The 72,089-nt window shown below is 36.4% G+C and overlaps 5 pseudogenes; 1 reads left to right on the top strand and 4 right to left on the bottom strand.

Annotated features, from left to right (window-relative positions):
* Positions 18,260-19,150, top strand: OR4C240P (olfactory receptor family 4 subfamily C member 240, pseudogene; annotated as a pseudogene).
* On the bottom strand, positions 27,400-28,203 carry OR4C337P (olfactory receptor family 4 subfamily C member 337, pseudogene; annotated as a pseudogene).
* Positions 47,781-48,660, bottom strand: OR4C286P (olfactory receptor family 4 subfamily C member 286, pseudogene; annotated as a pseudogene).
* Positions 56,690-57,625, bottom strand: OR4C339P (olfactory receptor family 4 subfamily C member 339, pseudogene; annotated as a pseudogene).
* Positions 69,987-70,868, bottom strand: OR4C288P (olfactory receptor family 4 subfamily C member 288, pseudogene; annotated as a pseudogene).

Raw genomic sequence — 72,089 nt, forward strand, 5'->3', positions numbered from 1 at the left:
CTCTTAAATCCCCTGAAAGTTGTGCATGCTGCCTCTATAAAACAGCCAGAAACAGGCTAAAAGCTGAATGTAGTGTAATTTTTAAAAGCTTGTGGACTATAAGAAATATCAAAAGGTATCAAAACATGTCCTCCTGTTAGGGAAAGACCCAGTAGATTTTAAGGACTAGATCTATAATGTAGTAACTCTGCTTTGTCACAGGTCTGTCAACTTAGGTAATTGTCCTGCCCTCTAGACTGGAAATGGTCATCCAAAGAGCAGAGGAAAAGTGAGCCAGCCCTGGGGTCCTAGGATAATAACATGCTCTGTGCAGAAAATGAAACTCTGTAAGAAACTGACTTTAACAATCCATCCCATGAAAACTGATTTGAACCTCATTCACATTTATAGGCACAATAAAGTAGAAGAATCCTGTTAATTATAGGAAATGTTGGCAGCAAATCTTTGGGATAAAATCAGGAATAAATGGTACTCTGGTGATGGCTCCTGGGTCACCATTAGCAGCTTTCACACCTGGCTGGCTGGCTGCCACATTTAAGATGTTTTGAGATTTGTTTGCAGAAGGTGCCAAATGCACATTTTACAGAACTTTTAGATGAAGCACAACACTGTTCAGACCATTCAGAGAGAATTAAAAGTACAAAGACTCAATCGGGAGGGAAAAGGAAAAGCTTATTACGGCAGAGAGCTAACAATATATGTTTTTCAAAGTGGAAAATTTGTCATGGCTGTGGACAAATAAGCTAAGCCAATGCTATGATAAATGCTCAGATAAAGACAAATTCCCCGGGTGATTTCCTAAGCAAGTAGAGGAACAAGCCACACAAACTTTACTCAGATTAGGCAGCCTGCTTAATGGTCATTTCTGTAGCTCTACAACACTTTGATTAATTTGGCCCTTATGCGATCTTCCGAGGTGGCACTCACGTCGTCACTCCTTCAATTTAATCTGGTATTAGAGGATTTTGTAGATTCTCCTGTCTTCAGAAAATGCTAATGGATTGTGTGAATTTTTAACTAGGATGTACCTCATCGTCTGCATTATATTTTGCGACCACACTAGCTGGCTTCATGTTAAATACATGACCTGGATCTCAAGTGAGCCCTTGGTGCTGCTAGACCAGCACTCTTGGTGTGCGCAGTCCATGTATTCTCTCAGTGTCCTAAAGTGACTAAAGGGCTATTAGAATTTTAATGATAAAGGACTATACAGCCTAAAGTGCTATCTCTTCTGCTCTCTCTCTTTAAAATCCCCATACCGTTGTCTCTTTCCTCAGTCTCCACAATGACTTTACTTTCTACTTTACAGAGAAATCTTGAAACAATCAGAAAAGAATTTCACTATCATAAAAATGAATATTAACATAATCTATAAAGCTGTATGTCATCTTGCCCCACCACCCTGTCTCTGACCTCGTCTCTTCCTACTCTCTAAGTGTCCACTTCACTGGCCAGCTTACTGTCCCTCAAACCCACCAGACATACTTCTTCGAGCAGATATTCACATGGCTGACTCCCTCACCTTCTTCAAATATTTATACAAATGTGATGCCCTTCATGAAGACTACCCTGACCATCTATTTAAAAGTACAGACTACCCCTGGCCCTGATGATCCTTATTGCTGTCCTCTGTGTTTTATTTTTCCACAGTACATGTAAACTTCTAATGAAATATGCAATCTACTCTGTGTTACTTTATTATTTTCTCTCTCCCTCACTAGAGTCTAAGCTCAGGAGGTCAAGGATCTTTATTCTGTTCACTGATTTATCTCCAACACCTAAAATATGCCTGGCATATAATAGTTATTCAATAATTATTTGTAGAAAGAATAAATAAACTTATAAAATGTGTAGAACCAAAGTATGAAAAACCTTGGTAGACCCAGATTTTTGTTAATATATTGTGAAAATAAATTAAACTAAAATTAAACAATCTGGACGAGACTTTGAGTCACCAAAGCACTTGAAGAACTTTTTGAAATTTTTCCAAAATAACATATTGTGTATAAATTACTATAAGCCATATGAATATTTTTATGTATTTTTAAATATTGGTTTCTTAGTATATTTGGAAAATTGACCATTAGATAAAATGCTCACTTTATTACCACATCTTTAGCAAAATGGCTTATAATTCACTGCTAGGAACTAAGGAGAGAAACTATTCCAGTTTCCAAGGAATTTATATTCTGTTCCTTTTTTACCTGTACCCCCTTAATAAAGCCTTTAAAATCTCCTTCTATGAAATATTTGATTCTTTCTTGTGCGCAGCTATAGTTCATATTTTAAATTTAATACAAGTTGACTCCTTTCACCTCCATTCCACCTATCTTCACTTTGGATGGTGCTGGAATGCTAAAAGCCATGTTTCCCACACTCTCTACATCTTGCACTGTGGATGTACATTAGGATCCTCCATTATTTGCATTCCTGAGGTACTTGGAAGGTGATACTGCAGAGGCAATCTTCTTCCAGCTCTTGGCAACAGATGAGCAAATAAGACTAAGAGAAGATTAGTAATTTCCTTATACTCAAGAGTTCCGCAGCTGTAAGTAGCAGATAAAGTATTCCTATTTGAATCTCTAAACTCCAATTCAGTGTTCTGTGCACTAGAATATGGTGTTATTTGGTGTATAAGTTCCTGTAGAAAATTTTTGTTAATCGGACTTCAATTACACTTTGTCATTGAAAAACAATTTGACTAACAAGTTGGATAATGACATTTCCTAAACTGTAACATTTAGCAATAAAGTTCCCCCATGAAAATGCAAAATGATACAGTTGACAGAGAAACATGGGTCTCTGAATGTGATATTTTATGTCAAGTTCTAACAATAACTTCCTTTTCCCAAAATCTCTGTGTGTCTCTCAACTACCCTTGAGTCTGTTGAAGGTGTTAATGCTGGAGCATGACATTCCCACTGCTGGGTGACTGCAGCACTAGCGATTACACTTTCTTCAAGAAGTTCTAATTCCTGAAGAATATTGCAACTTCTACTTCAACTATTAAAAGTGATAAAAGTTGCAATTGTTGCTGAAAATTTGAAGTAGCAGAAATTAGAATAAGAATAAACCATTCGTGGCTTCTTTCTTCACCATCTGATACTCATGTCCTGAGTGGGAGGCTGGAATACAACGAAGGACAAGTCAAGGGTCAGTACTGGAGAAGTATTGAAAAGATGCCATTTAGTCCAGGGCACAAGCAAGTATTTAAATAATATAAAGCTAGTTGAATGAGAATCTGATTGAAAGACACCAGGACCTCATTGGGAGAGGTGCTACAATAATTATTTATGAGACACAAAAGTTAAAAATTGACAACAGGAAATAACAGGACTCCAGGATGTAGTATAGTCAGCTTGACTGTCTCAGGATAGGTTAGGAATTCTTCTAGGAAACAAGTCTTGCTTTCCACAATATTGCAGAACTGCTCAAGGATACCAATTGTCATCAATTAACTTCTTGATCTTTAAAAAGAAATTATTCCAAAGGGAGAAAAAGCAAATTAGTGCATGCCAAGAAGCATATGGCTCTGCTGAATGATAACAGGGGTGGCCATTCTGTAAGTGAGGTACAGCTCAGAGTGCAGGAACAAATGACTAAATGGCTAGTACTGTGATCTAGATTTCTGCTTGTACGGCTGCTTGTTTGTTTGGCTTGATGACGTTCTTGCCAATGGAAAAAAACATTATTCAGGCAAGTGGGTGGAAATTCACTGCATTAGGGGTTAATACCTCCATCAGTGGAGATTCAGCCTCAGGGAATGCAACTAGAATGGTGCGAGTCTGTCCCATCACAATTGCTTAAACAGACACTCTGACTTCTTAAGGTCTATCTTATAGGTCCAGCACACAAAGGAGAGCATTATATTCATAATGCATGTTCTATGAAGCTGAACAAAAATTTTTTTCTGCTTTCACCCAAGAATATAGTCAATTCGAATTCAAAAATGGACATAAGGCATTTGGTAAACACTGCACTTGGACACCTTTTAACAATCATCCTTAACTGGAGAGAATATAAATCCCTTTGTAAACTGGAAAGGGTATTTCTTCACTAGGATCATCTTAAATACTTAAGACATCTCTTAAATCTCTCTTTGAAAGCAATAAAAGTCCTAGTTCTACAAATTTGAACAAGACATAATAATTGATGACTTTTCTCTCATTTGTATTCCAGGTGTCTGGCCTCCACAGTTAGAAAAAACAAGCTGGAATAATTTCACCTGGTTCTTGGACTCTCTGAAGTTACTTCATGTGAATGATTCTTGAGTTTGGTAAGATCTTAAGTCTGTCTTGAGATTATCTTAGAAATTTTATCTATACAATATTCAATTTTTGACCAATTGTAAAAGTTAAGCTCTAAGAACGATCTTTATTCTTTGGTTAAATACTTGATATGTAGATTTTAGTTATTGCATAGAATTACAGCATAGAAATTCTTTCCAAAATATGAAAATTATTAATTTAATTAATTATATTGAATAAGTGCATAGATATCTATTGCTCTTAAAAACGTCAATAATTCATACTCCATACCTATTTTCTTTATCTATGAGCAATATATATTCTCTGGATAAGGAAACTTGAGTTATTAATTTGAGGGTATAGTTGAGTTTTAACCTGAGTTAGGACAAGTTATTTTGCTTTATCTATTTGTGTGCCCCTTTGAGCAAATATTTAACATTAAATGAATGCATCTCTATCTTAGAAAATTGGTAAATAAAATAAAATGCGTAGCTTTCCAAAATGTGCTCATAGCCAGCAAGAAGAGAATGGATAACATATCTGGAAATAGTTACTAAGAGATTCTCTGATGCTTTTTTCCCCCAATTTCACTTCTCTCTCCCTCTCTCTGCCTGTGAGTATGTTTCTGTGTACCCAGATTTATTTCCATTTCATTCCTCTCTTTCTCTCTGCTCTTTCCTAGACTCCAAAGCTCTTTCTCTCTTTCCTTTCCTATTACTGACATCTGATCTCTGCTTAAGGAAAAAAAAGAACCTGAAGTATTATTTTTTTAAAAATTTTAATAGTCAATAATAGTTTAGATTGATGGTTTAGTTTAACAATGAGTTGAATTTTTATATTTTTGTATATGTCAAAACATAAGTATTAAATGTACTTGCAAGTAGATCTAGCCATAGGAAACCATACTAACACTGAAAATGATGGTGACAGTGGCAATGGTTTAGTGTGTTGACTATAAAATAAATGTGGGAACATCCTGAGAAAACACAAATAAGTTATTGTAGAACTTAATTTTTTAAATTGCTACATTATTGTCACTTCCTGCAAAATTCCACTGGATTTTGTAGCACTCCCACTAATTAGTCCTTAGTTTTATGATAAGAGAAAGGAACTGGGAACATATTTGTATGAAGGTGTTCTTCAGTGATAAATCGAGTTGTCTAGTTGAATACTCACAGAGTAATAAGCATCTTGAAAGAATTTACCAATACCTATTCCAATTTAAAATGATCATACTCTTTGATTATGCAATTCTTTTGTAAAAATTTCTTACAGAAATATATATGCATCTTTATACACACAAACACAAAGATTTTCACTGCAGCATTGCTGAAATATCAGAAAATTGAACTAAGATAGATCTCCTTAGCTGAAGTCTACAGCTAGTAAATGGCATCATTGTGCCTGGTTGACAGAGAAATAGCAACTAGACTCTGATAACGGATCTGCTATCAACCCTGGAGGATGAGTTGGCACCAGCATTTCCCGTGCCCTACAACACATTACAGTTTCCTTCCAGTTGATGAAATGTCTTGGAATGTATTGATGCCCACTGTGTCCTTACTAATTTTGTTAGGAACTTTGAGAAATGTGAAAGAAGGAGCAATCCTTGAGCATTTCCCTATGGAAATAGGAGAACCATGAAATAATGATATACAGAAAAGGTGTTTTATGGTTAAATAGAGTGAATATTCAGCCTGGTGAAAGTGGAGGTGAGCCTTGGGTGTAGGAGGAAGGACAGCATGAAGGAGGCTGGCGGTGGACTCACTGATAGAGGAGGTGGGCAAAGGTAGTAGGCAAACCTAGAATGTATAGAAATCACGACATGATCAATAAAAAAGAAGTGTGTATATTACTTTCGCAGCTTTCTCATGTGCATTACCTCCTTTGGCCATCACAGCAGGTCTGTGAGGCAGGAGGTAAAAGAAGTGTGGCTGTAAAGCACAGTAGTTAATAGCCTGAACTTTGGAGTTATCCATGGACCTGCCAAGAAACTGTGAGGAAGTAACACAACTTCTCTAAGTGTTAGGTGCTGCTTCAGAAAATCCGCACAATCATACTACTTACATCATATGACTGTTCAACATGATTAAATGAGGAAAAAGCCCTCTGCACACTCCACTCAGACAGTCAGCAATATCACATACATAGAGGTGCATGTATCTTTATACCTTCATGTTTTCATGTTCTTTGGATAAATACTCAGTAGTGGAATACCTGGATCATATGGTAGTTCTATTCTTAATTTTTTGAGGATTCTCCATATTGTTTTCCATAGTTGCTGCACCAGTTTCCACTCTAACCAGTAGTATAAGAGAGTTCCCTTCTCTGCACATCCTCTCCAACACTTGTTTCCTGTCTTGATAATTATAGCCATTCTGACAGGTCTGAGGTGATATCTCATTGTAATTTTGATTTGCATTTCCCTGATATTTAATGCTGTTGAACATCTTTTCATGAGCCTATTGGTCATCTGTATATCTTCTTTGGAGAACTGACTATTCAGATCTTTTCCCATTTTTAATTGGGTTGTTAGTTTCTTTCTTGTTGAGATGTATGAGTTGGTTGTATATTTTGGATATTAACCCCTTATCAGATACATGGTTTTGCAAATATCTTCTCCCAATAGTGAGGTTGTCATTTCATTTTTTTGATGGTTTCCTTTGCAGTGCAGAAGATTTTTAGTTTGATGTAATCCCATTTGTTTATTTTTTCTATTGTTTCCATTGCCTAGTCAGACATGGTTCTTGAAAACATTCTGTTAAGACTTATTTTGAAGAGCGTACTGCCTATATTTTCTGCTACGACTTTAATGGTTTTGATACTGGCCCTGGTATCAGTTCCCCTACAATAAACCCAGCACATATGGGGTTAAAACCAAAATCACTCATCCCCTTTCCCTGCTTACTCCTCAGTTTCCTGGCACCAGAATCCACCATACACCATGGAGGCAGACAACCAAGGACATCCATCTGTGGATTCCCTTATATCACCAACCTCCTTCCTGTAAGCAGCCTCACAAGGCTAAATGCAGGCTTGTAGGAATTCTGACCAGTAAGACCACAGGCTCCATCTCCCTACAAGCAGCTGCATTCTTTGTAACCTATAAAACTCCTTGCCTCCCAACTTCCAGGGAGATGAGATGAATTTGAGGGCTCCCTCTCATCTCTTGGCTGATGTCACTCAAAATAACCACCCTTTCCTTGCCATAAGCCCTGTGTTCCAGTTTTTATTTGTCCCCACTTGTGTGGCAGGTAAAAAATCAATGTTTTGGCCAGTAACAATCTGGTGAGTCAGCCAGGAGGCTCTTGCCCATGGCCCTGTGGACCCGGGATGACTGGGATTTCCTGGGAAGCAGTCCAGCAGCTGCCTAGGTCAAATGCCTTAGGGACTGTCTGCAGTACGTTCTGTCTGTCCTGGCAGCATTGTCCCTAGGCACACTTTCTTATGGCAGGGAAACAGGTTCTAGATTTGTTTATTTGTTTTTGCTTATGGTCATTTGATGGAGTCAATATGCAATAGGGTAAGTCACCTTAGGCATGCCCTTGAACTTCTTTCCCCTCCATGTGGGATACTTTCTGTTCACAGAGGGACCTTCTGGGTGAGCATATTGAGTTGGAACAGTTGTAAGATTTTCTACCCTATATCTGTGAACTGGTTCATTGGTGTCTGGTATTTCTGTATCTGCATCTGTGTGTCTGTCCATTTTCTGAATGGAGAACACTTCCCATGTCTGACATAGTAAGAGCCTATAAGTCCACCCTTCTAGCAATGCTAATTAAACATGCCAAAGCAGATCTCACTTTAAAATGACCAAAATGGGGCAATTTCAATTTGCTCAAACTGGTGTAATTACATATGCAATTGGAAAAAGCCAGCTACAAAGTTAAATAACCAACAGGAAGATTATTTTAGTCTTTTGAGGCTTCTAAATAAAATCAGGAATACTCTAGTGCCTCTTTAAAAGAAAATAATTAAGGAATTAAACATGCCAGCAGCTGAAGCCAAATCTGCTGCTCCTCTCTTCTCTCTTGCTTAGCTTCCCCACTTTAACTCCCCTGAAATTTCTGATGTAAAATTAAGCAAGTGAAAATAAGTAAACTTTTGAGATAATTTGGAATTGTAATGGTCATTCTGGGTAATCTCTGCTTTAGATGAGTCCACTTTAAGGGTCAACCGTAAAAAAGAAGATTCAAAACCTCTCATATGGAATCCAGTCTTTGATTAATATGCAACAACATCTAAAAGACAAAGTTATTTAACACAATATAAAATGATCTTTGGTAAAAGGAAGCCTGTTTAAGTTTGCTTCTTTGATTAAAATAAATATGTTTTCAGAGTTATCAACATTGGATGTCATGCAGACATGTTATCTCTGTTACAAAATTTGTCATCAAAAGTAATAACTTAGAATAATAGCTGATTTTGTTTGATGTTTCTTGAGGTATTTTCAGAGAATCTAAAGATAATTATTAAAGACAGGTAAACTAAGTAGATTTTTAAAAAGTTTTTGGAGAAGTTTTTCAAAAGTAATTATGTACCGATGTACTTAAAACATTATGATGTATGTACTTAAAAGAAAATAAGATGATGGCTAGGTGCTCTAATGTCACACATGTTTTTTGAGAGAAATCTAAAGATAATTGGTGGAAGCAAATAATTTAGATAAAGAAACAAGTGTAAGAGTTTTTGGGTGCAATAATTATGTTTTATGGAATATTTTGTTGAAAAAATAGCTCCCAAAATATTTTTGGCTACTTAAAACTTTAGAGTTTTGCTAAATTAAATTAAAATGATGAAATTTATTGAGTATCTGGGTAATTTTCCAAACAAGATAAAATATTAAGTATTAATTACTAAACATGGATTTATCTGCCTTTGGTTTCTTATCTCAGAGAAACCAAAGTTGCTTAAGTTTATTGATAAATGTGTTTTGAACATGCTGAGAAATCTTCTATGAGAAAGCACATATTTCTAGATAACCTGTATACAAGGAAAGTGAAATGTATGTTTTCAGTAAAGAAGGTATAAAAAGTAGAGATATTTTTGTTTGTTTTGTCCAAAAACATAAATTTATCCTAAAGTACTAGGAAAAATAAGAATAAGACATGGGACAAATTCTGAATGAAAAAAGTAAGTGACAAAAGGTTTATGTAAGTAAAACCCTGAGAAAAGAGTTTTATACATGGTCAAGTTGGCTAAAATTAAAGTAAATCTAGTTAAGTAAATTATTTAAATGTCAAGAGCAAATAGGTACAAAATTAAAATTTAGTCTTCTCTGTCTTAAAAGAAATTTTGTAACTTTTTGTCTCCTCTTGATAAAAAGGCTGTGAAAGGGTTTTTTGGCTGTTTTAGATCTGCCTTTGACTGTTCCTATTGCTACTTTGATTGGATGTATAACTGAAGTTTATTTCATAGGAACCTATGATATTATGTGGGTAAATGTTATTAATAATTGTTTTAAAAATTATATAACATTCCTTAACATCTAATCTGTCCTGATTGTCTGCTATAATTCTGGTTGTTATCTCAAACTGTTGCGTGTCACAGAAATAACCAAGTTTCTTTCTCAGTTGTCATTTTTAGCTCTTTTGTTGTTTATAGACAGTTGTTTAACTCAGATGTTTTTGCAAATATATTTCATCTCTAGAGATATTCATGGAAAGGACTCTGACACTGCTTTAGAATACAGGTTTCTGATAAAATTTCAGATTGTGTAACTGAGCTGGGTAGGAAATTACAGAACTGTAACTGAAAAACTGACAGACTCATGAAACTGCTGATAGAAGATCAAGAGTTGGTTACATAAAACTAAATGAACTGATAGAGATGATTATAATTTTCATGACTCTTTGTTTAAAATATTGCTGATTTTTGTGGTTTTTTTCAGATTAAAAACTACTTTTTTCTCTTAAGGAACTATGATTGATGGCAATTTGTAAACAAAATTGAAACCTTTATTTTCCTCCTTACTTGATACCTCCAGAATTGGGAAACTCTTAATAAGTATTGTTTTTATGACAATATAGTTGTATGCATAAGATCAATAAGAATCTGTTTTCCTTATAACAGGACATAATGGTAAACATTGGTTACAGTACCAAGGCTTTGACTGGAACGTCATATTTGAGAAAAATATACAGACTCAGACATGACCAGATAGCTTTTGAGGAATGAAGATTGAATTTATAAAATAAAACCATTTGGAAATATTGGCCTGGTACCTTGCTTACAGGGTTCCAAGCACACACACTGGTCAAGTAAAGAAGGTCACTTATCGGGCAGGTGCAAAGAAGTTCAATATTTTGGGGACCTCAGAAAAGAGGAATTCCCCCAAATCTGTTGGTATTGCAGGCGGAGTCTGATGACAAGTCCTTGGTCTGCCTTTCCTGGCCTCAAGAGGCTTTTAAAGTTCAATCTGAGATTTCTTATATAAGTTGTAGCAAAGCAGATTTAAAGAGCTTATGTGATAGATTGCTATCTTGCTGTACTTATGTAAGTAAATGGGCCACGTTTATTGAAACTTAAATTATTTTGTAAATAAGTCAATCTTAGTTTGGCTATCTGTGGTGAAAAAAAAGGGGTGATTCTAGAGAGAAAAATTATGTTTTAATAAAAACTATAATACAGATTTTTGGATATTGGATTTTGGTTCTTTCGATTGTCTTTGAGGGTTTTTTTCCTGCTAGTAAACTTAACTAAATCTTGAATTGTTCTAGTATCCTGAAATATCGGAAATCACAAATTTGCAAACTAATATTTTCCATCATTTTCATTTGGAATCATTGAGAACTGAAACTTCCTTTTTTCCTGAACCCTTGCAAACTGAAGCTAGACATCTTTATATAAAATTAAGGAAGGTTTATGTCTGCTACTGTGTAACCCTCTCATAAAGATACCTTAGTGCCCAATGACACCATCAGAGACATTTCAAACTGCAAAAGATGTTTTGATCCTGAATTCCAGAAAGCTTCTTGATTACCTGTCCCCTTGGCTCAGGAACTGGTTTATAATTTGCTCCAACCATTAACCTTGTTTTTTCTTTTTCTTTCTCTAAAAATTCTTCTTATTAACTACCTGGTCACTTACTTAAATGATATAGGCCCAACATTGGGAGCCCAAAAAATCCATCAATGAGATGGAACAATCTATGTCCCTTAGGAGCAGATATCCCCAGAGGTACCAGGTCCAGACTAATTTTCAGGACTATTTTCTTGGATTCCCGAAGGGATTAAGTCTATTTTTCAGGGACTGTTAAAATTTGAGCTATCTATACTTCTTATCCTTCTGATTGGATGTTTATGTACTTTTAGATGTTTTTCCAAACTGTTGAACAAGGTACAAAAATTTAATAATACGAAATGTCAACCTGAACCTGGGAACAACAACAGCAAATTTCAAAATGAGTGTTAAACAGTTTCACTCCTCTAACCCAGATCTATGCCCGGATTCAGCAGGAAGTAGATATAGATCAGACGTTGCCCCAAATCACTCAAGATTGAGGAATGAACATAAAATAGGGGAGAATTGATACCAGCCTCGATGTCAGTTCTCCTCCCTTAAGCCCAGCATTTATGGAGTTAAAAGCAAAAGCATTCATTGCGTTTCCCTGCTTACTCCTTGGCTTCCTGGTACCAGAATCTACCATAAACCACAGAGGCAGACAACCAAGGGCATCCAGCTGTAGACTCCCTTGTGTCATCATCCTCCTCCCTGCAGGCAGCCTCATAAGGCCAAATGCAGGCTGGGGGGAAAGTAACAACTAGCAAGGCCACAGGCTCCACCTACCGAAAAGCAGCCACATACCTTGAAACATTTAAAATCTGTTGCCTTCCATCATTTGGGGAGATGACACAAATTTGAGACCTCACTCTCATCTCCTAGCTGATGTCATCTGAAATAAAACCCTTTCCTTTCCATAAGCCCAGAATTCCAGTTTTTATTTCGTCACTCTTGAGTGGGGCAAAAAGAACCTGTATTTGTGGCTGATGACAGTTTCAGGTCTTACATTCAAGTCTTTAATCCATTTTGAGTTAATCTTTGCGTATGATGTAAGGCAAGGTTCTACTTTTGTTCTTTTGCATGCAGCTGTCCAGTTTTCCAAACCTCATTTATTGAAGAGACTCTCCTTTCTCCAGTGTATGCTCTTGGCCCTCTTCTCAAAAACTAGTTTTCCATAGATGTGTAGGCTTATATCTGGGCTTTCAATTATGTTCCATTGATCTGTGTCTGTTTTTATGCTAGTACCATGCTGTTTTGGTTACAATAGATTTGGAACATATTTAGAAGTCAGGGAGAGTGATACCTACAGCTTTGTTTTTCTTCCTCAGGATTCCTTTGGTTATTTGGGGTCTTTCGTTGTTCCATATAAGTTTTAGGATTCTTTGTTCTATTTCTGTGAAAAATATCTTTGGTATTTTGAGAGGGATTTCACTGAATTTTTAGATTGCTTTAGGAAGTATGGAGATTTTAACTATGTTACTTGTTCCAATCCAAGAGCACAGAGTTTCTTTCACTTTTTTTGTGTCTTATTAATTTCTTTCAACAACGTTTTGTAGTTTTTAGTGTACACATGCTTCACCTTTTTGATTAAGTTTATTCCTAGGTATTTTATCCTTTTTGTTGCAATTGTAAATAGAATTATATTCTTAAATTCTCTTTCTATTACTTTGTTGTAAGTGTATAGAAATGAAATGCAACTGCTTTTTCTGTATTGATTTTTATCCTGTAAGTTGACAATATTCATTTATTATTTCTAAAAGTCTTTTAGTGGATTCTTTAGGGTTTTCTAGACGTAAAGTATTATCTACAAATAGTGACATTGTCAATTCTTCCTTTCCAATTTGTATCCCTGTTATTTCTTTTTCTTGCCTGACTGCTCTGGCTAAGACTTCCAATACTATGTTAAATGGTGGAAGTTGTCATCCTTGTGTGGTTCCTCTTCTTAGAGGGATAGCTTTAAGTTTTCCTCCATTGAGGATGATACTACCTGTGGATTTGTCATATACGGCCTTTCTTATGTTGAGATTCTTTACTTCTATACCCATTTCATTCAGAGTTTTCATCATAAATAGATGCTGTTTCTTGTCAAATGCTTTCTCTGCAACTGTTGATGTGATCGAATGATTTTCATTCTTCATTTGGTTGGTGTGGTTTATCACATGGTTTGATTTGCTGATGTTGAAGCATCCCTGCATCCCTGGAATAAATCTCACTTGATATGGGTGTATGATCTTTTTAATGTTTTGTTGCATTAGATTTGCTAGTATTTTCTTGAGGACTTTTGCATCAATGTTGATCAATGATATTGGCTGGTAATTTTCTTGGTTTGTGCCTTCCTTGTCTGGTTTTGGTATCAGGATAATGTTAGCTTTGTAGAATGACTCAGGAAACTTCCCCTCTTCTTCAGTTTTTTGGAAGAGCTTGAGAAAAATAGGTATTAAGTTTTCTTTGAATCTTTGGTAGAATTCACCAGGGAAGCCATCTGGTCCTGGATTTTTATATTTTTGGAGTTACTTGATTACTGTTGGATTTTCTTACTGGTGATTGGTCTATTCAAATTCTCTATTTCTTCTTGAGTCAGTTTTTGGAAGGTTATATGATTGTAAGAATTTATCCATTCTTTCTAAATTATGCAAATTGTTAACATATACTTTTTCATATTATTCTCTTATAATCTTTTGTATTTCTGAGATGTCCATTGTAATTTCTCATATTTAATTTCTGATTTTATTTGAGTCTTCTCTCTTTTTTTCTTGGTGAGGCTAGCTGAAGGTTTGTCAATTTTTTTTTATCATTTCAAAGAACCAGCTGTTGGTTTCATTGATTTTTCCTATTCTTTCTATTGTAGTCTCTATTTCATTTACTTCTGCTCTGATTTTTATTATTTCCTTCCTTCTACTGATTTTGGTCTTCCTTTGTTCTTCATTTTCCACTTGTTTTAGGTGCACTGTGAGATTGTTTTTGAGATTTATCTTATTTGTTGGAGTAGGACTGTTTTGCTGTAAACTCCCCCCTAAGAACTGCGGTTACTGTATCCCCAAAATTTTGGCATGATTTATTATCATTTTCATTTGTCTCCAGGTATTTTTGATTCCCCCTTTAATTTCTTAATTGACCCAGTCATTGTTAGGCAGCATTTTGTTTAATCTCAACATATTTGTGGTTTTTCCTATTTTCTTCCTGTTGATTTCTAGTTTTGTATCTTTGTTGTCAGAAAAGATGGTTGGTATTATTTCAGTCTTCTCAAATTTATTGAGACTTGTTCTGTGGTCTAATATGTGATCAGTCCTGGAGATTGAAAGGGATGTATATTCTGTGGTTTTGGTTGGAATGTTCTGTATATATCCACTAAGTACATTTGATCTAATGTATCATTTAAGGCCAATGTTACCTTCTTGATCCTCTGTTTGGATGATTTATCCATTGGTGTAAGTGGACTGTTAAAGTCCCCTAATCTTATTGTGATAATATTTCTCCTTTTATATCTGTTACTAATTTCTTTACATATTTAGGTGCTTCTATGTTGAGTACATAGATATTTACAAGTATTATATCTTCTTGTTGGGTTGCTCTCTTTATTACTATGTAGTGCCCTTCTTTGTCTCTTGTTAGAGTTTTTGTTTTAAAGTCTATTTTGTCTGATATAACTATTGCTTACCCCAGCTTTCTTTTCATCTCCATTTGCATGGAGCTTCTTTTCCCATTGCTTCACTTTCGGTTTATGAGTGTCTTTAGGTATGAAGTGTGTCTCTTGTATGCAGCATATACATGGGTCTTGTTTTTTTATACAATGGGCCACTCTATGCCTTCTGATTGAAGCATTTAGTCCATTGACATTTAAAGTAGCTATTCATGAAGGTACATATTGCTATTTTGTTACCTTTTTTCTCTATTTTTAAGTAGTTCCTTTCTGTTCCTTTCTCCTTCTCTTGCTCTCTTCACTTGTGGTTTGATGGCTACCTTTTCTATTATGTTTGCATTCCTTCTCTTAATTTTTGTGTATTAATTTTAGGTTTCTGGTTTGTGATTACCATGAGGTTCATATATAACTACCTCCCTATATAGCGTTCTATATTAAGTTGATGATTTCTTTAGTTTGACCTCTTCATGAAAGCTCTACTCTTTTGCTCCTCTCCTCCCACATTTTATGTTTTTGTTATCATATCTAACCTCTTTTGTGTGTGTGTGTATCCATTACCCTCTTGTCCTGGAAATAGGTAATTTTAGTATTTTTGTCTTTTGACCTTTATATATCCTCATAGGTGCTATATCTGCTACCTTTACTGTATTTTTGCCTTTACCATGATCTTATTGCCTTTTTTGGATAATTTTCTTATTCCTATTTGTGATCTTCTCTTTCCCACTTAAAGAAGTCCCTTTACCATTTCTTGTAAGACTAGTTTCTTGGATAAAAACTTCTTTAATTTTTGTTTGTCTGGGAAACTCTTTATCTCTCCTTCCATTCTGAATGACAGCATTGCTAGGTATATTCTTTTCTGTAGGCTCTTTTCCTTTTATCACTTTAAATATCTTGTCCCACTCCCTTCTAACCTGTAAGGTTTCTGATGAGAAGTCATCCGATAGCCTTATGAGATTTCCTTTGAATATAAATTGTTGCCTTTCTCTTGTCACTTTTGGGATTCTGTCTCTCTTTACTTCTTGACATTTTAATTATAACTTGTCTTGGTGTGAGCATCTTTTTGTTTATCTTGTTTGGTGCTCTCTGTGCTTCCTGTACTTGGATGTCTGTTTCCTTCCTTGGGTTTGGAAAATTTCCAGGTATTATTTCTTCAAATAGATTCTCTGCCCATTTGTCTCTCTTTTCTCCTTCTGAGACACCTACAATACAAATGTTAGTGTGCTTGATATTGTCCCAGAGTTCCCTTAGACTACCCTCATTCTTTTTAAATCTTTTTTCCATTGTCTGCTCAGCTTGGGTGATTTCCTCTAGTCTTTCATCCAGCTCTCTGATCTGTTCTTCTGTATCATCTACTCTACTATTGTGTCCCTCTAGTGAACTTTTCACTTCCAATATTGTATTCCTCATTTCTGATTGTTCTTTTTTACATTTTCCAATTCTTTCTTGAAGTTCTAACTAAGGTCATCCATTCTTCTCCCAACATCAGTGACATCCTTATGACATTTTGTTTAAACTCTTTGTCAGGTAGTTTGTTTATTGCTGTTTCCTTTAGGTCTTTATCTGGAGTTTTGTTCTGTTCCCTTAGTTGGAATGTATTCCTTTCCCTCCTTATTTTGTCTGCTTCTTTCTCCTTATATCTATGTATTAGGTAGTTCAGCCATGTCTCCTGGTCTTGGAGAGGTAGCCTTATATAAGCAATGCCTTATGAGACCCAGTAATGTGCTTCTCTATCATCACCAGTTCCAAATGTTCCAGGAGTGACTTCTGTGTTTGATATGTGTGTCCTTATGTTGCGGCAGAGTTCCTCTTTCTGTAGTTGCCCAAGGAGGCTAGGCTGTCCCCCTGGCCTACTACTAGAAATGCTCATCTGCATCTGGATGTTATGGACACTTCAGTCCCTTTAATAGGGATGGGGAGCCCCAGCACATTTGGCTGTAAAGTATAATAGCACAGTCCTGTCACAGTTTTTCTGTTGAGTAGGCCCACAGTGTGGCTGCTTGCTAGGTCAGGGGCCTCCAATTGCTGTAGGCCTCCAGCCTGTAAGGCTGTTGTTAGTTCTCCCAGGATTGCAGTTGAGTAGGGCTGGACCCAGGCATGAGAGCATCCAATATTTTCCAGCTTTGGAATGTAGGACCAATTGCCTATGTGGATGTGGCTGTTTGAGAAACATAAGTCTGCTGCAGCTGACAAGCCCCACTGCCCACAGTGCCACACACACTCAACACAGTCCTGGTCCATGCACAAACCCTGACACCCTGAAACAGACCCAGCCACCCCACAGTGGAGGCCCCACACACTCATTCAATGCCCCATATTCTCCACTTGTTCCTTTTCACATGCCTTGTCCCACAGAGATGGGCCAAATTGTCTGACTGAAGAGGATGAAGGCACCCCATCTATGCAGTCATACAAGTTGCCTGAGGGCTTGCTGTTGGTTGGGACCAGTCCTTAGGGAGGCTCGTGGCCCTGAGCTGTTTAAATTGTCACTGTAGGGGGTGGGGCAGACCCCGGGCTAACAGGCAAGGGAAAGAACTCCAATGGTTTCTGCCATTGTCTGTGTCCACACACCTGTATTAGCTCATAATAATGGGTGCTGCCAATATCTCAGTCCCTGGAGAGCTTGCATCTCTCACCAAAATGCACCCAGAACCTATCACACAAGTCTCTTTTCACCAAAGGAGTGTGCACCTTTATTTCGGGTGATTTTAAGTTGCTTTCTGAAACGTGTGAATTTGTGCATGTGGCCTTTTAAGAGCCCACTTTTCTCCACTATGTCTGATAGCTTTTCTGATGGTATTCCACATTGTTGTTAGTAGTCAGAAAAGTCAGATATTATGAGATTCTTCTCAGTTGTGCTGAGTCCAAAGGAGACTTATAGTGGTAACACCCACCTGCTCAGATTCCCCAACCCTGCAGAGAAGGCTGCATAACTTAGAATGTCTCCTGGCTGGCTGTGAAGCTCTGAAGCATGTGAAGTGGCTTTTTTTCTCTCCAGAAAGGAATTTCATGCTCTTCCATCACTTCCATTAAGGGCAAGTCAGAACTGCCCCTTGTTGCAGGAGTTCGTTGTATCTAATTTTCAGTTCTTCCTCAAGGGTAGTTGTTCCAAGAGTAGTTGTAGATTTGTTGTGTCTGTGGAAGGAGGTGAGTGCAGAGTCGCTTATACTGCCATCTTGACACCACTTAACCACTTTATTTAGCATGTTCTTAAAAGCCAAATGTTTGAATGGTGAATAAATGAATAAAAACAAACAATAATCTTCCAGAACTCCAAGAACTACATGAAACCAAATAATCAGTAATTATAAATCTTACGTTGCTTTTTTAGATTTTCCAACTTTCAGCTGGAGCTGATGTCAGCACCTGTTAAATGGGAAATAAAAACAACATGATAAAATTCATTCTTTTGGGTCTTTCAGAGAACCCAGAACTGCATAAAATACTCTCTGGTGTGTTTCTAATATATATGTGTCCACAGTTTTCAGAAACCTACTCGTTATGATCACTATGATCACAAGTCAGAGTTTGAGATCACCTATGTATTTTTTCCCTTATTTCTTTGTCAATTTTGGATGCCACCTATCTTCTGTCATCACTCCCAAGATTATTGTGGATTCCTTCTCTGAGAGCACTACCACATCTCCCTCAAGGATCATTGCTTTGGTGGTGTGGGGCTCATTTTACTTATTGTGATGGCCTGTGACCACTGTGTAGCCATCTGTAGGCCCCTGCACTACTTCACCATCATTAGCCCTCAGATGTGTTGCCTGCTAGTGGTGAGGGTCCTGGCTGGGAGGATTTATCTATGCAGTAATATAGCTTCTGTTCATAAATCAAACAACTTTCTGTGGCCCCAATGTCACTGATCACTTTAAATGTGATTTGTTTCCACTGATGAAACTGGCCTGCATGGACACTGACTTCCTAGGTCTCTTAGTCATCCTCAACAGTAGGGTGATATGTGTGACCATCTTCCATGCCCTCATCACCTCCTATGTGATCATCCCCTGCTCGCTGAAGTCTTGTGGCTCAAAAGGGTAGGATAAAGCTCTCTCCACCTGTGGCTCCCATTGCACGGTGGTCATCTTGTTCTTTGTGCCACACATTTTCTTGTACATGAGGCCTGTGGCCACTTACCTCATAGAAAAGGCAATGACTATGATTCCATCATCAACCCCATGTTAAATCCATGACCTACAGCCTGAGGAAGGCAGAGGTAAAAAATGCCATGAGGAAACTGTGGGTGAAACAAAAGACTTTGGTCGGCAAGTGACTGTCATGTTGAGAATATCATGTTTTCCTTAAGGGTAAGCCATTCTTTCATAAATGTGTGAGATATAATCATCATATTAAATTGTATTAGTTTCAGGTATAAAACATAATGATTTGATATTTGTATATATTGTGAAGTGATCACCACAATAATCTGGTTAACATCCGTCACCATATATAGTTATAGAAAAATAATTTTAAAAATACCTCAATTTAAAAATAACACAAAATAAATAAAATTTTTAAAAAATTAAAAAAGAAATATGTGAGAAATAAAACTGTCCATTCTCTACTAGTCGCCAGAGGCACCTCTTAAAAATGTAAATCTGATTTATGACTTAGGGTATTTAAAATTAAGGGATTGTGATACTCTAATGTTTTATATCCCTCCTTGGCTTCCCATTGTCTTTACAAACACATTGTCTTGCCCTAAAATTCCCTAATTGATCTTTCTAACACCTCTAACTCTCCAACCACATCTTGAGGGTCATACCTCTTCCCTCACTATGCATTAGCCATGCTGGGCTTTTTCACTTGCCTCTATAGCTATGCAAGACTTTTCTCACCTAAGTGCTTTGGCATCTCTCTCTCTGAAAACAAGCCCTCATCTTGTTCAGGTGGCTGTTTCTCTCTAACTTCTGGCCTTATATTGAGAGATTGTCATTTCCTCAGAGAGTTACCATCATGACGCTATTCAATGATTCTTCCACTCCTGCCATTATTCTCCGTGTCAGGGTATTAATTTTATTAGCAACAATGATAAAAAGTATAATTATTTTGTATAATTATCATATGATTTTTGTTACTTTCCATTTCTCTCTAGACTTTACATTTGTGTGAGAAGGATTTTTGTTTTGTTTATGCTTGGCACCTATTAAGTTTTCAAAAAGTATTTCTTGAGTGGCTATAGAACTTAAGAGTCTTGTTTTCCAAATACCCAAATTCAGATGGTTAGGGAAGAAAAAGAGACCATAAATACTAACTAAAAATAAACAAAACAAAAGTCAGAGGGTGATCCTTACAAAAGAGTTTACGGAAAGAGAAGACTATGATTATTTCATGGAGCTTCCATCATATTGGGTGGTCAGAGAAGGATTCTATTAGCAGGTAAAATTTCAGCTGATTTTGAATTCTGTTGAGATGTCCTTAGGAAAAGTGATGAAATATATTAATCAATATGCTTAATAATGATAAGCACCCAATTATTGACAAGAATGATCAGAAGGAAACAGCCATATGAGGATTAGAGGGATGAAGATTCTAGAGAAAGAAAACGAATGCAGGAAGTACCATGGTATTTTTAAGGAACCATAAAAGATCAGAGTGAATGGAACACAGTGGTCCAGGTAGAAAGTGGTAAGAAGCAGATTCAGAAATGTTCATAGTAGTTAGATCCCATAGTGCTGATGTAGCTAGTGCTCCTAAATCCCCAAAGAGACTGAAGTTTGTTTTTATATCTTAAAAATGAGCCAAAGTCACAATTGTTTCAGAATACTGATGGACTCTCACTTCTGTGCTATAGAGGACTTGGGCAACATGGTGTGGAATGCTTTTCTAACTAGCTTCTATTAGTCCTTTAATTTTAAATTGTAGAAGAATCTTCACAATACCCTTTTTAAATATTCTACAGTAAAATACTCCTTTTAACTCTATATTTCTTTATTTTTTGCACATATCATCATATAAGAAAAAATCCATAAAACTGTGATTACTCGTGTCTTTGGAAAAACTTTTGGATGATTTTTTAAAAATTCTTTATTTAAAGTTTGGCCCTGAGCTAACATCTGTTACCAATCTTTTCTTTTTTCCTCCTTCTCCCCAAAGTCCCCCTGTAAATAGCCGTGTATATTGTAGTTGTAGGTACTTCTGGTCCTGCTATGTGGGGAGCTGCTTCAGCATGGCTTGCAGTGCCACCAGGTCTGTGCCAAGGATCTGAACTGGCAAAATCCTGGGCCACATAAGTGGAGAACCCAAAGTGAACCACTCAGACATGGACCCGGCCCAGGATGATCTTTATATCATGTAGAGCAAATACTGGGAAGGACCTTGAAGTGAGGTTCTTTATTTTGTGTTTGTGTGATATATGAGGTTTAATAATTTCATGAATGTCAAACAAAGAAAGAGTGTAATTCTAGCTTTAGTTTTATGTTTTGTATCATATTGATGAGATTATTTTGTGAGTATATCATCCTGTAATTTAGGGTCACTTGTCAGTCTCTTTGCATCTTTTTTTTTATAGATGACTAAAATTAGTTCTCATAAAATAGGGTGCCTTTATTTCTCATTAAATGGATTTTGTCAAGAAAGGCCTGGGAATTTTTTATATACTGTTTTCTGAAACAACCTTTGGTTCACTGATTTATGTTACTAGGACTTTCTGTTAATAAAATTATATTGTTTTTAAAAAAGGATATTTCCTAAGACACTAAAATGGGATTTGATAAAATTTAGTTTTAACTATGATTAAAATGCATCAAACTAAAAGCAAAATGAAATTATTTAATTTTTTAACTTGGTCAAAGGATATGTTCCAGAAACCTACTTGTAAATTAACTGAATTAAATTAACTGACTTGGAAATTTATGGATTAATTTCCATTAAATTCAGCAATAAGACAAGGCCACTTTTTACACTGCTGTTATTATATATTTCACTGATGGTCATAATGCAGAGTTCTCAATCTCATGTAACTACTGTGGCAAGAAAGACAAAACAAATGATAAAAGCCAAATTGTGCAAAACATTTAAGAGATTTTCAACCTCTGGAAAAGAAGCAAACCCTGCCCCCAAAAGGCTGTGCCATGATGTAGCTCTAGTCTCTTCTTGCCTTGTTGGGAGTGTGTCCAAATTTAACTCAGATTTCAAGAGAAATCAGCATCCATATTTTATATGAAATTTAATGATTTTAATGTGTTGATATCTAATTATGTTTTTAAAACACTATGTTAAGTACAAGTTTTGGATCAAACAAACTTACAAGTTTCCAGCGCAGTTTGGTCCAGGTGTTGTCTCTTTGGAAATTCTTTGTCAACCAATGAAATAATGGTAAAACGAAATAATAATCAAAACTGAAAATGAGATAACAATGCAGTATTGGCTGACATGTTCATATACTTAGGAAAACAAAGACAATCAATTGATAAATTTTAATGTTTATTTAAAAAAATTTAGTCAAAAATTAGCATAATAACACTTTCAAATACAATTACAATAAATAATTATGAAATAAAATATCTGCTCCATAGTAAAAATATTGCTATAAAGAACATAAGAAAAATGTGTACAGTCTTTATGAGGAATACTAAACATCTTCTCAAAAGGCACACAGCTTAATAAAGACTTATAGAATTCATCATGGAAAGACACCATATTTTAAAGTCGTTAACTTTCCTAATTAATAAACAAATTGAGTGAAATCACAATAAAAATTTCAACAAGATTTTTTTTCATGGAAACTAAGAAAATGATTCTAAACTCCACATAGTTGAATATGTATATGTGAATAATCAAAGCCTCTTTTTTCATTTGTGGAGGAGGAGGAAGACGAAGCAAAACAAATACATCATAAAGCCACGGTAATTTTGAAACAGGATATACCCACAGAATAGGCAAATATGTTAATACGACAGAGTATTGAGCCTAGAAATTCAGCCACGTCTATTTGGCAATATAATATATGATGAAGCTGAAGTTTTATTGGTATGCAAGTAAAATTTATTACGATAAATGACTATCAATTTGAAAAAAAATCTTGGAACCTATCTCACAAAGTTGATAGAAAAACATTTTGTGACAGAATTTTATGCGTATGGGATACATGAAAAACAAAGAGAGAAAGGATGCAGAATAAGCTAAAAATATCTCTAAAGTCCAATTACAATGAGTGTGGGGACACAGGAGATGATGATGCAAATAGAAGTGACGTTTAAAGTTGATTATGTACTCACTTGTAATGTTTTCACTTTTAAGTAAGGAAAGTGCATTAATTTTCATTTCTGTAATTAATTAACATCTATAAATAATATAAAATAGACTATATGCATGCATTTGAAGAAAACATAGTGCTTAACATTTCCAGACATAATGGAGTAACTGGATTTTCCTATTGCTGTAAGTAACTAAAATCTTGACAAAATATGTGAAACAATGCTTTTCAATATTGGCCAACAGGCAATATAGTACTGGGATCCCTTAGGGAAAGGAAACAAATCCAGTGGGCTCTGGGGTAAACCCAGGCTTCTGCTAGATATCATTCTGGACCAAGGAGCAGGAAAGGAGACTCCCAGGAAGGCATCCACAGTTCTCACTGAGATGAAGATGAAGATCAGAGTTCAGGGTGACTTAAAAGGCTGTTATCTGTGAAGGAGAGCACTGGAGCAGAAGGAGCTATGCAGAGAAAAAAAAATCCAGCAGTCTTCAAAGAGCCCTGTGCAATCTTAGCCAGTAGCTCAATACTAAGAATACTAAGACGTGGTGGGGGGAGTGCAACTCTACAAGAAAGAGTACGGAAATCAAAGAGTTGGTTTTTTGACAAGAGCAATGGTTTCAGGGACGGGAACTTTATCCAAATAGAATGCAATCTCAGCGTGTACTTTTGTTGGAATTACTGGGTAAAACGTCCTTTCTATCCTGAGGGAGTTATTAAGTAGGCATTTTTATTTTTTACCTTTTTAAAGAATTAAAGAGTTATTTATAATGTGACAGTAATAATATATAAAGAGTTTTTACAAATCAATAAAAAGAACACTCCAATAGGAAAATGGGCAAAGGACACAAAATCAATTGAGAAATATATAAATGGTCAATAAACATTTTAAAAATCATTTTTAAACATTTAAAAATCAACCTCAATAATAATTAATTAATGCAAATTAAGACAAGGAAATGCCGTTTTAATACTGCATGTCAGGCTAGAGGACCAGGGTGCACTTAGGACACAGGACACTAGTATTATTCCTTAGCTAGGCTGTACTTATATGAACACCATCATTCTAGTTTCTGCGATTGGGGTGGGATGCAGAAAGGAGGAGGGAGAGAGATCTCTGAGGTATCCCACAGAATCTATTATTGGCTTCATCTGCTAGGGTCCTACACAGCCTCTTAGTCAGCCAGCTATTTGAAGTGACTGGTGCCAAAATTACTTCAACACTAAACCCATTGTCTGTTGACAGCCTAGTGATGATTTTCTTTAGGATCCTAGAGGTTCTCCTGTATAAGAAGCCTCACACCTCAGTACAAAGATAGAAGAACTGAAAATGTCTCCCTTCACTGCAGAAATCACAAAATTATTTTAGAAGGCTTTTTTAGATGTTTTATGAGGTTACTTCGTAATTTTTATTTCCTGAACCAAAGATTAATTTTCACACTTCCTTTCCTTCCTCTTCCTTTCCCTTTCTGTCACCACTCCTTCCTAAAGTCAGTCTCTGCCCAATTCCCTTTGAAATTTTCTCTGTTTACAGATAGAGTTTAATGGTACAAACTTATCTCCATAAAATTTCTCTCTTATGTGAGTGCAGGAAAATGTTTCTCAAATTGGAATAATGTACCATCCCCTCCCAAATGAAAATAAATTCTGTTGAAGTCCAGTGTTAATACAAATTATTTATGAATTAACATTTCATATGTAACAAGTTGTTAAAACTGAAACATTGACCAGGCACAATGGATTTGAGATGACAAAGTGTGTCTGAATCACCTATGCCTAACTCTAAACCCAAGGAAATGATAAAGGTAAGTCTCCCACAATTAGATAAAGGATATAAACCTGGCCAGAGTATAAAGTGGGAGAGTGTTTTGTGAGAAAAGTTTTGTGGAAATTACTGTAGAGATATGCCTGCCCCTCACCCCAAACTTAATGTGTCTGTGTCTGTGTGTGTCTGTGTGTGTGTGGTTGTGTGTCCATAATGGAGGGGGACTTCACAGCATTATTCTGAGAACTTGGAATGAGACCTTCTATATTGGTGGGCTCAAGGGACTGAGATCAGAAGGTCTAGGCAAGAAGAGAGACTCGCTGACTTACTGGTGGAATCAGGCGAGGGTGCCTGGTCAAGATCAGCCCACATTAACAGTGTTTCTACATTAATAACATTTCTGAGGGGCAGAGATTCATAGATGTTTCTCCATGGACAGCCACAGAGGAGTCATAAGATGATTTTCTAGGGGCCATTCCAATAAGGTCAGTCGGAAGGGTACACAATTTTTAAGGTAACCACTGGCTTTCTGAGGTCTAAGTAAGCAGTTACCACTGAGCACAAGGCATAGACATTTCCTCCTACATCAAAGATGCCAGAATTAGAGGGCCTACAAAGACCCTCTAAAGGAAGCGAAATAAAAACCCTGCCAAGCTGAGAGACAGTAAGGCAGCTTGTTAAGACTTCTGGTCAACTGAAACCTTTCTGTTCCCTGACAGTTTCTCTGATCTTCTCTAATTGAGTTCTTATCTAAAATCTAAGGGATTGTGGGCTCTGTACTATCTAAAAATGAAAAGAAAATTCATGAAACTTTCTGAGTTTTCATTCAGTACAAAACAGATTTTTCTCCCATCGTATTTAATTTGAAGGAGCAACAAGAGATAAGAATTAAAGTTTTATTTTGTTTATGTTTTGGGAACTTAAGAGCCAATTATACTTCATTTTATAATCTTCATGGGACTAGATTCAAATGCTATAAAAATAGAACTGTAAGGTATAAAGTTAGGAGTGTTTATTTGGAGGGAATGTGAAACAAAACTACCACTTGTGAATAGGGTACTGAGAGCTCTGGAAAATGTCTTCTTTGGGTTTTAAACATTTATTCTGCCACCACTTGATTATATTGGAACTATTGGGAATCTAGGATGTGACATAATACCATTTTGTCTTCAGTTAATGGAAATGCTTCACATATTTATGAAGTTTGTTGTGTTCTTTTCTAAGTAGCCTACAAGACTTAAAGTAATGCTTCTTGCTGCCAGTTTGATGGGAATTATAAGCTTGGATACTGAAACAGCATTACAGTACTTGACTGTGATATTTTGAAGTGGTGGTGGTAGCAGTGGGTGTGCATTACACATACAGATGAAATTATCTTCAAAATGGAAATCTACATTTTAAAATATTACCATATAAAACTAAAAGACCAAACTTGAGAAGCACTAGAGCTGACTTTTCTCCCAAGATAACTGAATTTTGAGCTTTGAGATGCTATTGGGAACAACAAAATATATATATGCTTCTTTCCTAATACCAAAATAAACCTAACAGCCAAGGAAGCTAAGCCGTACTATTTCAATGATATAGGAATATCATTGAAACTTCATGTTTTTCTGCAAATGCTCATATACCCAAAAGTGAATCTCAAAATATAACTAAGATAAAGCTCCTTCCATCCCAACTGAGTAAAATTACCACTTTTCTTTCATCTTTTCTCTCTCTTCATCATGCAGTTATCTACTCTCCTTTCTTCCCTTTATCCCCTCTGTTGTGTACATCTGCTGCCAAAATCTCTTACAGCCTCTTCCCTCTCCTTTGTGAAGAGTGCTGTGAAAGATCCCAACTGTTTGGTGATATTGCCAATCACAACCAAACATGAGACTCTTTCCTCCCTCACTATTCAGAGAATTTTGGACAGGTTTTCCAGTGAAAGTCTGGGTTTTCACTAATATTTCCAGCTTTTATTGGAGTTTGAGTGTCCATCAATCTAGATCCCCCCAGTGAGGCAGACTCAGGCACACATTTACAGAGCAGCATTTTCTCAGAGCACCTTCTCTCATGCTCAGGTTGTGAAGACAGCAACCTTGATTCTGTAAGTGTCCAGAGCCATATGGGTTAGCTATTATGACCACATTCATAAGGACTAGAATAAAATCTAAGAAAATAATTGGTGTGGGTGCACACACACTCACATTCTGTCATTTGTTATTGCATTTCTTTCTGAAGAAAAATATGTACAGCAAGATATATTACCATGTGAATATGGCCAAATGTTGATAGAATTCAAGTAAGGGTCATCATAGGTTGTTCAAAATGATTATGGACTTTAAGTAATCATATTCTAATGCAATCACCTCAGAATAAGGATAATATATACTATATATTACACATATATATTTATAATATATATTTATATACACCCAGATTTATTAATTATTTGACACCCAACAAGAATATTTTATCTTTTCTGCATATGAAACAAAATTAAGGTGTTAGGAAAGTGTACATTAGAATCCCTATTTATCAAATGAAGTTGTACTGTGCTACATCATAACTTTTTCATGGCATTTTTCACTTCTGCAGTCCTCAGTGAATGGATCTGAGGGTTGAGCAAGGGTGCCCCAATTGTATAAAACACAGCCACCATTTTGTCTATTGGAAATGTGGTTGGTGGTCATATGTATCTGAACATACATGGACCAAAAATATGACAACAACAACAAGAAAATGGGAGGTGCATGTGGAAAGGACTTTTACTTTCCCTCTGCACTATGATTTCTCAGAAAGTATAAGATGACAACATAAGAGATAAGCAGAATTGTGAAAATTGTCATGCATGGCCTGGCTATTAGAAACTAGTAAACTTATCACATAAGTGTCCGTGCAAACAAGTTTCAAAAAGGGCTGCAAGCCACAGAAATAGTGGTCCATCACATTAGGGTCACAGAAGGCCAATCTCAAAGCCAGTAAAATCTGTGCTGAGCAATGGATACAAGATCCTGCCCAGGCTAGATCACCAACACACCATAGACTCGCCAGCTGGTGATGGTTGCATCTGACAAGGGCTTACAAATTGCCATGAGATCTAAGGCCATGAGGCTGAGCACAGAGATTCCCATGTAACCAAAGAAATGGGCTCCAAAGAACTGAGTCGTGCACTCCTTGTAGGGAATGGTCTTCTGAGAAAGGGCATCCACAATCAATCTGGGAGCTGTGGTTTTAGAGAAGGAGGCATCACCAAAGGACAGAGAGATAGGAAGAAGTACATGAGACTCCCAAGGGCCCTGCTTGTTCCAATAGTCACTACAATGAGAAAGTTCCCCAACAGAGTCACACACACAAACACACACATATTTTATGTATTATGCATCTTATCTGTGTGCTTTGAAATCTGAACAACACTATTGCAATATAATTAAACACTAATATTGTTGGAGAATCTCACCTGGAGAAAATATTCTCAGTTCAGTTGATTGATTTTTGTGTCCATTATCCCTTGGATGAAATATGCTTTGATTTGACAATGCTTTACCTATGCCTCTTGTGTTTAAGGTCCAGCTTCACTGATGGTCATGATATAACAAATATCTGGATAATATTTGGAGTTTGTCATAATTTGAGAAACTAGTTTTTATGTCTTTACTGTACTCTTGAGCTTATCCCATTAGAAGATTGAGCCTCTCACCTATGAATTGGACCTGGTATAAAATTGCCATGTCTATAATGTAAGTAGTGTCTTTTCTCATATATATCCTTCTTTACCCTAAATTCTCCAAGATACTTCTTCTAAAACATCCCATAATTCCAATGTATACTTTTATCCATTTTCTATTTCACATCCTTGTTCGTAGCATATATAGTTTATGTGACTGAAATCATCATGTGATATCATTTTGTGTTCTGATTTTGACTTAGAATTCTTGTAATAGTTCTCCTGTTATACTTTCAATACTTTAATTATCAATTTAATGGTCTAATAATGTATACATTTTTATAAAAGGTATTTGATTAGCCATTTGACCATTGAGATATACTTTTCCAATTTTCATTCTCATAAATAATAATTCTACATATAACTTTGGAATAATTTCTAAAGTGCTATATTGCTGCACAAAATGCTAGAGATTACCATTGTAAGTGATAGGTATTAAAATGTTTTTCAATATTTGTACCCTTTTATTAACTATATTTTTATTATAGAATGCATCATGATCATCATACAATATTCAAAATAAACAGAAGGTTGTGACAAGTAAAATTAAAATATCTGTCCCAATTCTTTGAACCTATAAATCTACTCTCTAGAAATAACTAGTTTTAGTTTCTTTTTTTAAGATTTTATTTATCCTTTTTCTCCCCAAAGCTCCCCAGTACATAGTTGTATATTTTTACTTGTGGGTCCTTCTAGTTGTGGTATGTGGGATGCCACCTCAGTGTGCCTTGATGAGTGGTCCCATGTCTGCACCCAAGATCCGAACAGCTGAACTGGGGAAAACTTGGGCTGCCAAAGTGGAGCACATGAACATAAGCACTTGGTCATGGGGCTGGCCCCCTACTTTTAGTTTCTTGTATGTCCTTCCAGAAATGTTCTATAAGTATGTTTGCATATGTGTGTATCTCTATATCTATTTTTTGGCCAGTATATCAGGGTTGATGATTTTGTAGAAAAGCCTGATGAACATTCAAATAAACAAACAAAGATTATCTTAAGACATTATCTTATTATCTCATTTAGTTAATAGGGAAAATTGTATTTTTATTATATGCATATAAGTTTTTATTACCAAGTTTCACATTTTTACTACATTTTTAATTAAAATATTTCCCTTCTGAGAATATTTTACCTTTTATCAGCTTATATTTTGGAATGTTGGTATTTTATCCAAGATGGATTTTAATCTAGCAAGATAATTACATCTCTTGGCTAAGAATAATGTTGTTGGGGCCAGCCTGGTGTCATACTGGTTAAATTTGTGTGCCCTGCTTCAGAGGCCTGGATTTCACAGCTTTGGATCCCAGGCATGGTCCTACACCCTGCTCATTAAACCATGCTGTGGTGGCGTCCCATATACAAAATAGATTGGCACAGATGTTAGCTCAGGACCAATATTCCTCAAGCAAAAGGAGGAAGATTGGCAGCAGATGTTAGCTCAGGGCCAATCTTCCTCACAAAAAAAAAGAATACAGTTGTGAGAGTCAGATGGCCTGAGTTCAAATCCCAGTTCCAGTAGTTACTAGCTGCAATGTCATGGTAAAATCACTTTAGACATAATCACAGTTACTACTCAGATAAAATTAGAAAAGATTTGGCTTATAATAATTAAGAACTATACAAGCTTCAGCCTTTGTTATTTCCACAAACTTTCTTCAATTTTACATATTCCAAGTTATGAATTTCCCTGTTTTAATTTAGTCTGAAAATATTTTAAAGTCATGGTATTTATTTATCTCTCCTCCATAATTCCATAATTATCTTTCATTTTAAATATTCAATCAAAGTTATCTGGAGTTATTGTGGGGAATGAGGAAAACACTTCCTGTTCTTAACAATTTAATAGGAGTTTTAAGATGAATGCAGATAAGATCATTAATTATATGTCACCATGTGATTGGTAGTAGCAGAGTAGAAATTGTCTGTAGAGAGGAATAAAAATTCCTAAAGGATAGGTAGTGGTGAAAAATTCAGAATTATATTAACAGATGAAATATAAAGGTAACTGAAGAGGCAGGTTCTAAACCAGGTTCTTTGAGATGCAAATATTCACAAGCAGAGCTGAGAGGTGGGTTGGCACAGAGATTAGTGCTTAAAATTCGAAGCCACACTGACTAGATTCACACACACCCAACTGCCCATCAGGGTGTGATATTCAACAAGTCCTTTGACAACTTTGTGCATCATTTTCTTCACTTGTAAACATAAATAATAAAATAATGTACCTTTTAGAGTTGCTTTGAATGTTATAGAATTCATTACGTACAAAGCATCTAGAAGATGCAGATGTGCAGCACCTGCACTTGGAGTGGTTACTTTCATTATGATTATTAGTATTGGCTTTTCAAGAAGTACTTTTTATTTTTGAAAAATATTAATTTAAATTGTTCATTTATCTGTAATAAGGTGGCACAGCTGTTTTAACACCTTAGGTTCCTTTGCTGAGTGGCTGAAATTTTACCAGCACTGTGGATCATATTAGTTTTCTCATGGTGATCAGAAGCTAGGAATGACAATTCCAAATATCTTTAATAATATTTAAAAGTAAACAAAAGTGTATAACAGCTTCAATATGTGGAGCTCATGACCAGAGGAAAGTAGAAATAAAATAGATCCATGGCTGTGAAAAAGTGTGGTACCCAGATATATTAAAATCAGAGGAGTGAGGACACTTTGGATGTGAGAAATAAAATCAAAGATTTAATGCAGAAGATGGGGCAAATGCTTTGTCATGCTAATAAAGAGAAGATCAATATGAAACTTCTAGTTTAGACAGACTAAAAAGTCATAATGGAAAAGCTTGTAAAAGTACATTGTCCTCCTGGCTGCGGACTGTGATAGCTAGGTTATGAAGTTTTAATATAATGTTATTGGTGAAATATAAAATTTGGAGGCATAAAAACCATGAGAATAACTTTTATTAATATTTCTTCAGTACCTTAGAATAAAAATCACTCAAAGCAGTTTAACAAAATGTAGTCTTTTTTTTTTTTTTACTAAATTTATTTTAATTGAACTTTGAGGATGTCTGTAATGAAGAGCCTACCTACCACCTTCAAAGTGTCAGAATTCCACTAAAGACACTGTCTTTCTATTCTCTACACTTAGAAACACAGTGGAAAGCATACAAGTGGATTCACTGTGGCCCCAATCAAATGAAGTCTGGGCTTGCAGGCATCCCAAATATGACTCATTGATGATTTCAGACTTGTTATTTCCTTTATTAGAGAAGATTATAAGTGTTCACTCTTGATTAGACTCTGTGAAAAATAGCAAAATTAAGTAACTCTCCTCAGCTTTAACAGGATCATTTGTTATTGTGGCTGTTTTTAAAACTTTATTTTAGGGCAGTTTTAGATTTGTAGCAAAATTAAGAGACAGGTACAGAGATTTCCCATATATTCCTACCCTTACACATGCATAACCACTCCCATTATCAACATTACCCCCACCCCAATGTGCTGAATTTGTTATAATTGATGAACCTATATTGACACATCAGAATTACCCAAAGTCCTCAGTTTACCTGAGGGTTCACTCTTGGTGATGTAGATTCTATTGGTTGGGATAAATGTGTAATGACACATATCTATCATTATAATATCACACAGAGTATTTTCACTGTCCTAAGAACGGGATCATTTTTATATAACCAAAATATACAATGTAATAATTTCTTTTACACAGTATTTAATGCTCATTAAATTGTAAATAGAATGTCTCACACAATTTAGTGGAAGAAAAATAAGACTTTGGAGTGACATCAGCATAATGGCAGAGTGAGTTATTTCCTTTGTCTCTCCCATCTAAGTTACAGCTAAATGGACATCCATTAACCAGCAGAGGATTCCCTACACAGCACAACAGGACACCTGAGAGATCTATGAATCTATACATCTGAAGGAGTGGACTGGACTCTGGGCAAGATGTGGAACTAGGGGAGTGGCATTCTCTCTCTCCAGTGGCAGCAGTCCAGGCCATGGAACCTCACAGTGTGGCCAGCATGACTGTTAGTGGTGGCAGGGACAACCTGGCCCATATGAATGCTTGAAGAGTGAAGGTAGGTAGGCCTGCAGGAGCACCCATCATTCAGCAGTGGCCCCACCTGTGCAAAGCTCCACATCAAATGATGGCAGCTCAGCTCACATGAAGGTGCCCTGCCAGGGCGGAAGCCTTGCTCATGCAAGTACAGCTCACGTGCTGAGCATGGTGGCCCAGCCCACATGAACACAGAGTCATGACCAACAAAACTATGAGCAGTTGTGTGGGAATAGAAAAAACAACTCCTGCCCCTCCAAAGAGTGGCAGGAGGAATTTGTGACCAAAAGCAACAGGAACCACAGAAGAACCAGTGACCCAGCACACAGTAGTGGCACCTCTGATACCAGCTCCACCACCAGTAGGACTGTATACAAGTCCCCAGGTTCCAAACCCCCCACTAGTAACAGTGACACCCATGAAGCTGAAAGTACTGGTATTGGTGCAACCAGCACCCCAAGACATGGTAACCCTAAAACAAAATATCAGAGCAGAGTCACAAATCATAAATAAAGAGGAAATTGAGAAAACCATCACAGAAAACCACTAAACTGAAATGGCAGTCAGAAGTACAAGGGAAAAGATAGAATGTAATTATAGAAAAAACAGAAAACAAGAGAAAAAATGGCAGTTTAATCCTTCATATATCACTAATCAATGTAAATATAAATGAACCGAATTCACCAATCAAAATACATGAATGTCTGGATGTCTTAGAAATAAGATTCAACAATATGCTGCCTCCAGGAAACATATCTCTGCTCTAAAGACAAACATAGGCTCAGAGTGAAGGGATGAAAGACAATACTCCAAGAAATACACAAGCAAAAATGCAGATGTAGCCATACTCATATCAGACAGAGTAGTCTTTGAGATAAAAAAGTTAATGAGCGATAAGAATGGGCAGTATATAATGATAAAAGGGATATTCATCTAAAATGACATAATGCTTATTAATATATGTGCACCTAACACAGGGGCACAAAATTATATAAAGCAACTATTAACTGGTAAAGAAATAAAGGGAGAAATTGGCAGCAACACAATAATAGTAGCGGGCTTCAACATCTCTCTTACATCAATAGATAAATCATTGTGACAGAATATCAACAAGGAAACAGTGACCTTAAGTGAAACAGTGGACCAGATGGACTTAATAGATATATACGCAATATTCTATCTCAGAACAGCAGAACAAACATTCTTCTCAAGTGCACATAGAACATTCTCAAAGATAGATCATATGTTTGGAAACAAGGCAAGCTCCAGTAAATTTAACAAGACTGAAATCATTTCAAGCATGTTTTCGGACTGACCACATGCTTTGAAACTGGAAACCAACTACAAGAAAATAGCTAAGAAATTCACAAACATTTGGGGATCAAACGACATGCTCTGAACAACAATTGGATCAATGAAGAAATCAAAGGAGAAATGAAAAACTACCTGGAAACATACCAAGTCTTATTGGATGAAGCAAAAGTAGTACTAAGAGGGAAATGTATAGCAATAAAGACCTGCTTCAACAAAAAAGAAAAATCCCAAATGAGAAATCTTAAACTACACTTAAGAGAACTATGAAAAGGACAAAGCCCAAAGTCAGTAGAAAGAGAAAAATAGTAAAATTCAGAGCAGATATAAAGGAAATAAAGACTAAAAAAAAGCAAGATTGATCAATGAAACTAAGAGATGGTTCCTAGAGAAAATAAACAAATTGACCAACTGTTAGCCAGACTCACTAAGAAAAAAAGAGAGAAGACTCAAATAAATAAAATTAGAAATGAAAGAGGAGAAATTACACTGAATACCAGAGAAATGCATAGGATTATAGGAGAATACTATGAGAAGCTATATGACAACACATTAGATAACCTAGAAGAAATGGATAAATTCTTAGAACCATACAATCTCCCAAAACTGAATAAACAAAAATTAGAGAATCTGAATAAATGAATCACAAGAAATTGAAAGAGTAATAAAAAAAACCCTCCCAAAAAACAGAAGTCCAGGACCAGATGGCTTTTCTGGTGAATTATACCAAAGATTCAAAGAAGATTTAATACCTATCCTTCTTGGAATATACTGAAATGTTGAAGAAGACGAGCTGCTTTGTAACTCATACCATGAAGCCAACATTACCCTGATACCAAAACCAGACAAGGACAACAGAAAAAGGAAAAAATTGCAAGACATTGTCATTGTTGAACATAGATTCCAAAATTCTCAACAAAATATTAACAAACTGAATACAACAATGATCATACACCATGATCAAGGATGGAATATTCCAGGGGTGCAGGGATGTGTCTACATTCACAAACCAATCAATGTGATGGACCACATTAACAAAATGTGTAACAAAAATCACATGACTGTCTTAATAGATGCAGAGAAAGCATTTGACAAGATCCAACGTGAATTTTTGACAAAACTCTAAACAAAATGGGTATAGAAGGAAATTATCTCAACATAATAAAGTCCACATATGACAAACCCACAGCCAACATCATAGCTAACTGTGAAAAACCGAAAGCCATTCCTCTGAGCACAGGAAAAAGACAAGGGTGTCTTCTCTTGCCACTCTTATTCAAAATAGCACTGGAAGTTTGGCCAGAGCTCTTAGGCAAGAAATGAAATAAAAGGGATCCAAACTGGAAAGGAAGAAGTAAAATTATCACTGTTGCAGGTGACATGCTTCTATACATGGAAAATTCTGCTAAAGCCACCAGAAAACTATGAGAAATCATCAACAAGTACAGCAAAGTTGCAGGGTACAAAATCAACATACAAAAATCACTTGTATTTCTATACACAAATAATGAACTAGCAGGAAGATACGTCAAGAATGCAATGCCATTTGTAATCACACACAAATAAATAGAGTACCTAGGAATAAATTTAACCAAGGAGGTGAAATACCTACACAGTGAAAACTATAAGACATTACTGAAAAAAATCAAAGAAGATGTAAAGAAATGGAATGATGTTCTACACTCACAGATTAGAAGAATAAACATAGTTAAAATATTCTCATTAACTAAAACAATCTACAGATTCAATGCAATCCCAATCAGATTTACAATGACATTCTTCATGGACATACAACAAAGAATCCTAAAATCTGTACGGAATGACCAAAGATCCTGAATAACAAAAGATATCGTGAGAAAAAAGAACAATGCTGGAGTTATCACAATCCCTGACTTCAAAATATACCTCAAAGCTATAGTAATCCAAACAGCATGGTACTCACAGAAAACCACATATGCAGATCAAAGGAATAGAATTGAAAGCCCAGAAGTAAAACCATACATCAGTGGACAGGTAAATAGACAACAGGACAGCCACATACAAAAGAATGAAAATAGACCATTATCTTCCACCACACACAAAAATTAACTCAAAATTGATTAAAGACTTGAATGTAAGACCTGAAACCATAAAACTCCTAGAATAAAATATAGGCAGTATGCTCTTTGATGTTGATCTTAGCAGCATCTTTTCAAATAGCATGTCTACTCAGGCAAGGGAAACAAAAGCAGACAAAAGGACCTACATCACACTAAAAAGCTTCTGCAAGGCAAATGAAACCATGAAGAAAAGAAAAAGACAACCCACCAAATGGGAGAAAATATTTGCAAATCATATATCCGACAAGTATAAATAATTCATACAACTCAACAGCAGAAAAACAGACAATCCAATTAAAACCTGGCAGAAGATTTCAATAGACACTTTTCCAGATATTTAGATATACAGATATACAGATGGCCAACAGATACATGAGATGTTCAACCTCATTAATTACTAGGGAAATGCAAATCAAAACTACAATGAGATATCACCTTACACCCATCAAAATGGCTATAATTAACAAGACAAAAATAACAAATGTTGGAGAGGATGTAGATAAAAGGGAACCCTCATAAACTGCTGGTGGAAATGCAAAGTGGTACAGCCACTATGGAAAACAATTTGGAGATTCCTCAAAAAATTAGAAATATCATATGATGTAGCTATATCACTGCTGGATATTTGTCCAAAGAACATGAAATGAATAATTCAAAGAGTTTATGCACCCCTTTGTTCATTGCAGCGTTATTCACAATAGCCAAGATGTGGAAGCAAAGCAAATGTCCACCAACTCATGAATGGATAAAGAAGACATTGTATATCTATACCATGAAATACTACTCAGCCATAAAAAAGAAAAACAATGTGTTGTTTGCAACAACATGGATGGAACTTGAGGGTATTATGCTAAGTAAAATATGCCAGGCAGAAAAAGACAAATCCCATGTGATTTCACTCATATGTGGAAGATAAACACAAGGATAAGGAGAACAAATTAGTGGTTAACAGAGGCAAAGAGGATTGAGAAGTGGGCATAAGGGGTAAAGGGACACATACGTATGGTGACATATAAAAACTAGACTATTGGTGTGAAAACGAAGCAAGCTGAACAGAAAGTGATAAGTAATAATATGCACCTGAAATTTACACAATATTTTAAGCTAATATGTCCTCAATAAAGTAATTTTTAAATTAATAATAACACTTTGAATGAGATACTTATGTGAGTTTTCCTTATAAGAATTATTTCATACATACCACAACATCAGGCTGATATTTTATAAACATCAGTATTACAAATGCTCAATCCTAGAATTCTTAATGTGGATTCCCACAGGCCTATTCTATGTTTCTAAAGGGAAAGGAAAGACAAAATTTCAGATATTCCCTCTTCTCCTCACTCTTTCTGTGTTCTCTCTCTCTTTTTACCTCCTTGCTAGCACTTGAAAAGGAAAAGTAGCCATTTAAAGAATATGATGAATCATAAATATAATAAAATGCTTATGACGGTTTTCAAATGCAACTTCTGAAATACTCACCTTGGCTTCCAAAGTCTTCTAACTCTGTGTCATTATTTTGTTTTTCACGTTTTCTTCCCAGTGCTTCTGCTTATGCATGTTCCAACCAAGCCTTACACTATTGTCCCTCATAAATGCACCCAGACCATCTCATACTCTGAATTTCCCATATTTTTTAGTGGCTAAATGACCTTCCTCTGGTATCCATTTCTACCTGTGTATAGAGTATCCAGTTCAAATGCTGTCTCCTCAGCAAAGCTTTTCATGTTTTCCCAGCCAAATAACTTTCTTGCTAATGGCCTTCCACAGTTAAAGGGTGTGTGTCTGTGCACACACATGTGTGTATACTGAATCACACAGTCCCTAATTATAGACTTCTCTCATTTTGCTTTACTAGCTTTTGTTCATTTGATTTTGATCATTTTATATCTCATAAGGCAAGTTTTTGTTGTTCTATTTTGTGCACTTCAGTCGAAGGTGGGAGGCAAAGTTTAACAGAAAGTAGTCATAGAGGAACCAGAAGCAGAACCCAAGCCTTCATGCTCCATGGTGATCTCTCTCTAATGCTCGAGCCGACAGTGTCATGCAAAGCATCAGTCTCCAACCGTCTGGGCAGAGCCAGTATAATGCCAAGAAACCATAAATAGAGAAAATAGGAGACACTGACATGTTCAGTATATGTCCTGACTATCAAACGGATGCAAACTTCAGGATGGGTCAAATGAAGAGATCAGGATTTTACATGTATTTTTGAAAAATAATAATCAGGAGGAGAAGATAGAGAAGTTAGGGAATCATGGCAGGTTTCATAGCCAAAGGGAAAAATTTGATTTTGAGGAAAAGCCAGATATGAAGAAGAATCAAGGGATGAGAGAGGGGAAAACCCACAGTGTAAGGGTGAGCAAAGGGCCATGTAAGGGATAAAGAGCAGTTTGTCTGAGGATTTCACAATGGAGTTTTGCTTCTTTCCCCTCTGCTCCTCATATTATCCCTTACTCCAACCCCAGAAACAAAATTTAATGTTTGTTGTTAGCATGGGTGACAGTAGGTCCTGGACAGCCAACATTAGGATTGTTAACTTCAGGACCATTGGTATCATAGAAGCATTGTATCATCAGTATGCATCCGTATCCTTCTCCTGCCCTTAAGCTTTGCTAATGAGAAATCTGCAGGTATAGGATCCTATATCCTTGCTCCCTTCAATGCACCCCCTTTTTTGATAAGAATTGTTCCTGAAAAGGGGCTGTGTCAAGCAGAGGTCAGGAAAAGCTGTGAAATCTGAAACCTCAGAATCTTTTCATCACTGTGGGAAGTATGTTGCTGGAATTTAAGGTTTCTTAGCAGACAGACTGGATGAGAGCAACTGCCCTGAAATCCAGTCCCAAGAGAGAGGCAAGAAAAAGAAAACAGTTCAGTGGGGCTTGAAAACTTACCTTTTTTTCTTGTAAAAGAAGAGAAGATATCCAAAAGAGAGCTCATGGTTTTTGCTCTTTCAATTCTGATTTACTTTGCAGATAAATCAGGTGCAGTGTGTTTGCAACGTGTAAATTGTACTTCAAACAGATCCATTCTCCTTTCAAAGACTGATATGAAGCTCCCAGTTTGCAAACTGTCTTATATGCACAGTAAATTCTTACTAAATATTACCTATCAATTTGACGGTTTTAATTTTGCTCATTCTGAATTTTTGACATTTCACGGCATCAGAAGTAGAATCTGAGGAAGAACCGCAAGGTCTCTGAGGCCAGTGAGGAACCAGGTCCTGGGGCCCTCAGAGCCCTGTGAGCTCACTGCTTTCTCAGTGACTTTAGAGTTTGAGAGTAAGTCTCTCTTGGATCCAAGCTCTGCTATTCTTGCATTTTGAACTCCCAGACTTTTTTGTGCATCCCTGTATTTCGTTTGATAAAGTGACTTGTTAGGTCACCCTTCTATCGGTAAGGGGAGAAACTCATGATTCCCCGGGTATTAGGCAGTAGTAGAATTATTGGGCTCTCCATAGATTATTTTCAGGGAATCTAAATGCTGATATGTGTTCCACGTAGTCAAAATCTCTTTTTCCTCCTCCCCTAATTACTCCTGCCTCTTATATGTATACCCACTGTGGACCAGGATCATTTGCCTCTCTAAAAAAATGAGTGAACTTTTGGATAATTTGGAATTGCAGCAGGCACTTAGGGAAACTTGTATTTAGATAAGGTAGTGTAACTTAAAGGGCCTCCCTGAAAAGAGGATCTCAAACTTCTTGGAGACAACAGAATGCATTCTTTGATGGGTATGCAGAAGCTTCTAAAAGACTGAATGAATCCAAAAATAGCTTCTTTAAAAGAATCCTTATAGAGCACAAATAAAAAATCTTAAAAACTTGGGCCATCTGAGGTAGTGACCTTAATTAGTCTACCTGCCAGAAACAAAATTTGGACCCAGCTATTCTTTTGAGTTTCATATTCTTATAACCTAGACATGGCTAAAATTCTAAAATAAAAGCTATAAGATCGCTATTTGTGTCTATCTATATGTTTGTGTATATCTATGTATTTATGCATATTATGCATATGTGATATTTTTAAACAGTTCTACTTAATTAGCTTAAAGAAAAATAAGTACTTATATAAATTTATTCCTAAAACTCTTAGGAATATATAATCAAACCCAATGTTTCTCAAGTTCATATGATCAGGATAATCTTTGATAAATAAAAGCTAGTTTAAGTTTGTTAGTTTAATAAAAGCAAGCATATCTTCAGAATTGTTAATATTCTGATGCGAACATATTACTTTACCTACCTGGGTTTACTAGACAAATAAGCTCATGCTATCTCTGTGTTATAAAATGTGTCACCAAGAAAAATATCTTAAGGTGATGGTTAGTTATTTGATGCTTAATCTAAAGCATACTCGATAAAATAAACAATTTAAGTAAATATAAACAAGTTAAATGTTTATATGAAGTTAAACTAAATAAGGGATACTCACTGAATATCTAGATAATTTGCAAATAAAATAATATACTGACATATTGATTGCTAATCATAAGTTTAAATTTATCTACTTTTGGCTTCTTAATTTTTTATAGAGATATAAAAGATATTTGGGTCTATTAATAAATATGTATTTCACCACATTAAAGTATTTTACTATGAAAAACTTGTCTCTAAAAATAATGTTTTATAATTATATACTTATAAATTTACCTTTATACTACAGAATGCTAATATGTGATAGACAGTTCACAATTGCCTGCTTCCTAGTTTTCACTGGAAAGTAAAGATTACTAATAGTTAAAATTTATAAGCAATATGTAAAAATAGAGCTACTGGAAATACTAAGAAGGAAAGGGAACAACTTCGTATAAAAAGTATGGGAATAAAATGGTATGTATTTTTATATGAAGACTATACAAGGAACATAGGATGTAATTTTTTTAAGAAAAGAAAGTAACATTGTCTAAAATAAAATGACCAGTTGTTCCAGAATAAGAAAGGAAAAAGAATAAGAGAAAACCTAAATAGATACAGAAAGTAGAGGAGGTTTGAGGAAAAGAAATTCTGTGTTATGAGGTCAACACTGGCTAAAATTGAATAGATTTTTTAGGAGGGTTTTTTAAAGAGCTCAATAATATACTGATAGAAAATTAGAGTTTAATTTTCTGTTATAACCACAAAATTTCTTAGATTATTGGTCTGGTCTTAATAAAAGACTGTTATTATACGAAAGGTGAAACCTGAATCTGACAATAACCCAATTAAGTTATTTACTAGGTTAAATCTTGGCTTCCAGGAGTCTCTGCTCTGGTAAATTTTTCAGTCCTTGACTATTTTTCTCCTTATAGTCATCATATTAATCTCTCTAGTGCATTGTATCCTCGCAAGGGTTTTAAATGCCTTTTGCAGCCACTCACCCATCAAATGATGTCCATCAGGATTAGACAACTTAAAGAAGTCAATGCTCTGACCACCCATGTCCATGATGACGATGCAACTGTTGATAACCGTCACCTCATGACCATCCCTCCTGACTACTCAACTAGCAGAATCAACAAGGATGTGATTCTTCATCCTGGCTTCATCAACAGTAGTAAACCAGGATAACAGTATACTATTTGGTCACACTCTCAGCTTGCTGAGACAATCGCCAAAAGAAGGAAATTGTTAAAAGTAAGTGCAAAATGGATACAGCAATTGAGAATTCCCTGAGCAGACAATACCTTTTAAGTCACATAAGCAAGACTAAGTCTAGGTTATTTCATGAATGTAAGTGAAGCTTAACTTAGGTGATTTCTTGTAAGTGCTTCTGAAAATCATAAAAGAAACAAGTCATCTTCCTAAGAATGATATGACATAATCACTTTTAACCTATCTCCTGCCATCTGGAAACATCCATTGTAATAACCAATCATTGTAAAGGTTAACGACTTCCCAATTTTCACTTTATAAACCATCCTATAACTTCATGCTCCTGATCTTCATATCACTCTGAATTTGGAGTCGCCCAGTTTGTGAACTGTCTTATATGCATAATAAACTCTTACTAATACCATTTATTGATTTGGTCGTTTTCATTTTGCTATTTCTAATTTCGACACCACTTACTATGTGCCAGGTGCTATTCTAGGCACTGGGGATTTAACAGTAAAATATCTTTAAAAAGACACAAATCCCTACCCTTATATAAATTGTATTCTAGTATATACACAAAACTAAATAGATAAGTAAACTGTATGACATGTCAGAGAATGGTAAGTGCTAAGGAGCAAAATTAAGCAGAGATGTAAGAATAGGAGATACAGAAAGTTGGTGGGAGTTGCATTTCTATGAAGTAGTCAGCAAAGTTATTATTGAGAAGACACATTTTAATAATAAACCAAGGGAAGTGAGGGGGTAAGGCATGCATATATCTGAATGAAGAATAAATAAGACACAGAAAACAACCTGTGTGAAGGTCCTTAGGCAGGAGTATGCCTGATGTCATGCAAAAAGTTGGCAGGAACAAACATATATGTGTTACAGTGGGGTAAAGGGATTGTTAAAATTTGCAATTAGAAATAAGCTGGAAGGCCTGGCCCCATGGCCTAGTGTTTAAGTTTGGGATGCTCCACTTTGGCAGCCCAGGCTCAGTTCCTACACCACTCATCAGCAGCCGTGCTATGTTAGTGACCCACATAAAAAACAGAGGGAGATTGGCACAGATGTTAGCTCAGGGTGAATCTTCTTCAGCAAAAAAAAAAAGAAAGAAAGAAAGAGCAAGAAATAGAAGCTGGAAATAATAATAAGATGGTTTGAAAATTTGTGAGTCAAAATTGAGATTTTAGAACGTTTTAAATTATTCATAATTACAGAGTCTAAGGTATGACTATGGACGTGAACAACTGAGATACATTAAAGGACAAGATTCCTGGGGAAAAAAATGGTCAGTTGGTAGGTTTAGAAGCCAGCATATTGGAAGGATCATCTTTGTGCGTGTTGGTGCAAAGACCGTAGAAGCAGTAGATGACTATTATAAAAAAAAAAGTGGCTTGTAGCATCATCTGATGGCGATTGAAAGCTAAGAATAATCATGAATTAAAAAGGGAGTAGAAACTAGAAGTAGCAATGATAGGCAATCATAAAATCTCATCTCCAGGCCTTTGACACGAGAGATGTGGGAAAAGAAACAATCTTTACTTAAGTGGAAATACATATAGAGAGAAGAACTAGGAAAGCAAGAAAATATTCACATAAGAGATTGAATGTGTAGGAGATTCTGCTTGTTGTTTACCTAACATACAGAAGATTTAATGAAAGGAGATTCAGTGTTATGTGAGTTTTGATGTAAAAAGGGAGTTTATAGTGCCATAGGAGATTTAAAATGTAAATTTTAAAAGTTATCATTAAAAACTCACCAGTCTTTAGTTTAAGAAGCATTCATGCAATCTCTTCAAATCCTGTGAACTCAAGACTCCTGGACTTGCTATTGAGCTTTTTGAAATAGCATAATCCACAAGAACATGAGCTGTGAAGACAGGGATTTTCTTTTTTTCACTGCTACCTAGAATAGTACTGGGCAATATTAGGAAGTCAAAAAATATTTGTCACATCAAATTAAATTTTCAGTAAAAAATGTCTCTGTGGATATGCCAGGTGCCAAGCGCCCATGGTAGAGGCTGCTAGTTATCCACCAAAACCCATTCTCCCTTCTTCTGCAGTAACAGAGGGCACCTGTGTTCATGGCGACCTGAGCACAGCTGACATTCTCCAGCCCCTTTGCATCTAGGTGCATCTGTGACTATGTTTTTGTCAATTGGATGCGAGGAGAAGGGATAAGTTAATTTCTAGGCAGAAATCTAAATATTGGACTGTACTCCTCAAGTAGATTTCCCCTTTTTGACATGGGAAACTAAGCTGCTGGTGTCACAACTGTAGGTAACAGTGCTCTATGGCAATGCTTCTCAAACTATAATCTGCATATGAAACTCCTAGTGTTAAATTCAAAGCATGATTCGTTAGGTGCAGGATGAACTTTAGGATTCTGCATTTCTAACAAGCTCCCAGTGATACTAATATCTGCATCATATTTTGAACATGAAGACCTTAGGAGATGACCAATCAGCTGCTTGGGAGGAACCTGACTTCCTGAATAAAAAGGAGATGCATCCCCCTGCCAACCTGGACCATCTACCTGCAGTTGTTATATCAAATAGAATAAACTTCCTATAGTTTAAAGCACTGGGTCTCTCTTTTATAGAAATCTATCCTTATTCAATATATAGGAAGAAAATCTCATAGAGTACCTGCTAGAGTTGCATTTTCTTTTCTTGTTGTTGTTCCACCATTATTGAGATATATACTTGACATATAACATTGAGTAAGTTTAAAGTGTACAATGTGATGATTGGATCCATGTATATATTATGAAATATATACCACAACGTCAGTTAACACATCCATCACCCTACTCTGGAGCAGCTATTAGTCAGGGTCTGACTTTTAGACTTACAGGCAACACTGAACTCTGTTAACACCCAGAGATGGGCAGGCTCTCATGGACTGGCTCATTTTGACCAAACACAAAAGTGCTTGTGATGTAAAGCAGAATGTGAGTTTAAGAATTTCCTCAAGCTCACCTCTGCTCGCTTCTTAGCCTTCAGTCACAATGTAGCAGTATCTGGGGCCACCGTAACAGTAATCACACTCTGGCATGGAAATTGTGTGGTTACAACTGTATATAAGTTGGTCATAAGATGACCCAGAGTATACTCACATGAGTTTCAAAATTATCATTTAAATGAAAACACGAAGTGAAGCATTCTTACAGAAACCAGCAAGTCTTAGTATTAGGATCTCTGGTTTAAACTCATCAAGTGATAAGCACTCAATTACAACAACTTCCACAAATACATAATGAATTTCTGCTATGATTAAAGCGCTGTACAACTGGCTTGGTATATAATCCTAATAAAATGGACAAAAATCCATGCCTTCTTGGAGCTTACATTCTAGTGGGGACAGACAAGAGACAATAAATACAAGTGAGTTAAGTAGTATGTTAGATGATAAATGCTATTAAGAAGGAAACGAAATAGAGTAAGATAAGAGATCAGGAACACTGATGGATGTGCTGTGTTTAATATGGCATAAGGGAAGCCTTATTGAGGAGAGACTAGAATAATGCCATAAGCAAGTGAAGCTGTTCACCAAGCACCTTACTGGAAAAGAATTCTAAACAAAGAAAACAGCTGAGGCCAATGCCCAAAAGTGAAGCCTGCCTAATGTGGTCTAGGTTGCAAGGAAGCCAGGGTGGCTGGAACCAAGGGAGCAACTGTGGAAGTACCAGAAGAGGCCAAGGAGGCAAGAGAAGGCTAAATAATTGTGAAGATTTTTCCCTTTTCTCTGAGTGAAATGGGACCATTGCAGAGTGATAAGCAGAGAAGTCCTGATTTGCCTCTAGTTTCAAAAGGAGTGTCAGTCTGCTGTGCTGGAAGTGGACTCAGCAGAACAAGAGTAGAAGTACTCAGCATTCTTAGAGTTTATGGCTGTGGTCTCAGTGAGAGAGAGTGGCTGCTCAGGCCAGGATGACAGGAGAATTAATTGGAAAATATATCATATACTGCAAATAGTTTAAAGGCAAACTTTTTTTCTAATAGGTTAGGTGTGAGCTCTGATGTCAACTTTTGTGACTCCATTTTTTTTGCCTGGGAAACTGAAAAGATGGAATTTCCTGAGGAAGGCTATAGGTAGAGTATATTTAGGTTGAAAACTGTCATTAAATGTGAAAATATCTATTAGATATATAAAGAAAGATGTCAAGCAAGTAGTTGAGTATACAAGTCGGGCATTCAAGTGAGAAGTGTGAGATGGAGATATAAATGTGAAAGTCATCAGCATAAAGATGGTATTTAAAGTCACAACAACCCTTGATTTTATTTTAGAGTTTTAATATAACATTTTAATGAAACTTCTCTGAGTTTTGGTGTCCTAAACACATGCATCTTCAGAGAAATCTCAGCGAATCACAATTAATGGAAAAAGAAAAAAGCTTCCTCATAACCAATGACCTTGTACAAACACTTTTACCGAGAGTATTTGGGCAAAACTCAAAATGAAAAGCTTTCTCCCCTCCATAACCTCATCTCCATTACTACTTCCCCTTTCTCCTTTTCTCTTTTCTTCTTTTCTGTTTATATAATGTTAAACAATAGCAATTAATAGCAATGCTAAATTTGTGGCAAAACTGGCAAGGCAAGTAGCTTATCAATGCCTTATGTTACAATTCAGGAAAATCCTGCTTCATCATTTGCAGGACTTATACTTGAGAGAGTTTCCAGTAAAGAGTAAGAGATATAAATAAATCTTCCAAACTTTTATTATCAGAGTGTGAAGGTCCATCAATGTCATTATCCCCAGGAGAGGTGCTCATACAAAATTTCTCAGAGAGGCACTATATGAGTTCATTTGCCACAATTTAGGGTCCAGTCCTCAGATATGTAGAAAAATAAACATGATTATATTTATTCTCAGCGATAGATCCATCAGTCACTCCCTCAGCTTTCTGTTCTCCATACTCACTGGTTAACAGAACCTGAACAGGAATGTAAATTTAATGAGATACACTAAAATGTATAAATCAAAACACCAAAGTGCTTATCCAGTCACTGGTCAATATCTTTCTCTCCAGGAAGGGAAATCTCCATAGGAAGCCCAGTTGACATACAAAGTTTGCTTGATAAAGCTAGAACTCAAGCAGTCATAGCCTGAGACATTTCTTCTAACCCAGAAATGTACCTGCCGGGCAACTGGCCAGTCCTACACACAAGTCAGTGAAACACTTCTCTGCACTAGGACTATATCTGATATGTAATGAGGGATTTTGCTTCCTTAATATATTGTTCTCTGTATTTCCAAGTTGGAAAACTCACTTCTGTGGACATCTTCTCCTTTTGGATGGATTATTATGACATTAGCTCTATTTTTTATGTCAGCTGTTGCCTTTTTTATATACATGATTTCATCCATGAGGTGTTGGATAGATAATTCTCAAATTGTCGCCAGTCCATCAATCAAAGATTAAGGAAGTTTCCACAGACTTAAATTATGTATGTATGTAAAACTAAACAGTATGCACAAAAAATAACATGATAAACAGGAAATTTTGTTACAGTACATGAAGAAAAATTATGAATCAATACAATGCGTATATTTGTTATAACTAGAATTGTCCTTATTTGAATAGAAGACCATGAATTATCTCCTCGTACATGTTCAACAGGCAAAGGAAAGGCCAGTTTTTACGGCTGTTACAGAGGGAAGACAAGCATCAATTAGGGACTTAATTAGCTGATATATATGCTCCCTTGGGATCATAAGTTTCTGGGCTATTCACCATTGATCTGGAAAAGATAAGATCCAGATTTAGTAGAATCCGGAACTGATTCGCCAACAAAATGAATGAGTAAAAATTGGGACCAATTTTTCAACTTAGATCAGAAACATGGAGAAAAGAAACACAAACCAGAATAACATACAGAGGGAGGTAAAGCCATAGATACAACAGGATCTGGCCCATAAGCTGCAATGCAGAGATCAGAAGTGAGGAGTGGGTTGATCCTCCCACAAATACTGCTGTTCTCAATATGCTGACACTCTTTGTGATATTGACTCAAAATGAAATGTGCCTGTGCTCTGTGATCATTTTTCCTATTTCTCCAAACATCCCCCTGGAAGAGGATTAGATTGCCCACGTTGGAATGACAACATTTTCTCTTTTCTAGTAATCCAATTTTATTTAAACTTTTACATAATAGGCAATTGGAGTCTTCTGTTTTTGCCACCTCGAGTCAGTTTTTGCACCATAACTTTCTCTTGGCATTTTTAACTTCTTCATTCCTCAGAATGTAAATGAGGGGCTTCAGCAAAGATGCCCCAATAGTGTAAAGCATAGCCACCACTTTTTCCACTGAAAATGTGGTTAGAGGGTGAGAGTATGTGAATATACATGGCGTGAAGAACAAGATGACAACAATAATGTGGTAGGTGCAAGTGGAGAGGGCTTTCCTTCTTCCGTATTCACTGTGGTTACTCAGAGAATATAAGATATAAATATAGGAAATAAGCAGGATCACAAAAGTCACTATGCATATAGCCACACTATTAAACACTATGTTGATTGATGACATGCAACTTTCAACAAACGTTGCATATCACAGAAATACTGATTGTAACATTGGGGCCACAGAAGGGTAATTTCCAAGCCAAGAGACTCTGTGCTGAGGAATGGATACAAGACCCCACCCATGCCAGGTTCACCAATGCACCACAGACACGCTGGCTCATGATAGTTGTGTATCACAGGGCTTAGAAATGGCCACATAGTAATCAAAGGACATGAAGATGAGCACCAAGATCTCCATGCACCCAAAGAAGTGAACTGCAAAGATCTGGGTCATGCAGTCATTGGAGGAGATGACTTCCTTCTCAGACACAGAATCTATAAGCAGCCTAGGAGCAGCAGTTGGTAGGAAACACATATCAGCAAAGGATAACTAGAAAAGGAAGAAGTACATGGGGCTTCCAAGCATCTGGCGATGTCTTGGTCATCACAATAACTAAATTGACTGACAGAATTGTGAGGTAGAGAAACAAGAAGACCACAAACATTATTTTTTCCTTTAGTACCTCCTGTGTTAACCCAAGCAGAATGAACTCATTCAGACTATTTCAGCTCCACGGTTACAGTGAACATAGAAAGGACGCAGATGAGAAATTGTTCATCTGCAAAGAACATGAGGAAAATGGTGACTTGGCAATAGCAATGGACTTGGACTCTGAATTCCAACTTTACAGTTCTGATTCCATTAACACATATAACTCAGTGGTACTCAAAGTTTTTCATGCATTATAATTGCTTGGGAAACTTTTCTTTTTAATGCTGATGTCCATGCTTTAACCATGGGTATTTATTCAAGGTTTTCCTATGTGAATCATGATTTTTGGGGGAAAATAATAAGCCTACAAGTGATTGTGCCCTCTGCCAAAGTCTGAGGACTAATGACTGTGCTGCATGATCTTGATCAAATCACTTTATTGTCTTAAAACTTTCTCTTCTTATGAAAATTAGAAATTCTAATAGACATTTTATTAAGTATATGTGCATATAATATGTATATACACATCTCAATTACTGAAAAATAACATCCCTATATATTTTTAAAATAATTCATTTAGAGAATCCCTCTTGACAAAACACATTTCTTGATTTGGACACCAGTTTGCATCCACTATTCCTGACTCTTAAATATCTTGGGTGGATTATTCTTTAAGAGGAAATTATTCCTCCAAGTTTAGGCTTTTAGTGGCCATAATTTTACCTTCAGTGTCAGTCATGGCACATAAGATATTTGAGTAAATCACTGAGGTTGGCATTATTGAGGAAAATTACTATATATTTGACATAACATGTTACTCATATAGGATGCATGGTATCAAGTTCCACATCCCATGGATCCAAGGTGATGTGCCACTTGTTATATTTCTATAAATTGAACAATGTCTTTACTCATATATGATTCTCCTGCCACTATATTTCAGAGATTTGTATTCTTCCAATTTTTATCTCTCTGAAAACATAATTCGAAAACTGTTTCAAAATTTTAACACACAGATATTTCCCACTATTCTACTGTATTCTTTGTTTATATACATACGTATCTATAGAATTTCAATCGTCCTGTAATATTATACATTTTATTGTCATTTTTGTTTGTTAAAAGTCTTTCTGCATGCAGTTAAAGAGTATCTGTAACACAATTGTCCATTTTAGCAACTGTAAGTTAACATATCAACATTTCATAATATAAATTTTATAATTTATTTTTATGTTACTTGATTTCAAATGTTCACTCTAACAAAAAGCTTTTGAATAAGCCTCTTCTCATTTATAACCTTTGCTTATTTTTAATATATTTTTCAGAATAAAATTCCAGGAGAGTGCTGACATGAAATATGAAAATTTTCATAATTATTAATGGCCTTTTTATTTGGTTGTTTCAATATTTACTACAGAAATTTTAATTATAAAACAAAAATATTTTCATAATAAAATATCCAAAGTTAACAGTAGATTACAGGGTAAAAAAAAGGCCCTTGAAAAATGTATAATTAACCAATTCCACACTTCACAATTAATTTACTTTCTTACCCATTCTTCCAGGTTTCTCAGTGTTATACTTGTCTGGTTAAATATCCCCTCTTATGTAAAGACTGGATCATTTTCCATTGTTTCAAAGATTATAAAAATATGGAACAGATTCCTAATAAAAATTTGACTTGGTGCATTATTTACTTGGTCAATAGCATTAAAATTATGCTATATATTTCTTTGATTAATGGTATGGTATAACACTTTATATATTTTTATTTCTTGTATTTCATCTTTTCTGAATTATATATATCTTTTGTAGTTTTTTTTCTTCTTTTTTTGCCAAGGAAGAGTCAGCCTGAGCTAGCTAACTTCTGTTGCCAATCTTCCTCTTTGTGCTTGAGGAAGATTGTCCTTGGGCTAACATCTGTGCCAACCTTCTATTTTTTGTATGCATGTTGCTGCCACAGCATGCCTGATGAATGGCATAGGTCTGCACCAGGGATCTGAAACCATGACCCTGGGCTGACAAAGTGGAGCTCTCCAAACCCAACTGCTGTGCCATGGGGCAAGCCCCTGTAGTTAAGTTTTTGATATCTTTACATTTTGAGCTCTTTAGTTTTTGTTTCATTTTTATATAGTCAATCTATCAACTTTTCTCTCCTTTCCAGTTTAGTCTATTACTTCAGTTGGGGAGTTATCATCTTTACTCTGATAATATTTCTATGACTTTTTAAAAATACTAATGACAAATGATCTAGAATTTATTTTAGCACAAATTTTGAGAAACTCTTCCTCCTTCTCGTTAATCACCAATCCATCAATGAATTAGTGACACCATCAAGTCATCATATATGTACTAAGAACCTACTCACGGCTGCAATCACTGTAGTGCATCATCGAAAGATGTCCTCAACCTCTTTACATTCAAGTTGGAAGAGTAACATGCCTCTAGATAAGATAATTACTTACATAAGAATTACACACAACTTTATGTGATAATACCAAATCAGTTTTGATTCCAAAGGTAGAAAGATCCCTAGAGAATAACCTGATTGGTCAGTGAAGATTCAAAAGTGAGAAAGAAGTAGAGTTATGGCTTCAAATGTGTTAAACTGTAGTTTCCAATGAGTTTCTCTGAAACTCAAGTATTCAATAAACTTAAACTAGGTTTCTTTATGTAGAATTTCAATAGTATTTTTGAAGGTTAGATTTTCAATAGTAGAAATTCAAATTGTCAATTTACTTCTAATAAACACAAACATCTAAATAAAACTTTAAGTTTCTTCACAATTCAGCAGAAACAATATTACTTTGGTGTGATAAACTAGAGATATTATAAAATTACAAGCTCTGATGGGCAGCTCCAATCATCTCTCACAACTGCAAAAGGGAAAATGAATTAATGATTACTTAGTTTCAATATATTAGGTTCATACAGGGGGGTAAAGACAAAAGGGAGGGAGATTTTTGTTCTTAAGAGAGGAGAAATTGGCTGAGAAGAGTGAGTAAAAAAAAATCATAAGAAGGGGAGAAGCAGTCATCGCTTCAGGTAAACATAAAGATGATCTCTGTAAAACCACTCTCATTAAATTAAAATTGTAGGAGGTATATTTGTGGGCAGATAATGGACAAACATGAAAGTGAGGTCACGTAATTCTATTTTGCTTTATTTTAAATAAGTGAAGAGAAAGCATTTGGGGATGTGAGTACAGAGAAGCAGCACTTGACAAAGTGTATGCATTAAGTCAGATCAACCCCACCTCAGAATCTGATCATTCAATTCAGTTATTATATCCTAACACTCCTGGGCAAGCCTACCTCTCTGATTTTGGGGTGATCACAGTAGTGAAGCATGCTGTTTTCCCTGCATTATTCCTTATTTTTTTCTTTTACCTTCTGAAATGTTAACCAGTTCACTTATATTTTGTACCACAGTTCTTCTCTTTCTTTTCTCATAAATAGATGTCTGGTTCTATCTCCTATGCTCTTATACTGCTATATGCTTTATTAAACATATACATTTAATTCAAAAAGAAAACCCTAGATTATATATTATTCTTGTTCTATAACCTAATCTTTTAAACCAATTTTCATTGTTTTTATTTCATTTGATCTGTGCATTTTCTCACAAAATAAGTCTGGCCATTTGCCTTGGTTTTTTTCTGTGTACAGAGTTTGAGCTCTGACATGGAAAGTTTTACCTGGTACAGTTAGGCTACAACTTGAGTGAGATGCTACTGGATAGCATCTCTCTCTAGCATTCACCTTCTATGTCATATAAAACATCAAATCCCAGTCATCATGTAGATTGCATCCCAGAAAAGACAAATTCCAAGCCATCAAAGATGCCAAATGACACCTTAATACCCTGTTCTGACTCCAAATCAAGTTCTGTAAACTTCAGGATGAGACAAACATCAAAGCAGAAAACTAGACTAAAAATATTAGAAAAGTTAGTTTGACCCAAGCTTTCATCCCAGAATTCAGCTTCTTTCTCCCTTAACACTGCACTATCACTTGCCCCCAAACCAGAGAGGGGGTGCAGTTGTGGGTCACGAGAAAGTGTTGTCAAGGATCTTGAATGCCCAGGTGTGCATGAAGTGCAGCCCTATGTTATCGTCTGTCCCACAAATATCAGCACTGACCTAAAACTCTTCAAATGAGTGGACCCCCGAGAAAGAAACTTCTGCCACGCGGTCCTCAGGGCCATGGTGCTGTTTGGTGCAACTTTTGTGAGCAGAGATGCTTTTGAGAGGTAGTGTAGCTTTGTGCTGAGGCCGGGGAAGGATTAGGAGCCCTGGACCAAGATGACACTTCATTGGGGGAAATACTCTCCAGTACCCCCACCATTTGTTGGAAGACACACTGAGAATAGATTCCATCAGGTTAGTCTAAAGGAAGCACATAAAGAAAATATTTCAGATGGATGAAAAACTTACCTCTTTTCTTATAAGCAAAGAGATGACTTGCAATAAAGTATATTTTTCATGTCTACCACTTTAATTTACTTAGACGGTGAATTATATGAAGCCTGAATGAAACATGCAACATATACTTTTTTGAGATTTACAATGCTTTCTATCCTAGAGGTTATGGGGTGTAGGGAGTTTATGGGGAAAGGGGCTGCTGCACCTGGCTGTGCTTCATATGGTTCCTGAGCAGATGCACTAGGTTAGACAAAAACACACTTCTACTGGAGCAGGGGAGAGCATCGTGAAAAACAGGGGAAGTTGCTTAATTTGGTTCTTGGAAAGTTTTGGAGAAAACCCTTCTTGCGCTTTGAGAGAGAAATGCCTGTGTAGAGCTAGCTTCCCACAGTTTCTCTTTTGGAAAAATGCGAGTTAAGTGTTTTCTTTATATTGCACTGGATATTTATAGTAATTCCCACAAAAGTTTGCAAATGCCTAAGGCAGGCTTTTAGCCTCAGGAGCTCCAAGGAAACCATTACTCCCAACTTTGTCCCAAGGGATGTCCAATGAGATACTTAGCTCAGACAGTCCAAGGGCAAAAGTAGACTTTGGGAACAATTAGTTAAACTTAAACTCACTATGACTTGCAGATGAGGAACCTCTGTTCCCTTCTCCATGTGATTTGCTCAGGCCATCTCTTCTAGAGGCATAGAAGTCCCTGAGGTCAGGTACAGCTAGATAAATGAAATATGTAAGGTACACATGAGTCTGGGTCTCACTACTTATCTGCTATGTGAATTTAAGTGTTTCTCAACCTCTTTAAATTCATATTTTCTCTTTATAAAAGGGTACAAGTAATAATCTTTATTTATTTATTTTAACATTTTTAACGTTATGTTCTCCCATTTCTAATCCTATCTTTGCTTATGAATCAGTGTACAGAAGAGGACAGGAAAGAAGGAAAAGGGAAAGTAATTCTTGAATACTTCTTATGTTTTTCCTTTTTCTTTTTAAAGATGTATGTCCTTCCACTTACAGGGAAGACATGTGTTTGCTTTGAAATTGTTGCAACCTATTAAAGTTTGGATAGATTACATTACAAAATTATTGTGTTACCTGGAAAACCATGTTACTACCCAGCCCTCTGGTGTAAGAATTACCTGCAAGATATGACATTACAAGCTAGGTGTCTTAAATGAGGATGAAGCGAGAGGTCCAGATTAGGCATGGAAGGAGAAAGATGGGCGATGGATATTGAGGTGGAAGAATGCCATGAATAGATGATACCTTGCTCTGCACTTTGCTGAAGTGTCTAGTGGCAACCAACAAGCCCATGTGTCTCAGAGAAAATCATATCCCAACATCTGGCCTTTTTAGTTACAAATGGACTAGAAGAATCCTGAAGAAGGTTTTTGGGATGTTGCTTAAAGTCTTTGAGCCTCAGATTCTCCATCAATTAAATGAGAATATGAAAACCTACTTTTATGTATTTATTTATATATATATATATATATATATATACATATATATATATATATATATATATATATTGCTGAGGAAGATTTGCCCTGAGCTAACATGCGTTGCAGTCTTCCTCTATTTTATAGGTGAGGCACCATCACAGCATGGCCACTGATAGATGAATGGTGTAAGTTTACACCTCAGAACTGAACCTCGGCCACTGAAGTGGAGTGCACTGAACTGAACCACTAGGTCTTTGGAACTGACCCTGAAGACCTACTTTAAAAAAAGACTCTATAAATACTGAAATATATAACATATGAAAGGAAAGAATCCCTGGCTCAGAGAAAGTGCAGAGGAAATATTTGTGCTTTTGTTAACCTTCCTTAGACACAAGAAGCTGAAGACTAAAGAAATGAAATAACTCGCCTAAGGTCATGTTGCTAATTAGTAACAGAACTGAGCCTAGAATCCAAATCTCTTAAGTACAAGTCCAAATCACTTTTTATTTTAGTAAGATATACAGTAATCTCATAAGATTTCTTGGCCTGGAAAACAAGAACAGCCAATGAATGAGTCCATGCACTAAACTTCCTAGTCAAAAAGCCCTAAATTAACTCCCTATGTTTGAGGGAATAATTAGCCTTCCCAATTCTGGTGAAAACACTTTGCAGAAGCTAGTTTCAAAGCAGACCATTAAACTGGCCAAAGGCAAGAAGCTGAGTCAATGATCTCTTGATGTTCCTTCCAGCTCTGAAGTGAACTGACCCTGAGGGCTTATTAAAATTCACTGTACCCTGAATGACTGGATTACCTAACTGGACTCCATCTTCTGTCAAATCAATGCCAGGGTTTTACTGAAGGCAGTTGACTACCGTCATTCATTCATGGAAACTGTCGAAATGGGATGAGATGATAACTGAGGTTTGTATTATTTTAAGTTGGACCCACCTCTGTCTCACCTCTAGTTTTAGGATGAATTAGGACCTTAATTTAAACTCTGCTCATTTAAAGTTGCATCTTACTAAGATAAGGGTTCCAGTGAACAACTCAGAGACTCTGGCAGAAAATTAATATCATATGTTCTTCTTTGGGTCTGAAATGGAAGATTAGGTAAAGAAAAAAATGATTATTTAATATTTTTGTCTATAATACTCAATAAATAAGCATTTTATTAGTGTTAATGTCTTGAGGACTGAAATAGATTTCTGTAAATAATTTATTCCAGAGGCCATTTGGTGATCTGAGACAAACAAACCTTAATTATGGGAATGACATGAAAGATGTGTCTGAATTTGAATGATTTTTTTATTGGTTGTTATTCAAATAGAATTATTTTGACCTAGGTAGAAGACAAAGGCAAGAAAATTCAAATAACCAAGTAAATTAAAGTAGTACCCTCTCTTGAAACCTATTGTTGACTCGAATGTCTCTGGTTTCTGATCCTCCTGTAGGGGAGGAAACTCAGCTCACAGTATATGAAGCTTTAGTACTGGTTTCACTCATAACAGCTTCCCACAATAGTGACGTTTGATTGTACTTGTGTAAGAGATGCTCATTGCTGACTCCCTTATGGAATCTGGCTCCTCTTCCTCTCCCATAGCTGATAGGTATGGGGTGGTCACCTGACCCAAGAGAAACTCATCCATAAGCAAGCCTGGGCCAATCAGGTTTTGTCTCTCAAGAAATTCACCAAATGATGCAAATTCTGTAGCAGATGGTCATGGACCATGTCAAATGACGGGGTCATGTGATACAGGTACACCTACAGTTAGGTTCTGAGAGTGCTCCAGTCTCTGCCTTTCGTGAGTCCCGATTGTTTTTCATCAGTCACAGACATCAGTGCCATAAATATAAACTTCTTTTCACTTGAAATATTTTGAGTGTCTGTTCCTAATCTCTAAGATATTTTTCTCTTCCTTCCATAAGGTTTTTTTTAAAGCATGAATTGAATGGCAAACAGTCTGATTTCTCTTTTCATTCCTTTTTGGTTATTGGATTCTAAGTAAGCATAAAATTCAGCTCTTTATAATTTACATATGAGGATACTGAGTAACCAAATTAGAGTTGATAAGTGATCTACAGATGAAAACCTTATTTCTTGACTCTCATGTTAGTGCTTTTTTTATTTCATTACATTACCTCCTATCAAAAAGACCTATTTGCATAAAGTCTTTGTATAAGAAAATTTGACTGTTTTACTCTTGACTAAAAAATTTTTTCAAAGTTAAATATTTTATTTTTCATTGGAAAACATCGTTATTCTGTACCACAGTTTCCTCATGGCATTTTTCACTTCCTTATTCCTGAAAGTGTAAATGAAAGGATTGAGCAAGGGAGTTAGGATGGTGTAAAACATTGCCACCATTTTGTCAAAGGAGAAAGCAGTTGGAGGTCGTGCATACACAAATATGCATGGGACAAAGAACAAAACCATAACAGCTATATGAGATCCACAGGTGGAGAGAGCCTTCCTCTGCCCTTCAGTACTATGGGTTCTCAGAGAGAGCAGGATGACACCATATGAAAGAAGCAATAAGAACAAGATTATTATGCAGACAAACCCACTGTTGGCAGCCATCAAAAGGCCAAAGATGTAAGTATCAGCGCAGGCAAGCTCCAGTAATGCGTCCAAGTCACACATGAAATGATCGATGACATTGGGGCCACAGAAGGGCAGCTGGAAAGTAAAGAGAATTTGTATCATGGAATGCAGGAAGCCCCCTATCCAGGCTACCCCCATTAAAATGCCACAGAGCCTCCAGTTCATGACAGAAGAGTAATGCAAGGGTTTGCAGATAGCCACATAGTGGTCATAGGCCACGGCAGTGAGGACAATGACCTGCACCCCAGCAAAAAGATGCTCAGCAAAAAGCTGGGTCATGCAGCCTTCAAAGGAGATGGTTTTCCTTTCACAGAGAGAATCTACAATCATCTATGGGGCAATGGCAGAGGAAAAACATGCATCCAAGAAGGATAGGAAAGCCAGGAAGAAGTACATAGGGGAACCCAGGAGTGCCGGGCTGATCATGACAGTCACCACAATTAGCAAGTTGCCCCCAACAGCTGCAATGTAGCCCAATGAAAATACAACAAATACTATTTTCTGAACATTTGGATTCTTTGAAAGACCCAGGAGGGCAAACTCAGTTACAAAGCTTTGGTTTTGCATGATTTCCAAGGGAAAGTTGAAAGCTACCACAAATGAAGAGAAAGTTACTTCAGACCAGTTTATGGTATCATAGTCATCTACAAGTGGAGGCATCCATATGAAAAATTATCTTATGTGCTTCTGTCATCATTGAGAAAACAAAATTATAAAATTGTGGAAGGTGGCTTGGGAAGTTAGGCAGAATTGAGGTGGAGATAAGTTATTAAATACTTTAAAATAGCCAGAGTTTCAGTTTGGGGGAATGGAGGTATTCACATGTGGAAGAGATGAGAAATAGTTTTCATCTCAACCACCAACTCTGATCACTTAATAGTGGTTTCCTGGAGTGAATTGTTGAGGATTCTAAAGTCGTATCCAAGTTCTGAAGAAAGGAGGGATTCCAGTTAAGTAGTGGTGCCTTTCATTGCATGGAGTCGGAGCACAATGACTGGCACACCATCCCTGATCAGAAGACTCATATCTACAAATAGAAGAAGAAATGACACCCAGTTAAAGAAGCAGTTGAAAATCATGACAACTCCCCTAATTATTTCTTTAAATGTCTGAACTGAATTGGGACTTTAAGATTAATTAATTTGTTTTTTTTATAAAAGAGAAAGCTCTATGGTAAGGTGCCTAGCTCAATACTATCAGATAACAAGTACGCATGTGTTGAGTTGGTGTTTTCCTTCATTCGTCATTTAAAAATAAGAACAGAGGTTTATAAAAAAATAACAATACCTAACGAAGAGTGTTTTCCTTATGACTAAGTTCAATAATACGAGGAAAGCAATTATTCATGGCTTAGTGCATGGGAAACAGCCCATGGTAGGTCTTATTATCCCTATTTTACTGGGAGGTAACTCATGCTTAAAGAGATAAGGCCAAACAAATAATAGATGCTTCATCTGGAATTGTAACGCAGGCTGGTTTTGACACCCAAGTCCCTCCCACTGGATCAACAGGGTAAGAAGCAAAGATTCTTCTTTTATAAGAAGAACTTTAGAGCAGGATTGGCCTTTCTACAGTCTCCACCTGTAGATGGTAAAGCCTTCTGAGTCCTTTGTTCTGTTTAAATGCAGCCCCTTAGTGAAAGTCAAAGAGCGAATGACAGATTGCCAACAATCACACAGGTAAGAAATAGAAACAGTGTGTCACATATAGTCAGAGTCTTGAGGATTTATTAATTACTTGCTAATTATGTATACAATGTGGCCCAATTGATCAAGTACAACTTGCTAAAGTAGATCTGTTTTGAATTTATGACTATATTGTAAAGTAGGGATGTTCATGTGTAGCCTATCCACTTATCTCACAGGATCATGATGAGGGTCAAATTGGAAAATGCAAAAAAATCGCTTTTGAGAAAATGGTTTTACAAATTGTGGTAACTACACTCTCACTTAAAAAACCAGCCACCTTACCCACAGAAAGTTTTTCCCTGAGTCATCCAGATAATTACTTCAACCTTTGACTTCATTTTCCATAGCAAGACACAACTTCAGAGAACGATTGTGTCCTCAGCTACATGTATATAACAGAAACTTATCAGCCAGACAGTGCTTGTCTATGTGTGAACATGTATATATAATTATTGTTTGTTAAATAGGTGAATGAAAGCATAATGAGGCTTACTGTGAGAATTAAAAATAAGTTGATTTTTATAAATGCCACCTAGAGCTAACAAAAACAATTTTCAATGTTAATAAAACTAACAAAAATACAATTCCATTTACTAACATCTATCTATTTGCTTACTTTAAAATAACCATTTCCATTATGTTTCCAGGGTAGCAGGCATTCTTAAACAGTGCCAGCACTATAAACCTCACATCCAGCTACAAGCTGCCATAAAGAAAACTAGAGCATAAAACAAACCACATAAGGTAGTGAATCAATCAACAACCATTTATTAAAAAGTAAAGAATACAAATATCTAGCAGTTATTAGCTTATCCTAGGGTCAAAGCAGAAAAGACAACCAAATGAAATGAGTAGGAACATTAGCTCCAGACTCATACAGACCGAGGTTCAAATCCAAGCTCTTCTACTTAGTTATATTATGTTGAGGTGTCGAGGAAAAGTAACGTAAATTCTCAAAGACTCGGGTTCTCCTTCTGTAACTGGGTAAAAATAAGAATGCGTATTGAGAGAGTTCTTGTGAGAATCAGATATGGCAATGCTCATAAAAATGTTTATGCAGTTAGAAGCACAGGAGAACATGACTGTAGACGAGAACAGCCCGCAGAGCCATTGACATAGAGCAGAAATGACAATGTTTTCACTACTAATTCCTGCTCCACCATGACTGATGTTCGTACTTTTTTTTAATAATCCTTTTATTTATTCACAAATATAAAATATTTTATGGTCACGGTGCAGATACAGTGTTGTTTAAATATGCAACACTTGTAAATGTCCTTAATAATCCCTGAATAAATTATCAGAGCCCTCAGGCCCACATGTGTCTGCTTCTTCTTCAGGTAGCTTCATTGTACAAAGAAAGCCAAGATGGGTAGCGAGGTGGAGAGGAAGACCAAAGCTGTAAATTAATCTAATAATAAAATAATTCTTAGGCTCTCCACTTTCCTTTTCTGAAGAATTTCCAACAATAGTACCTTTTCAGAATTAAAATGCTTATTAGATATAAACAAATCAACCCTCTCTTTTTTCTGATAAAATAAATTTCCAAAATTAATGTTAAAACTTTGACAATGGAGAGTACAGTGTCCTCATAGTTTATGATCACAAATTTATGACTTTAGGTCATTTAAAAGGTAATTATCCTAAATGGAATGTGTTGTGCTGGATCGAACCATAAAACAGGAAAAGGGTAGGAGTGGGAAAATTAATAAAATATGAATAAAACCTCGTGTTTCATTAAGAGTAATATATCAATGTGCATTATATACTTTTGACAAATATAGTCATGGTGATGTAAGATGATAATATTATGGGAAGTAAAGGGAAGAGTATACAAGAATTCTCTGTACTATCTTGGTAATTTTCCTATTAGCCTTAAATTAGTCCAAAATAAAAATTTAATGAAAAATAATACAGTAATTGTTCAGTTTCTGCTATCAAAAGGCTAGCAATCCCATCTTCATCACTTAACAGACATGTGTCATTGAAGAAATTGCTAAGCCTCCGAGTTCTCTCCCACAAGATAGACGCAGTAACACTTGTCCAAGCTGCCCAGCCCATAGGAGTCAATAAGACAGTTATGAATATGCTCTGTGATGTATAATTCAAAAGGAAAATTTGAAATATTGATTTCAGCATTATTTTTAAACAGTGTCTACACACACGAAGTGAGCTAGAAAATTAAATCCATAATAAAAATAGAATACATATTTTTAAAATCATGTTTTTTAAATTATATCAATCATAAAATTGCAGTGAAACTACTTCATGCATGTAATTCTTTTGGAAAACATTTTAGCAAATATTTCCAGAATCATAAACATGTTTACACTCATCATACTAGTAATCCCAATCTTAAAACTTGTTCTAAAAGTGAAATAAGGTGTAAGTTTTATAATGGAAGATGATAAATGTCATTTATAATAGTGAAAATTTAGAAATATCTAAAATGTTCAATAATAGAAAGGTGCTTATGTGAATTGGACTACTACGAATTAATAGCACAGTGTTCTGTGAACAAAATACTAATTAATAATATGAGGACATAGATGGTAAAGCATTTTTACTATATGGAAAATGAGAAAAACAAGAAAAATTGTGATAACTTTATCCATTTGAACATTTTAGTATTTTAAAATCAAGAACAGAACATATGAAAATGGTAGAGACTTTATTTTCAATTAGTACCTTGATCTAATTACAATATTTAACACTAAAATCTTTTAACATTTAGAACGAACATCATCTGAACTGATCAGAAAAAGGAGATGGGGTTTGAGGAGGATTTTATTGTCTATCTTGTATAATTAACTTGCATAGGAGGAACTAATATCCTAACATAATATACAATCTTGTACTAAAACTTTAAACTATTCTAAACCTTCCTTAAGTAGTTGTATCATGGACCCAGCCTTCCCATCTCTCACTTTGATCAGTTTTAACAGCATATACTCCTATAGGAAGCAACTTATTCTGTTCACATTTCTACTGGAAGATCCCATGGTCTTTCCTCGCTTGATATCTTACTCTTTAATATGCTGAAGCTGCGGCAAAGATTGCTCAGGACCCCTCACAACCTGAACTATGGGCTCTGGGCCATCCTGTGGGGCTGTGACCTTGGGAATTTTGTCTCCCTAATATCCACAATGTCCACTATTTCCTTCCTATTCATTCTGGTAACAAAGTAATTCTAGTATCTATCCTTTTGAAAATAATAGAAATTTCAACTTTGAAATATGTATAACGTTCAAACTTATATGAGGAATTAGTTGTAAGATTATTAACTAGTGTTTTGTAGTTATATTTCAAGCAGTAAATTTTAGATGCGTTTATATGTACCTATCTCCACATAACAGTCACATCTGCATATAGTTTCATAAATAAATATATTTATTACAAATTAAAAGAATACATTAAAATCTCATTCTTTCTTTTTTTGTATATAAATCAGCCATTTTGGGGTTTTGGTTTTACTTTTTTTTTTTTAAGATTGGCCCTGAGCCAACTGTTGTCAATCTATTTCTCTTCTTCTCCCCAAAGCCCCCCAGTACATAGCTGTATATTGAAGTTGTAGGTCCTTCTAGTTCTGCTGTGTGGGGCGCCGCCTCAGCATGGCTTGATGAGTGGTGTCAGGTCCATGCCCAGGATCTGAACCAGCAAAATCCTGGGCCACTGAAGTGGAGCACATGAATTTAACCACTCGGCCAGGGGCCGGCCCTAAAATGCCATTCTTAATTACTCTCCTTGTCAAGTTATTCAGTGTACTATATTTTAGATCTAGGATTATTATTTGCTTGTGCAATAAAAGAGTTTTTTTCTTTGTCTATCTAGTTAAACATGTTTATTTCCACGACAATCTGGAAAATATGTTCTCTTCAGTTTTCACATCTTCTTCGCTCCCCTCAATATTACTCGCTGATATCCCTAAATATCTTAAGTTTTATACTCTTACTATTTCTGTAATTGGGGGAAAAAATAACCTTTCTCTGTTTCCACTTGTGTCACTCCTGATAGATGCCTGACCTTCTCTTGCCTGTCCTCCTAGCTATTCAGCTCATCTTAAGAGAGAGGTAAAGCCCCAACAACCAACACTAAACCAGGCCAGAATTTTGGCCATTCAAATATTCTGAACAATTCTGATGTAGATATCTAAGACCATCTATGACATCAAATATACTCAGAGAAAATTAAGTTGACTTTAACCAGCATTTAAAATTAGAGACTCGGGGCCAACTCTGTGGCAGAGTGATTAAGTCCGTGCGCTGCGCTGCGGCCGCCCAGGGTTTGAATCCTGGGCGCGGACATGGCACCGCTCGTCAGGCCACGTTGAGGTGGCGTCCCACATCCCACAACTAGAAGGACCTGCAACTAAGATATACAACTATGTACCGGTTGGGGGGTGGGGAGGGTTGGGAAATAAAGCAGAAAGAAAAATGAAAGGTTGGCAACAGTTGTTAGCCCAGGTGCCAATCTTTAAAAAGTAAATAAATAAAATAAAATAAAATTAGAAGACTCTGGTCTGTGACTTAAGTCACTCTTTCTTACCTTGAATGTCCTTCCCTGTGCCATTTGTTGGGGCTTAGTTGTGGGAATATTAACTGCTATACTATATATCAATAGCTCTGTAAAGGTAAACAGCACTTGAATTACCATGCTCCTACCTCAGTATTCTGTATACAGCCTCAAAAAATCCCACTTTTTAATATAAAACATCAGGAAGGGTACAGCATTAGAGGATGAATGATAAGTTAGAATATATATAGAAAGAATAAAAGAAATGCTATTGGAGAGCAAAGACAAAAAATGTGCACCCATTGCATTTCATAGTTATTTAGATTTAACTTGGAGATGAAAAACTGAAGATAGGTCTAATTTAATTAGACTTGAAATAATAGGGACTCCTAACTCCTCCAAAAAAGTTTACATTCTAATAGCAGTTATTCATTGAGCACATATTATGTGTCAAGTTCTGTCCTATTGATTCTACATGTATTGATTTAAGTTTCCAAATCCTTTGAACTTGATAATATTATAATTCCCATTAAAAATGAAGAATATGAGGACAGAAATGTACTAGCTCAGGTATATCCAGTTAAGTGATAGACCCATGCGTTGTATTAAACTTGAGAGCCCACACCACAACACCCATAATTTTACGTACAATATCACAATTTAAAATCCTCTCTGCAAATGCAGAAATGTGAATTACAAATCTCACCATGTGTTGGTTCCTTGAAAATTCTGGTGACAGCAATCTTCTATTTTTAAGGGAGAAGAGTGCATTCAGTGGCTGGCCAAAGCGTGACATACGTTTCCAATCTTATTTCTACATCTAAAGGAGAGAGGAAGAGCATCTCTGGCAGATGAGGTAGAGAACGTTGCCCACTCCTTCTCAAGTACTGTCTCCAACACAGTCTCATGGAGAAAAAAATAAAGAAGCAAGAGTTTCCTCCTTGATTTCCAACTGGAATTTAAAGAGGTTTCTCTGAGAGGTCATAAGCCTGTAGAATTGCCTCTCAGTTCCCCCTCAGGATTTGGAAATTTCCCATCAGTATGACTTTCCAAGACACAGTTATCTGTGGTTTGACTTACTCAAGTGTTTGTCCCCAACCAATTAGAGGTTTTTCTAAGTTTTTCTCCTTTTTAACTGCTCCTGGGTTTCTATTTGAAGATGCTTTCATTTTCCTTCATATTCAGGAGAAGAACACTGTGGGTACTCAGATGGAATGTAGTGTCTCTGGGCAGGTTTTGGGTAAATGCCTTAAATGCAAGAGCCTAGGGCTGGAATCAGGCACAGCATCAATCCATAAGGACATGGAATTTTTGGGGACTACAGTAGCAATAAGTGCTGGTTAATGAATAACAAATTTTATTTATAAGTGTACAAAGATGTACAGATTAATCTAAAATGTTCTTTTTTCCTCTCAGTACCTGATCTTGATATGCCATGACTTTAAAACCAAAAGCACAATTTCTCATTATAAAGGATTGTTTACTTTTTCTTTTTTTTGAAAACAAGGAATGTCAGATCTCTGTGATGGAATGTGGCAATGGGATGGAAGCATGAGGGAAAACTTGAATGTAAGCTCATAAAGTCCCTTCAGAGAGGATCCATACCGAGGGATCTGTTGGTCTATACACTCTTGCATCCAACCTTTTTTTTTTTTTTAAGATTTTATTTTTTCCTTTTTCTCCCCAAAGCCCCCCGGTACATAGTTGTGTATTCTTCGTTGTGGGTTCCTCTAGTTGTGGCATGTGGGACGCTGCCTCAGCGTGGTCTGACGAGCAGTGCCATGTCCGCGCCCAGGATTCGAACCGACGAAACACTGGGCCGCCTGCAGCGGAGCGCGCGAACTTAACCACTCGGCCACGGGGCCAGCCCCAACATCCAACCTATTTTTATGTCTCTCACCCCTCACAGAAATAAGCAGAAGTGAAGTGACTCATCAGAAAGTAAAGGCCCAAAGCACCTTCACTTCAATTGCCTATGGTATTAAAGGATAAGTGTTATTTTCTTTTGGGGGGCGGTGGAGGGTTATTTTCGGTTTTCTATTGAAATTTTAGATGGTTTCCTGACCCAGAAACACCATCTGACATGGATCACATTTCTGGAGGGGATCCTATTATTAAAGTATGACTCAACAGCAGAACTCCAGGAATGAGTCCTGGAACCCTGGTTCCTACGTTAGACCACACTTACCATCTTGTACTTTATTCCATGCCCTGCTTTGCTTAATCCTTTATTATTTGCTTCCATTAGAGGAAGTGAGAGGGATAACACTAAAATAATAGTGTGAAGATGGAGTGCAACAGATAATATAACAAGCACGTTATTGGTGCAAAAGTTGGGTGAATTCAAAAAAGTTTACAAATCAGAAAAGAGAGAGAGGACAGAGACAGAGACAGGCACAAAGAAATGTGTGAAATGGGGGGATGAGCACGAGGGAGATAAATAGCAATTTGTCCTTCTGGAATTTATCCAATAATCCATTCTTCTCCACAGGTTTAAAATTTCACCTTCATCATTTATCAAATTATAAAATTTATACTATATCTCTAAAGATAGATGCTTCTATTTCTAGGCCATTTCTTCCATTCTTTAGGATTCTTTATTCCTGGGCATATAACAAAATATTTACAAACCAGAACTTTATGTTATGTTCTGACATCTAGTAGATACAATCACCTATCTCTGTTCTTCTCACTGTGTTTATATTACCAAATCGATTGAAACTCAGGCACACATCCATATAAACTTTAGAACTAGTTTATCAATTTCCATGAAAATATGCTTGGTCATTGGGGGAAGGTGTTATTAATTCATCGCAAAATTGATATCTTTAAAAGCAATTCCTCTCCCTAGGGTGTGCAGAACCACCCAAATATTTTTTACAGAATCTCTAACTATACAAATAGTTTGATGTAAAAAGAATTAATAATTATAAACAATGTGACTAAAGAGTATATTACAAAATTCATGACTCAGTGTAAGATGTAGTGCTTTATTAGTGGAGGTTTAGGATCACAGGTAGAGAGCAGGTACTTACATATTTGTTTACTGTCCAGTCAGAGCACAGAAAGATTCTTCCCGGTATCCAAGCATCTCTCTTCCTGTCCAGGTCCAGAATCCATCTCTTCTTGTTCAATTCAGAACCTTTCTATGTTGGAAAAATGCCTCTAATGTTCTTTGATACCATCTATTTAATGTTGTTTTACATCATAACTAATGATGCTGCATCATTTATCAGACTGTCTGTGAATACTGTCTTCCAATCTCTCTCAATATTTCCTTGATAATGAGTGCAAATACAAATCTGATGAGCAGAGTTTGCAAGAAGATGTGGACAATAATTCATTTCCCAGTCACGTTAAATTGATTGGAATTTTGTACTATAAGTTTAAAACTAGTTACCTTCCAATCATGTCTACCCATGAGCTCTTTAGGCCATAATAAAGGCATTTCAGGAATGTGATGTCCCACAGCCCTGCCTTCCACACACCACCACCAGCTGGGAGAAGAGATGAAAGACCTGAGCCCAGACAAAGAAAAGTGGTCCTGTTCATGCAAGTTAGGCCCCTCATTACACGTGGTTTAAGACCGGAGAGTACAATGCTACCACATCCATGGGAGGCAAGAGACAGCATTAATCAGAAGGGCCAGTTGGGATTGAGGAGCAAAGGTTTTAAAAGACCTTGAAGGAGATAAGTATATTCACCTCTGAGGAACTGTCTGACACGTGGCACAGAGCCTGTGGAAGGGCTCTAGTGACTTCCTTGGGTGTTAGCAGGAGGGAAGACAGGATATAGAATGCCTGCCACCACCTCCACCATCATCAGTGCTATAGATTTTGCACTGCAGTCAGACCATGCATAAATGTGAGCTGAGAACGGCCTACACCACTGGCCCAAGCCAAGGGTCAGCAAGGGGCCATTTATAGCCCATGTCTTGAACTTGTTCAGTGTCTCCCAAAATCAGCACGTAAACACGACTCTAGGAATCAACTTAGTACAAGAGTACAAAAGAAATAAGGCACCAACCTGTGAAAGCCATTTGCTTGACACACTGCCCTACTGGAACTGAGGTTCTTGCCACAGGAGAAATTTGTGGAATCTAGCTGACAGGTTATAATTTCACCATGGATGGTCAGAACAGCTCTTCCTTATGCAATGGAAGATGTAGGTTCTGGACCTACTTTGACACTAGGAAAGTTACCCAAAATATTACAGATATTTAAGGTTAGGGATCTCGTTATGATCCTTCTAGTTCTTTAACTCTATAATTAAAATACAAAATAATCATTAGAAACTTCTTACAGAGATCAATATTATTACACTGTCATAGATGCTTTCTCCTTCTTTGACATGAGGGAGGGTGAAGAATTGTGGCATGAATTCAGGAATTTAATTATAAATTACTGTAAGCAGGCAGCAAACATTGTGTCCTACTAATATCAACATAGCAAAAGTTAAATGGAAGTTGTCAGGGATTTTGATGCCAAATTGCTCTGTCATCTAAAAGCTCATGAAGGATTTGATTTCTAATTGTTATATTAATAGAGTCATTTTGATTTCCATGTTCTTTTGGAATTTGAGTGTTTAAAAATATAGCGTTCCCTGATCAAGACCCTGCCTATCTTCCACATCTCTACTTGGACTGCGTTGCCCCAGTCCACCGTGCACTGATTACCCTGACCTTCTTCACTTGAGACTACATCGTACCTTAGTGTTTCTGCACAAGCTTTTCTCTTTTGCCTTAGATCTTCTTTCTATTGATATGCTTAAGGATCATTCTATCTCATCATTCAGAAATCACTTCTCAGAAAAGCCTCCATGTCATCTAACTAGAGTTACCTTGTCACACATGCACCCCTCTACAATTTTCTGAGAATCAGTTATCCTCTATGACTTTATTTTCATTTGTATATATTGTTTATCTTCTGCATTAGAATGTAAGCTACAGGACAAAGGGAAACTTATTTTCTTAGTCATCACTGTATACCCAGATCCTAGAAGAGTATCTGACACTTTGTAAAACTCAGCAAATATTTTTCAATGAGTAAATGATCTTCATACTTAATGAAAACAGCTGGTGGTAATTAATGCTATATTTATATTGCACATATACAGTTTTCATTTAAAAGTAAAGATATTGGAGCCAGCCCTAATGGCCTCGTGGTTAACATTCAGTGCTCACCACTTCAGCAGCCCAGGTTTGTTTCCCAGTTATTGAACCACACTACCCATCTGTCAGCTTCCCTGCTGTGGTGGTGGCCCACATAGAAGAACTAGAACAATTTACAACTAGGATATGCAACCATACACGGGGACTCTGGAGAGGAAAACAAAAAGAGGAATACTGGCAACAGATGTTAGGTCAGGGTGAATCTTTCCCTGTAAGTAAATAAATAAATAAAAATATTGATTTCAATAGTTTGTTTGAAATACTGTAACTAATATTTTAACTATTGCCATAATATATATCATATTTTTAAAAACAAGAAAACCATAACAGAATGCTGAATCATGGTATGACCTTAGGCTTCCCATATACCTAGTCAAGGGAGGCAGTTTAAAAAGGCATTAGTGTCTCTCTAGTGACAGCAACAAAAGGATCAGGGAGAAAATAAATATCCTTTGGATTCAGAAACCAAAATCTATAATGTAACAGCAAGAATAATGGATCTGGGAGGAAGTAAATACCCTTTGGATTTAGAAATCCATATCCATAATGTAACAGTGAGAACCATTCTCCCACAGTTAAAAAAAAATAGATCTATAGAGTTGCACTTTTTTTATAAAGAATATAAAATGTCAAGATATAGACACCAGCTTCTAAAGTATCTTGACTCCAGCATGATAAATTCTTATTCTGCTTCACAAAAGGATAAAAAAAGATAGTGGAGAATTTTGGTAAAATGGCGGCCTCCATGTTAAATAGCAAATTACTTATCGGAGATTGTACTTGCTTCCAAGTAGAATTTTGACAGCAGACAAACTGGGAAAATTTTACCTCCTAAATTGTTTCTATCTATTTATTCTCCCTTACCTTCTTACCCAACATATGAAATTGCAAATATAAAAAAAGTCTCTTTTAAACTTATATTCATTCAACAATATTTATAAGCACCTACTAGGTCACTGGCAGTGTTCTACCAACAGCATGAGTGAATAAACACAACCTTTGCCCTTACAGGAATCACAATCTTGTAGGGAAAACAGACAAAATAAAAGTCAAGAAATAATTTATTAAAGTACGTTTTGTGATCATTGATATTACAGATATAACTAGTTGAAGGACTAGAGAATAACTTAGGGGATGATTAGAAAGAGTCAAGAGGAAGGACTTGTCTAAGGAGGTGGGAGTTCATCTGAAAATGGAAAAATTGAAGTGAAGCCAGCCAAGCAAAATCTCTGGGGAAGAGAATTCCAGCAGTGATCAGAGAAAGAATAAAAGCTGGGAAAGCCTTGAATTATTCAAAAGACAGTTTAAAGAGAGAGAGAGTGGCTAGAGCCTTGTGAGAAAAAGATGGAGTACAAAATGCACTGGAGAGGTGGGCAGCCACCTGACTGTTGTATCTTAACCTGATTTGCATGCTTAAAACATGCCCCTGGAAGCTGTGTGCCCAATGCGCTGAATGAATGTGGAGAGTAAGACCTCATCGCCCTTGTTGGAAAGCTTTGTCCTCAGCATATAAGCTAGTGACTGCCCAGGGTCCCTAGTTTTATCCACAGTTTCTCATGAAAGTTTTCATCTCTGTGTTCCTCAAGGTATAGATCAAAGGATTTAACTCAGGCATGATGATGGAAATGGACTCAGCCGTTGTCTTTTCTACAAGCTAAGGGGCCACAGGCCTCATGTACATGACAATGCACAACACAAAGAACAAGGCAACCACTGTAAGGTGGGAGCCACAGGTGGAGAGAACTTTATGCCACCATTTAGAACTGCAAGAATCCAGGGGGCAGAGGACGACCACATAGGATGTGATGAGGACAAGGAAGATGGTCACACACATCACCCCACTGTTGAGGATGACTAAGAGGCATAGGATGTGGGTGTTTATGTAGGCCCATTTCAATAAAGGAAACAAATCCCACATAAAGTGATCAATGATATTGAGGCCACAGAATTTATTTGGTACATGAAGAAAAGCTGTATCTCTCTGTGCATGGATCATCCTACCAAGGTCCCTCCCAGGAGCAGGCAGCAGACCCGAGAGCTAATGATGGTCATGTAGTGCAGGGGCCTACAGATGGCCACATAGTGGTCACAGGCCATCACAATGAGAAAGGTGATCCCCACACCACCAAAGAAAAGCTCTGCAAAGAGCTGGGCCATTTAGCCTTTGAGTGAGATGGTAGTGCCCTCAGAGAAGGAGTCTACAATCATTTTGGGGGCAATGACAGAAGAGGAGGTGGCATCCATGAGGGACAAGGAAGTAAGAGAAAAATTCATAGGTGATCTCAGACTCTGACTTGTGACCATGGTGACCAGAATGTATAGGTTTTCCAAAACTGTGGACACGCACATGATGAGAAGCACAACAGAGTATATTCTGCAGCTCTGGATTCTTTGTAATGTGCAAAAGAATGAATTCTGTCACATTATTAGGATTCTCCATTTATTGTGGGCTTATACAAGCACATTGCTCTGAGCTTGAAAATCTACAAAAGAATCATATCTTTAATTAGTAGTCACTGAGTGTATTGCACATTTTTGCACTCTGTCACACCTTTTCTTTGTTTGTGTGAGTAAGATTGGCCCTGAGCTAATATCCTCTTTTTGTTTGAGGAAGATTGTTGCGGAGCTAACATCTGTGCTGATCTTCCTCTGTTATGTGGGATATCGCCACAGGGTGGCTTGACCAGCAGTGCTAGGTCTGTGCCCAGGATCTGAACCTGTAAACCTCAGGCCACCAAAGTGGAGCACATGAACTTAACCACTATGCCACCAGGCCGGCCCCTATCACACCCATTTAACCTACCTTTTTCTCCAGCCATTGATACAGCAGCCAGCTGCTAACAATTATAGCCTAAACACCTTGATCCTACTGATCCCCTCAAAACACCTCTTCACACCAGTATGTCTCTTGCTTTCTCTCTTGATACTTGCTGCCTTAGACACTTAGAAGACCCTGCTTCATTATTCTGAGGTGTATGTACACCTGGAAAGATGAAGGAATTAACCCACCTTAAGGAAACCTTGGATCATTAGTAGATAGAAGCCAGTGGATAAATGATGATCAGCTTAACACAATCTTGGATTAACTTTCTTCCCTCCCCTGTTACACTCTCCCCATTTACTGCCTCCCATATGTTTTCCAAAATAAAGTACCTACATGCAAGCCCTTCTCTTACCCTCTGCTTTCTGGAAACCTCAGGCTAGGAAGCCTACCTCCACTTATCACTGGGCACACCCAAGAACCAAGAACCTGGAACATTTTGAGTAAATTCTCATTAATTTATTCCACATATTTGTTGAGCACCGGCTAGTTGAAGAGCCTGTAAGACAGGTCATGTCCCAAGGACTCTCCATTTACTAACAACTGTACTCTTTCCATCTATTCCTCTTCCTTCTTAAGATGGATTATTATTATTGTTACATATTGCTAATATTCAGTAGCTCCCTGCTGTCTCAGCCAGTGGATTATCTTATGAGACATTTTCTTTATTTTAGAGATAAGATCCTGAGTCTTAAAGGAATGAACAAGCTGACACTAAGTTCTCACGACTAGTAAACATTGAAGCCAAATTCAAATCCAGCTTTTTCTGATTCAGATTCAATACCAGTAACAAACTATACTACTTCTCTGTTGACAATATCTAGTGTTCAATATGAAAGA

This window comes from Equus caballus, chromosome 24 (genome assembly GCF_041296265.1).
Source record: "Equus caballus isolate H_3958 breed thoroughbred chromosome 24, TB-T2T, whole genome shotgun sequence".
Lineage (NCBI taxonomy): Eukaryota > Metazoa > Chordata > Mammalia > Perissodactyla > Equidae > Equus > Equus caballus.